General features: G+C 32.6%; 3 protein-coding genes, 6 long non-coding RNA genes and 2 other non-coding genes across 13 annotated transcripts; 5 read left to right on the plus strand and 6 right to left on the minus strand.

Moving 5' to 3' along the window:
• The first annotated feature begins 2,489 nt into the window (after positions 1–2,489).
• Positions 2,490–11,645, plus strand: LOC114168305 (uncharacterized). 2 transcript variants are annotated; one of them, XR_014986355.1, is made up of 4 exons: positions 2,490–2,559; positions 3,152–4,948; positions 5,039–5,153; positions 6,567–11,645. It is a non-coding gene; the product is annotated as an uncharacterized LOC114168305 (long non-coding RNA). The 2 variants fall into 2 exon arrangements; XR_003600659.2 differs by having other exon boundaries at positions 2,506–4,948.
• Positions 11,646–16,156: 4,511 nt separating this feature from the next.
• LOC114168122 (uncharacterized) lies at positions 16,157–17,583 on the plus strand. The gene is made up of 3 exons (XR_003600620.2): positions 16,157–16,245; positions 16,738–16,861; positions 17,318–17,583. It is a non-coding gene; the product is annotated as an uncharacterized LOC114168122 (long non-coding RNA).
• Positions 17,584–18,795: 1,212 nt separating this feature from the next.
• On the plus strand, positions 18,796–20,812 carry LOC146880828 (uncharacterized). Its single transcript, XM_085668437.1, has 2 exons — positions 18,796–20,330; positions 20,606–20,812. Exons 1-2 carry the CDS (start codon positions 19,136–19,138, stop codon positions 20,644–20,646), a joined length of 1,236 nt encoding a protein of 411 aa, XP_085524563.1. The 5' UTR covers positions 18,796–19,135; the 3' UTR covers positions 20,647–20,812.
• Positions 20,813–37,263: 16,451 nt separating this feature from the next.
• Positions 37,264–37,344, minus strand: TRNAL-AAG (transfer RNA leucine (anticodon AAG)). Its single transcript has one exon. It is a non-coding gene; the product is annotated as a tRNA-Leu (tRNA).
• Positions 37,345–38,595: 1,251 nt separating this feature from the next.
• LOC114169172 (uncharacterized) lies at positions 38,596–40,147 on the minus strand. The gene is made up of 3 exons (XR_014986105.1): positions 40,021–40,147; positions 38,901–39,016; positions 38,596–38,811 (listed from the first exon to the last, which is right to left on the minus strand). It is a non-coding gene; the product is annotated as an uncharacterized LOC114169172 (long non-coding RNA).
• Positions 40,148–43,119: 2,972 nt separating this feature from the next.
• On the minus strand, positions 43,120–43,988 carry LOC146880830 (uncharacterized). Its single transcript, XR_014986169.1, has 2 exons — positions 43,696–43,988; positions 43,120–43,577 (listed from the first exon to the last, which is right to left on the minus strand). It is a non-coding gene; the product is annotated as an uncharacterized LOC146880830 (long non-coding RNA).
• A 156-nt stretch (positions 43,989–44,144) lies between these two features.
• Positions 44,145–45,358, minus strand: LOC146880831 (uncharacterized). Its single transcript, XR_014986309.1, has 4 exons — positions 45,253–45,358; positions 44,645–44,766; positions 44,514–44,567; positions 44,145–44,418 (listed from the first exon to the last, which is right to left on the minus strand). It is a non-coding gene; the product is annotated as an uncharacterized LOC146880831 (long non-coding RNA).
• A 3,962-nt stretch (positions 45,359–49,320) lies between these two features.
• LOC146880832 (uncharacterized) lies at positions 49,321–52,041 on the plus strand. 2 transcript variants are annotated; one of them, XR_014986123.1, is made up of 3 exons: positions 49,321–50,081; positions 50,237–50,288; positions 51,856–52,041. It is a non-coding gene; the product is annotated as an uncharacterized LOC146880832 (long non-coding RNA). The 2 variants fall into 2 exon arrangements; XR_014986124.1 differs by having other exon boundaries at positions 49,322–49,627.
• Positions 52,042–52,932: 891 nt separating this feature from the next.
• LOC146880833 (vacuolar iron transporter homolog 2.1-like) lies at positions 52,933–57,907 on the minus strand. Its single transcript, XM_085668889.1, has 5 exons — positions 57,852–57,907; positions 57,448–57,577; positions 54,612–54,709; positions 53,520–53,579; positions 52,933–53,065 (listed from the first exon to the last, which is right to left on the minus strand). Exons 1-5 carry the CDS (start codon positions 57,905–57,907, stop codon positions 52,933–52,935), a joined length of 477 nt encoding a protein of 158 aa, XP_085525015.1.
• Positions 57,908–69,007: 11,100 nt separating this feature from the next.
• Positions 69,008–69,088, minus strand: TRNAL-AAG (transfer RNA leucine (anticodon AAG)). The gene has a single exon. It is a non-coding gene; the product is annotated as a tRNA-Leu (tRNA).
• A 206-nt stretch (positions 69,089–69,294) lies between these two features.
• LOC114168174 (uncharacterized) lies at positions 69,295–70,190 on the plus strand. Its single transcript, XM_085668557.1, has 2 exons — positions 69,295–69,686; positions 69,764–70,190. The coding sequence occupies exons 1-2, from the start codon at positions 69,501–69,503 to the stop codon at positions 70,049–70,051; spliced, it is 474 nt and encodes a 157-aa protein (XP_085524683.1). The 5' UTR covers positions 69,295–69,500; the 3' UTR covers positions 70,052–70,190.
• Positions 70,191–72,089: the final 1,899 nt, after the last annotated feature.

Genomic DNA, 72,089 nt, shown 5'->3' on the forward strand with positions numbered 1-72,089 from the left:
CAGCGCCTGGCGATACGTGTCCCCCGCCAGGCGGTCTGGAAGCAGATAGGCGCCTAACGGTACGTGTCCCCCACTAGGCGATTTGGCTGTTGTAAGTCCTAAGTTATGGGACTTTGTAGGGTGATTTACAAGGCTTTTGGTGATGCCTCAAAGGTAAGATTGTTGGGTTCCTTGAGTTGAGCTCGGAACGTATCCCTTGAGTTGAGCTCGGGATAGAGGTTAAGCACGTACATTCCTCGAGTTGAGCTCGGAATGACATCCCTCGAGTTGAGCTCAGGATGGCGGATGAACACGAGGAACCCTTGAGTTGAGCTCGGGTTGGCGAGTGTTGCCGGTGTTAGTGTGCTGGTTGTAGCCAGTACGGATGGGTCCAGATAGATTGCCCTCCTCAGTTGTTGGCTGACGAGTTTGGTAGTCTTGGGGACATTATGGACTATGTTCGTAATTGGGAACTCCACCTGGCGTTACGGTGTATGATCCGTGGCATTGGTTCCCGCACGTGCTCTGTCGGTTGTAGCCGATAGGTTTGGCAGCAAATTATCTTGGGGTAATCACTAGAAGAGGTAGAACACGAATGGTCTAGTTGTGGCTAGACGTTAGAGAATTGAGAAAGAGATGGTATATTGGTTCTTTGTAAAAATTATAGTTATATGATTGGTTATTTAATTATTGTTATGATGTATGTTGATTTCATAAGCTCACCCTATCTGCTTGTGTTTGGCGATGATCGTGTACGTAGTACACGTGAGCAGATGATGTTGATGCAGGTGGAGCTGGTGACATTTAGCTATGGAGGGGGGATATCCAGGGTGTTTTATATTATTTGTATGGCTCGTAGTAGAGAGTAGTCCACTTAGTCACACACACACACACAACTTGCACATGTTTTTTTTTTTTAGTTTAATTCAAACGGGCTATGGGCTAGCCTGCCCGTTTTGAATCGCGGGCTGGCTCGGCAGGCCAACGAGCTTGGTAGACTGGATTGTCTCGGGTTGGAGGGTTGCATTTTGACCGAGTCATCTCTAATCCAAATTTAGTCATATTTGACTGTTTAGGCTCCGACCGAAACTTTGTCGTAATTAATCAAATTCGGATGAGACGGTCACGATCGAAATTTAGTGGTATTGAACCATTAAAGCATATTCTTATTTTCAACAAATCACTTTTATCTTAATATAACTATTCTCTCAACGTGTTACTACTGACTTTACCTAAATATTCTTTCAACACTATATCCTAACTTAACCCAATCATTTCTTAAACTACAAATCCCTATTGGTTTAAGACTAAAATAATTTCTTTGTAATCATTAGTTATAATAATGGTCATTGATAATTATAAAGTTCATACTTAAATCATTAATAATTACATAATATTTTTTATTCATTTTCTATTTTTTTTCTCTTCGATTACTTATATTATTATCTCTACTATTCTGAAACAAACAAATAAATTTGGAAAAATTGTTAATAACTTTTCTCATAACTAATTTGTTAAATTGAAACTTTTCATAGTCATTATACTACACTATGTACTTTAAATTATATATATATATATATATATATATATATATATATATAAATTAATGATAGCTTATCTATTTCAATTCACATTAATTTTATAACACATGTATATTTCTAAAACTTTATAAATCGTTCAAAAATTTAGAATGGTATGCCTACTAATTAAAAAATCTAAAACAACAGTAATTACTATACAAAAAGTTAAATAATAAAATTCAAAATTTAATATTCAAAAATTCAATTGTTATAATTCACATAAAAAATGGAATTAATGTCGGTGTATAAAACCTACGAGAAGATGAAAAAAGAAAATATACCTTAGAAGATATATTTTTATAATTCTGGAATATGATTTATTTGGTTATGAGACGAACAAGATTGAACATCAGTAATTAAAATAAGAAGTCCTTGAAAATTAATTATCAAATTATGTGATTTGATTTTTTATTGTCTTAATTCTTTTATTTAGTTTGAATGATTATTAAATATAACATGCTTATCCCTATTTAATATAAATAAATATAAAATATTAGTATTTATTACTTTAAGTAACAATAATTATAATAAACTCTTCTATGCTCGGTCTTTAAAACCAATATTATTTTACAAAAAAACTAAGCACTAAAAATTATTTATATAGTAGTTTAGTTAAATACTTAAATTATTAATATTAATATATAATGCTTCAAGTAGTAACTTTAGTATAAAAAGTTTATTTTATTAAATTGATATTTTTTACCGACTAATTTTTAAATATTTTATATTCATTTTATAAAACAGTTCCTATATTTATCTATATTGTAAAAAAATATTATTTCATACCTATTTTCACATTTTAAGAAATTCAGTGAGTAGTATTATTTAATAAAAGTAATTAAATAATAATGCAATCTTTACGACCACACGATTGAAGGAGTGGATCCTCGTTTTCGGGTATAAAAGTTAACCTAAAACTCTCTTATACTTCACATCTCGGCGCCTCCTTTCCTTCTGTCTTCCCTTTCTTTGTTACCGCTCCAAGTCACTTTCTAATTCTGTAAGTTTGCATGGAATATGTTATTATATTTCATTCTCATATTCTTTTGTGTAAAAAACTTTAAACGATTGTATTGTAATTTTTTTTTCCTAATGTTATCAGTTTGTTTCAATTTTAATATTTTTTTCTTAATAACTCTGTTCTTATTTATGCTAAGATAATTAAAGGAATGGTATATGCCATTTTGTTCAGTTTATAAACACATGAACATTAATTTATATTTATATATTTATGTCACAGTAGCTATTTCAAAAACTTGCTTTAAAGTATACGGATCTTGTTTTGTATATTATGGAAAATTGTTTTATATATTATAGCAGCTTGAAGTTTTTTTCTTTTCCATCACCAAGCATTATCTTGATTTTTAACATCCTTGTTTTCAAAATGTATATTTAATTATTTTAACAGAACATTATTTTTATTCATCAAAGATATCTAAAATAGCTAATTTATCTAAGAAATTCAACACTGAATTCTAGATGAGAATATCTTATTTTATACAACAAGAAATTTTTGTTAGTCGGATAAAAATATGTTATCTGCAAATGTTATTTCCAATTATTTCATCTTCTAGAACATGTTATTTTTGCAGACAGGTAAGAAGAGAAGCACCATCGTGGAAGAGATTATCAGCACACAGTATTCATCAAATTTATTATTTTCTAACATAAACTCTTATACGAGAAACTCATCTTGTTTTTTATTAGATTTGATAACCATTTTAATCAGTTTAACAATTTCTTTTGATATTGATTTATCCATTGTGTTGTTAACCAGATTATAATTTGTGATTACATGTATCGTTAAATGTGGTTAAATGTCATTGTTGATTTCAGTCTAATAATGTAAAATTTGATAATTAATTCCATCCAAGAATTGTAGTTCTAGTTTTGAAACCATACTGTGAAAGGATGAAATATTGATATACATCTTGATATAAAAAAGTTAAAAATTAATCCTTTCATAATATGATTTACAAAATTGGAATTATAATTTATAAGTCGCATGTTTGGATGCGATTGATTATATGAATATTACATGATAAGAATGAATAAATAATGATATTTATTTAAAACATGTGATTACATATACTTATGAATTAAAGTAGGTCGAACATCGTAATACATTAATGAAAATCGAGAAAATCTTATAAATAGATTAAAATGAATATTGAATATCACCCATGCATATAATCATAAATTAGAATAGGTCCTAAGAACAATAAGATCCTTGAAATAACCCAATAAAGTTATTTCTTATATGGGGAAACTCATTTTGTTTGATATTGCGAATTGATTAAGTTATTTTGTGTAGTTGATTAATTTGAGAGTTGTGTAGTTTGTTCTTATTTTATGTTTTTGCATAATTAAATTTGTTCTGACATAGTTAAATTTAATCAATAAAATTGTTTTGACAATGAATGAGTGGATAACATGAACACAAATGAAGCATGTAGGATTTTCCGTTGGAAGCTATGAATGAATTTACAATGGTTGGTTTAAGAAATGATAATATGATGTATTTATTGGCTTCAACAAAACAAACCTTAAAATTTCATAATGTATTTTGATGACATATGTTTGTGTTTGATTATTCGACCGTTGTAGTGCACTGTTGTTATTACAGATGAAAAATTCATTATATGAGTAAAGAATAATATATGTCATTCTACAATAAGTTTTTCTCAATATAAATGAAAATTCATTATCATCAGATTGTGAGTTTTTCATCTATACTGATATTAGTGCAGTACAACGGTTATATTATCAAAGACGAACACATGTCAACAATATAAGTGAGTGAAATTTGTAACTAAGTTGAAGTTAATAAGTACATGATATTATAATTTCATGATCTAACCATTTTAATTCATTGATAGCTTCCGATGAGAAATCATAGACACTTCAATTGTGTTACCGTTACTCACCATGAATGAGTTCAATATCTGTTATCGTTTGAAGATAAAATTTGGTCTTAGAAATAAGAGAGGAGAAATAAGTAACATTGATTTTGTGATTATTATTGACAGAGAGAAATCTGAATGCGTGTACAAATGGCAGGCATGCAAAAGGGTAAGATTAATCGTTTCAAGGCTTCTGCAATGCAATCACAGATTCGAGTTTTAAATGTTTAGGAGCGTTACAAACAAAGTTTGTTGTAATTTGATGAGAAAAAAATGAGTATTTTATATAATCATACATTCTGACATGTTTGAGTTAGTATTGGCAATAACTTTGTAATAACATTTTACAGCTGTAAATAATTTCAATTTAAAGGAATATTATTTCTTGGACAAGTTGGTTCCTGGTGCACTATAAATATATGCAGTGCAATATGAGGAACCAACGATGGTTTGTATATATCAAGTGTAGATTCATGAATGGCTTTGGTGAGATCACTTTCTCTTCTTTTTTCCTCCCAAAAACCCTTTCTTTCTTTTCTTTGCAAATTCAGTCGTTCATATATATTTTGCAAACAGGTAAGAACAGAAGCATTACACTATCTTATTTCGAATGCATCAAAAATCAACGGACGATGTTGTTAATCAAAAACACTATGTCATCTTTCACAGCAGAGACATTACAATTCATAAGGTTAGTACATAAATATGCTGCTGAGATTTATCTGTGTTTTAAGATCTATCAAAAGTATTAAAAAAATTATGAATGTTATTAGAAATGCTATTATTTTAATTAATAGAAATTTTACACCACAAAATTGACACCTGGTGCCTTTCAGGTTAAAATTGTTGAGTGTAAAATTATTAAAGGATTGTAATTGCAAATTTTTTTGTCTAATGTTATCAATTTGTCGTTTTTTTTTTCTTCATAATTTCATTCAAGAAAACGAGAGAAAGAGAAAGACTATGAATCTGTAACTTTTTATGATAGCTGGCTGAATGAAATTTCAGAAATCAGAGAAATTTTCTGAAGTAAGAAAATTACTACTGGACACACTTTTCGTTTAAAGTTTCGTTCCGCCTTTTAATTTATTTTTAATGAACACCAAGGCATGTCTTTGGTCTTAATAATTTATATATGCTGCTGCTCTGACGTAGTATGATAAATGGCAATTAACCTTTTTGCTCTGCATTATGCAGAAGGGTAAAAGTAGCATGACATTGAAATAAATGCACAAAAAGAAAAGAAAAACTTTCTTTGATTCATAAAACTTTAAAATGTGTGCCATGAATTTACTGGTACAACGTATATTCGAACATGCATTTACTTTACTCTCGAAAACTTCACTCTCGAAAACTTCCATAAGTTACAAAACACGAGACTATGGTAAATTGCGATATTACTGTATTAAGTATTAAGTAAAATTCCAGCTAAAAAATATGTAATAGATAAAAGATAAATATCATATCGGATGAAAGGATGGGTCAGACTTGAACATTGTTTTTGTTTACAAAGAATGCACAAACACATTCTATCAAGTTGTTTTTCTCTATAAAAAAGTGATTAGTGTTCAAGATTATTATTTTTATACACTTATTTTTCAAGATAGATATTTTTTAAATAATTATTTCTCAAACCAATTATTTGTTTAATTATTTTCTTAAAATTCTTCCTTCTTCCTTTATTTTTAAATAAAAAAACAAAACAAAAATATTAAAGCCATCTCAAAATTCAATTCCTCACAACTTGAAATTCGATTGGTTTTTCAATTGATCTGCGTCGATCGGTGTTCAGAATTTGATTCTCTCTGAAACTGAAATTTTAGACGTGGAAATAATTGATACAATATAATCTCACTTTTTAAAGAAAAAAACAACTTGATAGAATGATAATGTGTTTGTGCATTCTCTGTAAACAAAAACAACGTTCAAGACCCATCCTTTCATCTGGAAATGATATTTATCTTTATCTTTCACATCTTTCTTAGCTGGAATTTTACGTAATACAGTAATTGATGCATGAATATAGAGAAATAAAATATTTATGATATTTAAGAGATTTTGATTGGTAGAACGTTGAATCCTTGTACATATGGCAAACATGCAGATTGCAGAGGTAAGAAGTTTTTATGAATGCTCCTCTTCGGCTTCTGCTGCATAATGCAGAGCAGAAGTCATGGGTGGATTCATAAGGATACACCAAAAACGTTAATTGGCAGCATCATCGGTGGATTCCTTAATTACACTGTCTCAGATCAAACACATGCATTGGTAGTGACAGTCACCGAATTTCAATGCAGACTGCATTATTTGAAACGACAAAAAACTTGACGAAAAGTTCGGCCAATGTAGTTCACTTACTTCTAGATGCTTTAATTGTTAGCTTTATATTTTCCGAAAATTTCTCTGGTTTTTTCTCAACAAACTTCGTTCGTTGAACCACCTATGTTATAACAGTGATATCGCAATTTACCATAGTCTCGTGTTTTGTAACTTATGAAAGTTTTCGTGAGTAAAGTAAATGCATGTTTGAATATACGTTGTATCAGTAAATTCATGGCACACATTTCAAAGTTTTATGAGTCAAAGAAAGTTTTTCTTTTCTTTTCTCACCATGCATTATTTTCAAGGTCATGCTCCTTTTACCCTTGTGCATAATGCAGAGCAAAAACGTTAATTGGCATTTCTCATACTATGTCAGAGCAGCACCATATATACCTGAAAATTTTTACAGACCAAAGACATGCATTGCTGTTCATTAAAAACAAATTAAAAGGAGGAACGAAACTTTAAACGAAAACTGTGTCCAGTAGTAATTTTCTTCCTTCAGAAAATTTCTCTGATTTCTGAACAAATTTCATTCAGCCAGCTATCTTAAAAAGTTACAGATTCATAGTCTTTCTCTCTTTTAATTGAGATAAATTATGAAAAAAAAACGACAAATTCATAATGAGACTATCTTAAGCCAGTGTAATTCACTTCCTTCTGACAGATGCTTTAATTCTTGGCTTTTTATTTTCAGAAATTTTCTCCTAAAGCAGTAATAACGCAATTTACCGAAGTCTTGGGTTTTGTAACTTACTTCACCATCTGAATGCTACATTAATGTGTTCACGTTAATCTATTTAACATTTTAAACCACTTGCATGTTGAAATGAAACTTTGATTACCAAAGTAAATGGATATTTGTGTACATTAATGCGTTCATGGTAATCTGTTTCACATTTTAAACTACTTGCATGTTGAAATGGAACTTTTCGTGAGTAAAGTAAATGCATATTTGAATACAGGTTGTATCAGTAAATTCATTGGATCGTAATATACAAAAAATACTCAGAATGTGATTGTGTGATTATACAAAAAATACTCATTTTTTCACATCTAATTACAACAAACTTTGTTTCTAACGCTCCTAAACATTTAAAACTCAAATCTGTGATTGATCCTGGTCGCTCTGATACATCTGGAATTTGTGATTGATCCTGGTCCCTCTGATACACCTGTGTTGCATTGCAGAAGCCTTGGAACGATGAATCTAACCCTTTTGCATGCAATCAGATTTCTGTGATGTTAAATCATATTCTCTCTTCTTTTTTTCTGTGGTAAAAGTTTCTTTGTTTTTTCTTGAGGATTTTCTTTGGTACACTGGAATCATTTGCAAAACAATAATTCTTTGAAACCAGAAAAGGACAAATTTACTTTTTAATTATTTCCAGAGAAAGGCAGAGAATGCATCTCAGACAGCCATGCATTGGTACTTTGCATGCCAATTTTGTTTTATCAGACCAGAAGAACGCAGAAAACAGTGTTCAGAGTAATATTTAATTATTTAATTTACAATTTTCTTGCTATTGTTATAAATACAGAAAATGAATTTGTTATTCAAGTGGGAGTGCACGGTACACTTCACCTCATCGTTATTCAAGTTCTAAAACCACAAAAATGAATTTGTTACATGCTTTTCTTTTGTTTTCTATATCCGAATGCAGATCATGAAAAAAAAAAACAAAAAAACACGTAGGATATTGCTTTCGAAATATCATATAACATGACTTTGGATGAGAATGAACAACAAGAAATAATATTCTCTTAAATTCAAATTATTTAAAGCCAAAATATTATTACAAGTTATCTGCTAACAGTAAAAATAAAAAATACATCCTCAAAAATGTCAAAATTTTATGATATGATTACAATTTTTTTAATTTAAATCACGAATATAATTTAAACCACATCAAATTTCTCAACACACTTGCAAGAACAAAATTTGTCTGTAATATTGTACTATAATATTTAATTATTATTAGTAGAGTTTATTGATAATTAAATATATAACAAACAGTAATTTTTTTAAAAAATTTCATTTAACTAATTAAATTAATTATTTCTGTGACTGTACATTGTGTTGTATGATCTAAAACACATGTAGATCTCAGCAGTATTTATGTGTTGCAGTAGATTTGTATATGCTAACCTCGTCATGTTGTAATGTTTTTTCCTGTGAAAGATGAAATCATTTATTTGATTAGCAACACATGAGTGAGAGAAAACATATGTTTGCAGAACTAAAAAGAATAAATTATAGACAAGAAGTGTTACATAAACAAAAATCAAGAGTGAAATGGTTGGAGGCAGGTGATTTAAATACCAAATTTTTTCATAGGATGATTAAATGGAGAAGGATGAAAAATATGATAAAGGGCGTTAAAATCAAAAATCAGTGGTGTGAGGAACCAAGGAAAGTCAAAGAAAACATTAAAAATTTCTTTGAAAAAAGATTTACGGAGAAATCGGATATTAAAGTTAGGTTAGATAATGTACAATTCACAAGTATTAATAGGGAGGATAACGTCTCATTAACAAGTAGATTTTCAGAAAATGAGATCAAGGAGGCAATATGGGATTGTGATAGTAGCAAAAGCCCCGGACCTGATGGTTTCAATTTCAATTTTATCAAACAATTCTGGGACACTATAAAATTGGACATAATAAGGGCTGTGAATAGTTTTCATAGTTGTGGGAAGTTGGCTAAAGGGAGTAATGCTTCATTTATTACTTTAATACCAAAGACAGAGGACCCACAAGGTTTGGAGGAATATAGGCCTATATCTCTGGTAGGAAGCGTCTACAAGATAATATCCAAAATTATATAAAAAAGAATGCAAAAAGTCTTACATAAGATAAATGACCAAAAACAATCTGCATTCATAGAGGGCAGAGGCCTATTGGATAGTGTGGTGCTAGTTAATGAAGTCATAGATGAAGTTAGGAGAATAAAGGGTAAGTGCACCATTATAAAGGTTGATTTTGAGAAAGCATACGATTCAGTCAATTGGGAATTCCTTTTATACATGATGGCTAGATTGGGTTTTTGTGATAAATGGATAAAATGGATAAGGGGTTGTTTAGAATCATCAACCATTTCAGTTTTAGTCAATGGTAGCCCAACAGAGCAATTTTCCCCTACAAAAGGCCTTAGGCAGGGGGATCCACTAGCTCCTTTTTTATTCCTCATAGTTGTTGAAGGGTTAGCAGGAGTAGTTAGACAAGCTGAGTATAAAGGTTTATTAGAAGGAATAAAGGTAGGTAAGAAGCAAATACCAATTAACATGCTACAATTTGCGGATGATACAATATTTGTTTGCTCACCTAAAACCCAAAACATAGTGGTCATAAAAAGTATTCCTAGATGTTTTGAAATAGCTTCTAGACTAAAAGTTAATTTTCATAAGACCAAGCTAGGAAGTATTGGTATGCAAAATAGAATGATTGAAAGATTCTCTATAATGCTTAATTGTATGACTATGAATATACCTTTTCTATACCTAGGTATAAAGGTAGGGGCAAATCATAGAAAAAAAGTTTTTTGGAATGATATGATAATAAATATAAGAAAGAGGTTGTCTAAATGGAAAGGAAGACATCTATCTTTTGCAGGAAGGGTAATGTTAATAAAATCTGTAATTTCTACCATTCCTTTGTATTACTTATCTATTTTCAAAATGCCTGTTAGTGTGGGGAAAATTATTAGAAAATTACAAAGGGAGTTCCTCTGGGGATGGGGCCATGAAGGTAGGAAGATTGCATGGGTTAGGTGGGAACATATATGTAGAACTAAGGAAGATGGTGGGTTGGGAGTAAAGGACTTGGACAAGTTCAACATAGCCTTGCTAGGAAAATGGAAATGGAGACTAGGTAAGGAAGAACCTGGACTTTGGAAAGATATTGTGCTATCCAAATATGAGTCTTGGAGAAAATTAGACGATAAAAAAGTTTGTAGTCATGACTCATGGTGGTGGAGAGATATTAGGAAAATATGTGGGGGAGGGTGTAAGGAAAATTGGTTTGATAAAAATATAAGATGGAATAGAGGGATAGGTAATAAAATCAATTTTTGGGATGATTTATGGCTAGGTGAAATCCCCCTAAAGGATAAGTATCTGAGGTTATATACAAATTCAATCTTAAAGAAAGCAAAGTTAGGGGATGCCGGATATTGGAATGGAGAAAATTGGGTGTGGAACTTACAATGGAGAAGAAAGTGGTTCGAATGGGAGAAGGATATAGTGGCAAACCTCATGAGGGAGGTGGAGGGCACTACATTACTTAGAGATAGAGAGGATGAGAGAATATGGAATGATAACGAAACAAAGTTGTATACAGGGAAAGCTGCATATAAGAAATTAAATAAGAGCAATGGAACACAACAAGAGAATTTGTTCGAACTCTTTTGGAAAATGAAAGCATTACCATCAGCCCAATACCTTGCATGGAGGGTATAATTAATAGAGTGGCCACATATGATAACCTACAAAATAGGGGTGTTGAGGTAGGCAGCAAAGTTTGTGTCATGTGTCACTGTTGCGATGAAACTGTCACACATTTATTCTTTAGTTGTAGGATAGCTGCACGTTTATGGAAAATGTGTGATTCATGGTTAGGACTCTACTCAGTACATCATAATTCTGTTGAGATTCATTTTCTCCAATTCAAACACCTAGGATTAAGTAAAAGTTGCAATATTGTTTGGAGATGTATGTGGGTGGCAACAATTTGGAGTATTTGGAACAAAAGGAATAATATCATTTTTAGGAATGTAAAAGTAGATGTTGAGGAAATGTTTTCTTTGGCACAAGTTAAAACATGGGCCTGGATCACAAATAAGTACCCAAGAGCATCTTTTTCGTATTCGGACTGGTGCTTATGCCCAACCACGTGTCTAAATCATTGCGACTCTAATCATAACATCTAAAACTCCATTGATCTCTTATGCATGTTTTGAAAAGTGTAATGAGTAAGTTGTCACCATTATGTGTCTTTATGTGTTTTGTTTTTGCATGATGTTGTGATTTTTTGTTGTGGGATTCTTGGCTGTGGTTTTTTTCATGGTTGTAGGATTATGTGGACGATCCATTGAAGACCACAAAATCTACAATGAAAAGAATTGAGACTATGTTTGATTCAAGTATGCACGGAGGACTCTTTGAATAGATGTTTTTGGCATTATTATAGAAAAGGAACTATAATGTAAAACTTAGTCTTCAATGAGATTGTTGTCATGATAATGTTTTTTTTTTGCAGCATCATTTAGAGAAGGAATGGTATATTGTTGCCATTTGTCTTTCTTTTTGTATATATTACGTTATGTATGGGTTGGGACAACCAAATTGTCTCTATTCAATATAATTTTTTGTGCTGATTAAAAAAAAAAAGAAAAGCAACAGCTCTTGATTTTTGATGCATTGAAATAACATCTTTGCATGCATTTGTTGGATCTCTTCTTACCTGTTTGCAAAAAATAACATGGATTAGAAGATCGAATAATATGAAATATTATTTGTGAATAAGATCTTTCTGCCACAGTTTTCTTGCTGTATAAACTAACATAATGTCTAATAGTTTTTAAGTATTAAATTTCTGAGATAGATAAGCTATTTTACTTTCTTTAATGAGATGAATAAATATATAGTAATATATATACAGGTTGCTAAAAATAAACATAATGCTTACTATTAAATGAAAAAAAAAAATCTTAAGTGACTGTATATATATGTAAAAATATATTCAGAATATACAAGTACATAAACTTAGATCCACAGTTTGAAGCAAGGTTTTCAGACATATACCAGTAACCCACTATGACATAATATATTAATATAGATTAACGTGTTTCATGTGGTTATAATTTAACAAATTGTCTTGAAAGAAATAAGAACAGGTAATTATTCTGAGGAAAAAAAGAAGAAGGAAAGAGTATAGATAACATTAAAGAAAAAAAATGAAAATATAATATTTTAACTTCTTTACACACAATAATTTGAGATAAAATATGGAACCTATTATGTGAAACGTACGATTTCAGACACGAGCTTTCGGCGGCTGTTAGTGAAAAACCAACACGGCAAGTGCACCAGTCACACATAACAAGTAATAAGTTTTTTATCGTTCTCTCACAAGGGATTTGTGCAACACATGACAACTCTTGCAATTCACGACTCAATTAGACACAAAGTTCACAAACATACTAAGAAACTCTTTTTGTATTTTATGAAACAGTTGGTGTGCAACAAGAAATTAACATAGTGTATTTACAATTTGTCAAGATTAGACTTCAACCATTTCATTCTCATGCATTCTAAATTATCCCAATTTCATATTGATGTTAAAATCAATTCACAAGAATACTCAAATCCTATTCCTAGAGCCTTTGAGCCTATGATCACTCATCAAGTTTCAATTCCTTGAATCCTCAACAAGTGTAATCATGCATTAGTTTCAAGAATCTAAGATTACTAATGAACCAAGTTCTATTCCTAGATATAAGCATCCATTAGGTATTTAATTTCAAACATAGATTCTAAAGATGTTTCCAAAACCTCAAGAACCACAAACAAGTCATGGGTGATTAAACCACAACAAGCATTAAGCATGAAAATCAAATACTAACATGAATTGGAAAAGCATATAAATTAACAACACAATTTTACACAAGAATTCAATATTTTACATTTTTTTTATCGGCAAAAATAAATAAATTAAATTAATGAGATAATTGGGTTACCTCAACCCGTATACACATTACAAAAAGAAAATAAAAAGTTTTAAGGTTTTCTCTCCCATACTAGATCTACTGTGCATAAACCTGACTTTCTCAAATAACACAAAGGTTAAGAACATTGCATGTCCATACATACAAAGCAAATACTAGGCCCTACTACAAAAACATGAAAAAAAGATTGAACATAAAATTCTCATGCGCTTTTGATCCCATACTACTAGTGATTTCTTTCATGTATCAACCAATAGATGCTTCATTCATGCTTGTTTCCTTAAAATTGCTACCTAACAGCTATGTTCCAGTACCCCTGTAAGCTACAACATGCTTATTACACAACCTGTAACCAAACTGCAAACAAATCCACAATACCTCCGTTTGAATTGAACCTACATGCACAAGTATGTGAGCCCAAACTTACTTGATTAAAGTATATCATAACTTGAATAACAGGTGAGCAAGTTTTAGCCTAGACAAGGAGATCTAGAAGACATATTGTTAGAATAGTTTACAAAATAGAAATTGATCTCCATGGTGGAGAACCTAGGGTTTTACAAAATTGAAGAATAGGGAAGAAATTGGAACCATAAAGTAGAAACAATCCCTCTCCCAAGGTTCTTGAATACTGCTTCATGCTCTAATTGCTCCTCCCATTCGCATCTCCGCCTCCAATTTTTTAGCCCATCATCCTCTCCAACCTAAAAGGGGTAAAACCTCCATGGATGAAGAAGGAGACTCAAGAAGGAGAAGGGAGAGTTTTCCAACACCCTTAATAGCCTCCAAGAGTGTCTGTCAAGCACCCAAGGTGTTTCTATTCGTGAAAAATGAGGAATCCCCTAATACTCTCGTAGAAACATGATTAAATAACCATATCCGCGTATTGGGGTCGATATTCTCGCCCAACGGCTTCATTCTTGCCCAGCGAGGCCTAAAATTGATGTTTTCAGACATGTAATTCGCTAGGCGAGCGATATTTTCGCCCAGTAACTCAAATACTACAGTTCTGTTCTGTCATTTTCGCCCAGCGAGCCACCAGCTCGCTCAGTGAGTGACCCTGGCGCCCAATGGTCGCTTTTTGGCCTTCCAAGGGTGGTCCAAGGCAGTATATACATATATGTGAGTCCTTTCTCCATGTTTGTAGTGCTGGACTTGATCTCGGTGCCCCTCGACATGATTATTTGTGTAAAAGTCAATCTTTCCTGTCTAATCATGCTTGCTTGAGTTTCAGCTTGTTTTCCTCCACCAAAATTGCTTTATATTGTTTTATTTCACACACTCATAATAGATATTAGAAGTAAAAAAGTATAAAACAACTAAAATACGGAACAATGCAAAAACAACATAAACTAGAGAATTAAACCAGATAAAAATTATGTAGGAATTGATTTTATTCACAAAACTTAACATCAATAAAAGGTAGAAAACATCGTTATCAGCCGCGCAGAGCATGTGAATGAAAAAGGAAGTGCGAGGATAAGTGTGAGTTTTTAGGGTTTTATGTTAAGATTTATATAGCCGAACCTAAGGCCAACTTGCTCAATTATTATGTGGTTGTAAACTTTCTATCATTATTTAACTATCATACTTCTGTAGAGCATGCATCATAAAATTAGTATAAAATAAACAATAAAATTTCTCAATAAAAAAATTATCAATTTAGCCAAATAAATGTTTCTTTTCCACTATCCAGAAAATCATGTTCTACACTGCGTTCAATTACAATGTGCGTTTACGATGCTTTCTTGGTTTCTTTCCCACTATCCAGAAAAAGATTAATTAGGTTTTGTGCTTTCTTGGCATTTGGGATTCCCATCCACCAAGAAATAATTGCATTAAAACAGTTAAAAAGTAAAATAAAAGTTTTTGATAAAAATAAAAACAAAGAAATAACAGTGGTATATATTTTAAGTTAATTTCCTTTAAATTCAAATTATTTACAGCTGTTTGTATTTTTTAACTTATATTTTTTACACAGCATAAACATTGCATGGCTGCCATTTGTATCCAAAAACCATGAATCAGTTTCTGTCATTCACGTTAGGAAAGGACAATTCATTTTTGTTAATTATTTCAAAAAGACAGTGTCCGGGACAGCAATGCACCGATGCTTTTGTTCCATGCCAATTTTGTCTTGTTTGAAAGAAGGTATCAGAAAAGCACATCAAAAATTCTATATATTAAGTACAGTTAATATCTATATCTATATATATATATATATATTAACCCTGGTCCTTAGATTCTTTATCAGATTGTTTTAATTAAATTAAAATATCTCATCATCAAATAATTCATGTCTTATCATCGTACTGCATATACTTTAATATCAATAATTTTAAATTTATTATGATTAATGTGATAATATTTTTTTAGTAAGTAAACTTTTTTCACGTTCTTCATTCACCATGTTGAACGATTGTGCACAAATGTTTTCTTATCAATACAGATCAATTACATTTCAAAATTATGGATATGAATTCACTCTTTAAAATATTACATATAAGAAGTTTTATGACGGTTTTTAAGAGAAGTCATGCTTTAAAAAATTGAATTACTGATCTTATTTAATAAAAGATAATTAAATAATTTTACAACCACAAAGTAACTGAGACGGTGGACCCTCGTGTTCGGCTATATAAATGTAACCTAAATCGCTGAAACCTTCAACTTTATCGGTGCTCCCTTTCTTCTCCATTCTCATATTTTTGCTGTCATCTGAAGTTCTCTTTCTGAGGTTCTAAGTTTTTTATTGCAATAGATTTTCATATTTTATGTCAGATTATTGTGTGTAAAAAGGTTAAACATCTATATTTTAATTTTTGTTAATGTTTATCTATATATTATTTTGTTCTGAATAACTAAAACTGTTCTTATTTCTTTAAAGATAATCAAAAGAATGACATTCTGTTAAGTTTATAAACACATTAAAAAGTAGACCGGTATCTGTTTGAAACTCGCTTTAAACTATATGGATCTAGTTCTTCTTTGTGTACTTGTATTATTCTGGATATTTTTTACATATTATAGCCACTTAAAGGTTTTTTATTATTATTATTTAACAGTAAGCATTATTATGTTTATCTTTTACAACTTCTTTCAAGATATATACATATATTAACCAAACACTTTATTTATTTATCTAAAAAAATCAAGTAAATTAACATCATTATTCACAAATAATAGTTCCTATTATTCCATCTTCTAAACCATGTATTTTTGCAACCAGGTAATAAGAAAGAGATCCAACAAATGCAACAAGTATGTTATCTGAAGGCAAAGAAAATGAATGGATGATGTTGTTAATCAAATGCACTATTTCATCTTTCACAGGACAGACATTACAATATGAGGTTAGCATCTCAAAATTACTGCAACACAATGCTGCTCATGATTTATCTGTGTTTTACAGCATGCAACATTATATTAGTTCAAAAAACAATTGGAAAAATTTTCTGTTTGTTAATGATGTTTGCTTATCAGTAAATCCTACTAATAATAACTAAACAAAATAGGACAATATTACAGACCAATTTTGTTCTTTATGTCTCGAGAGATTTCATGTGAAAAAATGAGAAAGTTTCATTATTTTCTCGGTGATTTAAATTGAAAATTTATTATCATACAGTCACATTTTTACTGTTAGCAATAACTTGTAATAATACTCTACAGCTGTAAATAATTTGAATTTAAGAGAATATTATATTATTTCTTGTTTTGCTTTTCCATCCAACACCTTTTTATTTTTTGTTAATTTTTAACTGGTTTAATGCAATTATTTTTGGGTGGATGGGAAATCCAAATACCAGGAAGGAAGAAGACCAAAACGCAGATGTTTGAATTCAAAGCCATTAGATCTTCTGGCAAGTGGTTTGATCTAAGGCGCTCTCCGAAGACAAGTCGATTCCTTGGTTCACTATGAATACATAGAACATTTCTCGTTCCATGAAGATTGAAGATGCCAATAATGTACAATTTTGAGGCTTTTGAGGTGTCAAGACATTTATCTATGAATATTTCACGACAACAAGTGATGTGTGATTTAGATAGATGAATTTGGATTCTTTGTTGAGTTTTTTGTGCTGTTCTTCTACTGTGTCTTTATAATACACTGATTACTATTAATTTTGACGTTTTAAAATATATTAAAAAAATATTTAAAATACTAACACAATGTATTTTTAATGTTCAGCAGAGAACAGCACAAAAATATTAGTAAAAAATCTAGACTCAATTTAGACACAGGAAATTGTTTTTCGTTTCATTTCAAAGATGTAATGAGATAACAAGTTATATCAGTCGAGAGAATATGAAAAAGCAACTAAATCATGTTAAATATGGAGTGATTCTATGACTTTTATGTATTCTTTTATTAAATTTCTGGTGTGCTTTTTAATAATCTCCACATATATGTTTAAGTTAATGATACTTTTTTTATTTTATTTTACTAATGTGTTACTTATTGTGGGAGAGTTAAACAAACAACTTTCGTTATGATTAATATTATATGTCTATATGAAAATAATTAACACAATATACTGTTGAAAAAAAATAAAATTATATATGTTATTTAAGTGAAATAAAAAATCTAGGAATCCAACACTTTAAAAAGTTACTGACGTGTAACCTTTCTTCTGTATTTATTACACGTGATACAGTTCCATCTTTTTAATTATTCAATGGAAACAATAAATGATCTGAGCAGAAAAAATATTAATTAGGGTTCATAGCCCTATATCAGAGCAGCACCATGCATTGGTTAAAACTTTAAACAAAGCATCCAACGCAGTGACGGTGTATTATAGGAAATGACTAAAAACGTGCCCAGTCTAATTCTTGGCTTTTCTTCAGAAAACTTCTCTGATTTCTGAAGAAACTTGGTTGAGCCAGCCATCGTAGCTGCTTTTAACCATCAATTCTTATACTCTTCGTTAGGTTTTTTAATAGGAGTTTTATTGGAGAGACACAACACTGATGAAATCTGAATTTAACCAGATAAAAAATTAATATCATTTTCAATCTAAAACTTTAAGATAATAAATTTATAGGTATTGATCCATCTAACTTTTTTACACTTAAATTCCTAATAGTTGTTTACGATGAAAAAGAGAAACTATCGGTTAACTTCTTTAGATCTCTCTACCACACCTATTCATACTTGCATTTAGTTTATTGATTTGATACCCTCCAATCATATTGTAAAATTTAATATGACTTTTTCATGGGTACTTTTGTTAGCTTTGTAGGTGGTTAGGGTTTGTTAGTTTTGTAACCGCTTAGGGTTACCTTTGTAAAGCCATCACAGAACCTATTTAAGATAGGTTTGTGATCTCCCGTAACAGAGAGTTTTGGTTCCAAAACAGAACACAAATTAATCAAGTTCAGTTCATGATTCTTCATACCTGTTTTTCTGTTTCTTCCTTGTGCACTTTTCTCTCTTCTCACAGAGCCCCTCTGCACACCATCTTCGAGTTGCTGCCATGGGAGAGATCAGAAGATTAGGGTTTCGCACACCCCTCTGCCAAAACCATTATGGCATCAGAGCAGGTTCGTAACCTGCCTGCTTCCGCTGCTTCCTCCCATTTCTTTCTCAATTCTTGGTACATTCTTGCAAGCAATCTTGCAAAATGCAAGACAACAACAAAAAGGAAGAATCTGCACAGAAAACAATAGCAGATCAGATCCTCAATCCCTGCAGTCCTTATTACCTTCACCCAGGAGAGAATCCTGGCCTTGTTCTTGTCAGCCAAAGTCTCAATGAGACCAATTATGCCTCCTGGAGCAGAAATCTGAAACGTGGTCTTGTTTCCAAAAACAAGATTAAATTCATAGATGGCAGTATCAAAGCACCAAAAAGGGATGATCCCCTGTATGACGCATGGGAAAGATCAAACATGATGGTTCTATCTTGGATTACAAAAACCTTGTCCACTCAAATAGCAGAAAGTGTTGTCTATGTGGAGAATGCTAGAGATCTTTGGGAAGAACTAAAAGAGAGATTTTCCAAGGGAGATTATTTCAAGATTTCAGACCTACTTCAAGAAATCCATTCCATTCGCCAAGGTGATAGAAACATATCCCAATTTTTCACAGATTTAAAGATTCTTTGGGAAGAACTGGAGTCTTTAAGACCCATACCACATTGTATCTGTGATGTTCAGTGCAGCTGTGATCTATCCAGAAATTCTGTAAAATACAGAGAGATTGAGTATGTCATTTGCTTCCTAAAGGGATTAAATGATACCTATAACAATGTTCGCACTCAAATTCTGCTGATGGACCCTCTCCCTAGCATCAATCGTGCTTTTTCCCTCATAATTCAGCAAGAAAGACAAAATAATGGCAATCTTGGACACAACAGTGAGAGTACAGCAGTTGTGAATGCTGCTGAGAAGCAAAGTGGCTCCAGAAATGTTGATCAAGGTACTTGGAAGCCTCAAGGACGTGGTAGTGGTTGGCGAGGACAAGGAAGGGGAAGAGGAAGAAACCCCAATGCGGGAAAACAGTGTTCCTATTGTCATAAGATGAACCATACCATTGATGAGTGCTATTCTAAGCACGGGTATCCACCTTGGTTCAAGCAAAGACAGGATTTTGGTAATCAAGACAAAGATAACAATAGTCAGGCCACATGCAATCTGAATGTCAAAGAGGAGTTGACAGGGAATAACACTAAAACTGTCAAGCAGGATTCTACTGGATTTACTCCTGAACAGATACAGAAACTTCTGCAGTTTATTGAACATGCAGAGAAACCAGGGCATAGTGTGAACCAGGTTCAAAGAAAAGATTCAAACACATCCAATTATAACACTCAACAAGGTAGTATTTCCTGGATTTTAGACACTGGTGCCACTGACCATGTCACATACACTAAAGAACACTTTGTTGCCTTTCACAAAATTAAACCTATATGCATAAAATTGCCTAATTCTTCCACTGTTACTGCACACTTTGCTGGAACAGTACAGTTTTCAGAAAATTTTATCATTTTTAATGTCCTCTACATACCAGAATTTACTTTCAATCTAATATCTGTCCAAACCTTGATCAAAGATTTAAATTGTGTACTAACTTTCTCTTCTAAGATGTGCCAGATTCAAAGCAGCCCTACATTGAAGATGATTGGACATGCTGAACTCATCAATGGCCTATATTACTTACACTCTTTTTCTGTATCAAATAAAACCTCTGTTTGTTCTAGCATAACTTTGAATTGTAACAACAATAATGCTGATTTGTGGCATTTTAGACTAGGACATCCTGGAAACAAGGTTATTAAACAAATCTGTACTGATTTTCCTTATGTGCAATCAGTGAATAATTCCATCTGTGATATATGTCATTTGGCCAAACTTCACAAGCTTCCCTTTCCCAAAAGCACTACTACTTCTGCTGCTATTTTTGATCTTATACATGTGGATATATGGGGTCCTATGTCTATTATGTCAGTTCATGGTCATAAATATTTCTTAAGCATTGTTGATGATTTCAGTAAACACATGTGGGCTTTTATGATGCATTCCAAAGGTGAAACTAGGTCCCTGTTAAGAAATTTCATCATTTTTGCTAAAAATCAGTATGGTAAGAATGTTAAAATCATCAGATCTGATAATGGCCCTGAGTTTTGTTACACAGATCTATATAACCAATATGGTATTGATCATCAACGTAGTTGTGTTGAAACCCCTCAACAAAATGCCATTGTTGAAAGAAAACATCAACATGTTTTGAATGTTGCTCGTAGCCTAATGTTTCAATCTAACCTACCTAAAGCCTATTGGACATATGCTGTTTCTCATGCTATCCATTTGATAAATAGGTTGCCTACTCCTACTCTCAAAAATAAGAGTCCTTATGCTATTTTTCATGGTGACCCCCCTACTCTCCTTCATTTAAAGGTTTTTGGTTGTCTTTGCTATGCCTCCACTTTAGAAAACAATAGAACTAAGTTTGACCCTAGAGCCAGAAAAGGTGTTTTTATTGGATATAAAACAGGTGTAAAGGGATACATAGTTTTAGATATCCAGACCAAAGAAATTTTCATAAGTAGGAATGTTATTTTTTATGAACATGTCTTTCCTTATGTTAACAGTGAAAATAAAACAGAAAATCCCATTAAAGAAGGTGAAAGAAATTTTGATAATATTTTCTGTAATTATGTTCATAATGATTACAGTACCTCTATTACTCAAACTGTTTCAGATCTAAGATTTCCAGACACTCCTATTCATAATTCTGAGCAAGAAAACCTTGTAGATTCTGCAGCAGGGACAAAACCTGATTCTCCTCATGTTAGAAGATCTGACAGAGTTAGGCGCATTCCAGATTATCTTAAGGATTATCACCATCAGGTCAATTTTTCTAATTCTGCTCACAATAATGTAGACTTCAAAAATACTCTTAAAACTCCTTATCCCATCTCTACTGTTCTCTCATATCACTCTTTATCTGAAAAACAGTTAAATTTTACTCTTGCTATTTCTTCTACTAATGAACCAAAGTCCTATAATGAAGCTTGCACTCAACCAGAATGGATCAAGGCTATGGAAAAGGAAATTCAGGCCCTACAGCTCAATAAAACTTGGGATTTAGCCCCATTGCCCAAAGGGAAAACTGCTATAGGTTGCAGATGGGTATACAAGGTTAAGCATAAGGCAGATGGCACCATTGAAAGACACAAGGCTCGACTTGTGGCAAAAGGATACACTCAACTCGAGGGGATAGATTTCTTAGACACTTTTTCCCCTGTTGCAAAGCTGACCACAGTTAGACTCCTCCTTGCTATTGCTGCCACCAAAAACTGGCATCTACATCAACTGGATGTAGACAATGCTTTTCTTCATGGGGACTTAAAGGAAGAAGTGTACATGACCCCTCCACCAGGCCTTGACACTCAAGGACAAGTGTGCAAGCTGCGGAAATCCCTTTATGGCCTCAAACAGGCCAGTAGGCAATGGTTTGACAAACTCTCTTCCTTTTTAATCTCTATTGGTTTTGTTCAATCTCAATCTGACCACTCTCTCTTTATTAGAAATAATTCTGGCTGTTATTTGGCCCTCCTAGTGTATGTAGATGATGTTATTTTAACAGGAAATTCCCTAAAGGATATCGAGGATGTCAAAGCTCTCTTAAACAGTGCTTTCAAGATCAAAGATCTAGGAAATCTCAAATACTTTCTTGGTTTTGAAGTGGCTAGGTCCAAAAAAGGCATCCACATATGCCAGCGCAAGTATGCCTTAGATATACTAAGCCAAACTGGCATGATTGGCTGCAAGCCTTGCTCAACACCTTACCTTAAAGACAACAGAGATCTATATGATGCTGCTGAAACTCTACCAGATCCTACTGTCTATAGACAGCTTATTGGGAAGATTCTCTACCTCACTAACACTAGACCAGATCTTTGTTTTTCTATACACTTACTTAGCCAATTTATGCAGGCACCCACTGTCAAGCATTATGCTGCTGCTCAACATATTCTCCGATACATAAAAGCCAACCCCTCACAAGGACTGTTCTTCCCTGCTGACAATCAGATCCAACTGAAAGCCTTCAGCGATTCTGACTGGGGTACTTGTCCGGACACCAGAAAATCCACCACTGGATTTTGCATCTTCCTAGGTTCCTCTCTTGTTTCCTGGAAATCCAAGAAACAAGGAACTGTTTCTAGGTCTTCTACTGAGGCAGAGTATCGAGCCCTTGCTACTACCACGTGTGAGGTTCAGTGGCTTAGCTACCTCCTGCGTGATCTCCAAATTAAACCCACGCAAACTGCTGTTATGTACTGTGATAATAAATCTGCACGCCACATCGCCCACAACCAAAGCTTCCATGAACGCACTAAGCATCTCGATATCGATCACGTTGTTCGTGAGAAGGTGCAATCCAATCTCTTCCATCTTCTTCCTATCAGCTCTGAAGAACAGCTTGCTGATGGCTTCACCAAGATCCTCCATCGTCGTCAGTTTCGCACTATCACCTCCAAGCTTGGCCTGCTGAACATCCACAGTCCAGCTTGAGGGGGGGATGTTAGCTTTGTAGGTGGTTAGGGTTTGTTAGTTTTGTAACCGCTTAGGGTTACCTTTGTAAAGCCATCACAAAACCTATTTAAGATAGGTTTGTGATCTCCCGTAACAGAGAGTTTTGGTTCCAAAACAGAACACAAATTAATCAAGTTCAGTTCATGATTCTTCATATCTGTTTTTCTGTTTCTTCCTTGTGCACTTTTCTCTCTTCTCATAGAGCCCCTCTGCACACCATCTTCGAGTTGCTGCCATGGGAGAGATCAGAAGATTAGGGTTTCGCACACCCCTCTGCCAAAACCATTAACTTTCAATTGAATGGTCGATAATTATATTGTTTTAATAAATTCTAATATGTTTTTATATCTAAGTAAATGTAAGGAATCATAATGAATTATATGGGTTGGTGTATTCCAAATATTTCTATAATATTTTATTTTGTTTTGTTTACATAAAAAAAAACGTCTATGTAATATAATATGTGTTTAAATAAACTATACATATAGAACATAGGAAAAACAAATACTAAAACACTCAGAAAAGACCTTGCTTTAAAACTAGGAAAAGTTAATTCATCTAAACAAACTAAACAAACTAACAGGGTAAGAAAAATATTAGTAGTCTTTAATATAGAAAAAAACTGATTGAAAGATATTATTATGGTGTAAGAACACACTGTCTTTTAATATTCATATTTCTCCTCGTAAAATTGTTTGACATATATGTAAGAACACACTGTCTTTAGATAGGTTCTGAAGCGTGTATTAAATCGGTTCCCGAACTGATCTAATATAAGACGATGTAATATGTCTGTAAGCTATTAGATTGGTTGAACAAAACTGATGTCAGGTATCAATATTAGATCGCTTTCTGTCACCCGATCTTATATTATTCATTACGGAATGTATCATGATAAAGTCCTTTCTATTGCTTGTGGTGTTACCTAATCTAACATGTTGGGCACTTGTTAAAAAAAACAGCAAGTATTAAATCGGTTATGGTCTAATACTTGTTCTTTTTTTATAAAGTGCGTTTTGTAATTGCAACTAACCAAAACCTGTTGCATTCAAAACCAAATAAATACATACAGTGCAGTTCCAACAATTTATAGAGTACATAATTAAACAACAATTCAAATCCAACAATGGATTTGACCAAAATATTTCCTAAGTGAAAGAAAACTAATGCAACAAAGGAAACCTTTTACATATAAACATTTTTAAGTTGCAAGAAGTATTTGGCCCATTCAGTCCTTATTTCATCAACCTTCTCAGATCCCAATGGTTCAACAGTTCAACATTGTTAAAAAGCTGTAGTTCAAAGCAGTGAATGCATATTAGTTAAGTATTTCATAAAAACATGTTTCAAAGAGGAGTCTTTTGATTCCTTACCTCATCCCAAGAATCTTTTAGAGTAGCACGAGCTATGGTCCACATCCGGTACATGACATAGTATCCACACTCAAAACTTTTTTTTTGGATATTACACTAAGAAGATCAAATTTATAGTAATTAATATATGAAAAAAGTACAAATCATACAATATAAAAGATGGAAACTTATACCTTAGGAGTAATCACTTTGAAATTTTGTGAAGATGAAGTTGATTTACCACCCAACACATTGTACACATTCAAAGCACTAAAAAGTTAAGTCACTAGTCAATTACAACATATTTCATGACATAAATAACACATTATAAAGGGATTAAAACATACCTTTGTAGTATATTTCTCATGGCTAAGGGGATGGGTTTGTGCAATGAGCATAACCAAACTACAATATTCTCCATTTGACAAATAATCACCAATTGCCAATGAGACCTAAAAAAGAAATATAATTAGTGATTTGAATTAGTTAATTAATAGCTAAAGTGACTAAGATGAACTTACACATGAATATAAGGTGCTATGTAAATACTTTTCTTTAATTTCCCCATCCAATTTTGAATGTACGTTTGGCATTTCATATGTTTATTTCCAGACTTTTGTATATGTTGAGGCTCAAGGAAACCATAGACATCATCATTCCCTGTTTTGGAAACATATTCATTTAAATACCTGCATTCAAACCATTAAGCCATTAAGTTTAGAGACAATTATTGATTTCACAATATAAAATAAAATGTACTCACAGTATCCATAGTTGAATAACTGTAATGTTTAGCATCTGATGCCCTGGATGATTTCGTACACATCGTTCATATAGACATATAGTGGTATATCACTACTGTCAACACTGAAGACTGTTTTATCCCAAGGAATGGCAAGTGGTTTTTGAAAAAGATCTTCAACTATGCCAACCAACTCATGAATTGGACTAAAATTTTGCTTGGGTTGGGGCTAGGAATGGGTCTCATGGCTAAAAGCACATGCAACTGGGGACTTTTGTCTGCTATGAACCTACAAAATATAATAACAAAGTTAAATACGAAGTTTGTGTAAAATTATGAAGTATATAATTGTAAAGAAGAAAAATATACCTGCTTCTTTATTGAAATAACCTTAACACCAGTGCAGTAAGGGCTTTTGGCCTCGGTTATTTTCAATATTCTACCCCGGTTCCAGAACCGAGGCATATTGGGGTGAGGCCAAAAGGGGTAACTTTTGGCCCCGGGTGTTAACCGAAGCAAAAACACCCTCTTTCTGCCTCAGGTATGGTTGAACCGAAGCCATATACTTGGAACTTACAACCATTCCAAAAACGCCTCTCGAATTCAATCTGATGATAGAATGCAAACCCAGAAACAAACCCAAATCCCACATGAATATCTTCCTTTGCGTATACTCAAAAACCGGGTTGGTGTTCGAATGAGGCGTCGGCACAGGGCCAGCAGAGGCCAAACCTAAATCCAGAAACAAACCCAAATCCTTCTGTGAATTTTTCAGCGCCTTGCGAGCATCATCCCTATGCTTGAAAAGGATGAATGTGTAACCCTTCGATTTGCCAGAGACTTTGTCGGCGACGACCTTGCAGTCCTCGATCTCGCCATATTTCCCAAACATAGAAGTTAGGGTTTCGGCAGTGGCGTCCCAACTGAGGTCATGGATGAAGATTTTCCGGTGTGCAGGGTCCACATCGGGGAGCTGGCGTACGCTCTCGACAAATTCAGGGAACGATGGGATGCTGGAGATGGCAGCTTAGGGCTTAGGTGTTGTGTTATGCGCGAGAGAAAGAGACGGAGGAGCAAGCCGTTCAGAGGCAGTGCAGCCGTCGTGATGGAGCAGGTTCCAGGGGGCTGAGGCGAGAAATTGGAGGTCGGTGCAGAGAGAAGAGAATTGGTGGTGGCAGAGCAGTAAACGTTCGTGAAGAGAGAAGAGAATGCAAATGTTCGTGCAAGGGAAGAAAATTGTGGGAGACGATGAATAGGGTTCGCAAATTGGGAATTATAACATGCTTTATGGCCTCGGTTCAATTAATAACTGAGGCCTAAAACTGCCCAATATTGCCTCGGTCGAAAAGCAACCGAGGCCAAAGGGGGCGGCGCTGATGAAAATTTTAAATTAGGGTTTTTGAACAGGGTTATAGGCTTCGGTTCTATTTCAACCGAGGCCTAAAACTGCCCAATATTGCTTCAGTCGAAAAGCAACCGAGGCCAAAGGGGGCGGTGCTGATGAAAATTTTAAATTAGGGTTTTTGAACAGGGTTATAGGCTTCGGTTCTATTTCAACCGAGGCCTAAAACTGCCCAATATTGCCTCGGTCGAAAAGCAACCGAGGCCAAAGGGGGCGGTGCTGATGAAAATTTTAAATTAGGGTTTCTGGGCAGGGTTATAGGCTTCGGTTCTATTTCAACCGAGGCCTAAAACTGCTTACGGCACCGATTGTTTGTAGAACCGAAGCAATATAGGTTGCTGAAATTGCAAAATTGCCACCGCCTCCTTATAGGCTTCGGTTTCGCCATAACCGAGGCCTATAAGACGAGGTAAAATATCAAATTTGCACTAGTGTAACTAAATGTTTAGGCCATGAGATGAATGTTCCTAGTGCCTCTCCAACTATTTTGACCTCCTCTGTAGGCACTGGAACTAGAGTTGTGGCATCTCTAACATCTTCAACTACCACTCTAGCCAAATCATCCGACATTTGCACAGTATGCATGGTTGATCCCCTTGAATATAATCTCCCAATGGCAACTAAACGAGGAGAGGCCTCTCCAACATACAACTTACACCTGTTTGAGATATTTGTCTCTGTGACCTCCTCTTCATCGTCTTCTTGTACCACATTATGTTGCTGCGACATGGACTCCGATCGTTGATCAAATTCATTCCTTAATTCTTCAGCAACTTGTGCCTTTATCGTCTGAGTCAAGTGCTCTATCATCTTAGGTGTGATAGGCCCTGTTTGTGTGGTGTTTTGGCGCTGATAACTTCCAAAGTATTGTCTCACACCCACACCATATCTAGCAGTACGTACACAACCAGGGTGCTCTTCAATATACCTAGAGCAATGGTCAATATGTCTTGACGACCCTGAGGAACAAAATTTCCTTGTGTACTTTGCTCTACAAGAGAATCATGTAAAAACAATTTGTTACTCATAGCACAACACATAATAAATTGTTAAGGCAACAAATGTTACTAACTTACAATTCTTTCAGTAATAATTTTTTATTTCTCAGATGTCATTTGCCCTCCTGGTTTAGTACGAGCCCACTTCCATTTCTCATGTCGGCTGGGAGGGAATGGAGGATTGAGCGGTCCTTCATTTGAACCTGTTGAATCCATTTTTTGTTTTAGCTTTTCTTCCATTATTCTTTGTTCAAGCAAAAGATATCTTCCATGTGTGGTGTTTCATTTTTGCTTTGTATAGCTTGTGCTTTATTTCGCTTTTCCTATTGAAACAATAATGTATATAAATGGTTAATTTCATTACATATATTTAATATTTGAAGTGTGAATAAAGAAATATACCTCCCAAGAGGGATCGGTTGACTTTGAACAAATGATTCCCATGTTTGCTTGTCTATGCCATACATCTCACAAGGAGACTTTTCTTTGTATTTCCCAAATACATAGAAGCTTGACAACATCATCTTGAATGCACTCCATTTTGTTCCTATTGACGATATTATCCTCCTCCATATGAAATCAAAAGTGTCCAAGTTGTAGTTTTCCTACACAATAATATAGGATATTTTTAATTAACATACATTAGAAATAAGTAGTAAATATTCACAGGTTAACTTACATAAATATCCTGCCAAATCATATTTTTATCTACTTCTGACACATGATCCCAATCAGGTTCCAAAATAGACACCTTTGTTCGAGCCAACACCCCTAGATAAGTAACAAAATTCTGACGGTTAGGCCCTACAGGCCTGCCTATCTGAGGGTCTATGTCCACATGTGTTTTAGCATTACTCAATCGCTTCAGAGCTTGCTTTTGTAGACGGGTAGCTGCTCTAGTCTTTTTCTTGGATGACTCTTCCATGTTACATGTACAAAATAACACATGTTAGATAATTATTGATTTAAAACAAAATGAACAATAAAACAAGAACATGAAAAAGGCACCTATCATGGAAGTTTTAGAATGTTCTCCCATATTCCTTCATTATGGACTTTTCCATATGCATCAAACACCTCAACTCCTTCATCCCATAACAATCTCAAATCTTCTATCAACGAAGTTAGATAAACATCAATGTCATTTTCAGGTTTCTTTGGTCCAGATATCATCATAGATAACGTCATGTATTTTCTCTTCATAACCAACCAATAAGGCAAGTTATAAATGATCAACAAAACTGCCATGAACTATGCTTGCTACTTAAATTACCATAAGGATTCATTCCATTAGTTGCAAGACCAAGCCTCAAATTTCTTGGATCACTCCCAAACTGTGTGTAGAGGGTATCAATTTTCTTCCATTGAGGTGAATCAACTGCATGGCGTAACAATCCATCACTTTTTCTTCCATTTGCATGCGAAATAAGGTTTTTAGCATCAACAACATTAGTAAATAAATGCTTAAATCGATGTATGATTGGAAGATACCATAACACTTTTGCAGGAGGACCTTACTTCATGTTATCTTCATTGTCATCATCATCCTTAACTTTGTATTGCAATACTCCACATGTTGGAAACTTAGTTAATGTTTTGAACTCTTTTCTATAAAAAATACAGTCATTAGGACAAGCATGAATTTTCTGGTACTCCATACCTATCAGACATAGTATCTTTTTGGCCTCGTAATGACGGGTTGGCAATGTATTACCTTCCGAGAGAGCATTAGATGCAACAGTTCTAGTAACTCACAAAAACTTTTATCAGTCCGCCCATTTTTGGCTTTAATGTTAAATAATCTTAGTGTCACTGACAAACGAGTGAAACTCGTACAACCAAGATATAAAGTCTTTTCTAAATCATCTTTCAATGAATCATACACGTGTGCTATATGAAAATTTTCTTGTCCAATATCTTCAATCATATCTTCCATGCGATCCTCACAATATGGATTAACCTCTTGACTTTGAGATAAGGTTGGAAGGTGTACAACTTCACCATGCCAGGTCCACGTTGTATAACTCTTCAGGATGTCATCTCATAAAAGATGTTCTCGTATCAACTTAACTTCTTATCGTCTCCCGTTCAAACAATTAACACAGGGACAAAAATATTTTCCATTCAAGGTAGTCTCGTGTCGTTTAGCAAATTTTAGAAACTCTTGAACGCCATTCTCATAGACATCACTGATTCGAATTGCATTCATCCAACTTCGATCCATTACTACACGACATGAGAAGTTTGTTTAAATAAATATTATTGACATGATAAAGAGTTAAATGCTTCTGCAAACATGTGCTCTCATTAGTGACTCTAATTACGATATACTTTTATTATATTTAGTGACTCGATCGGTACTCTTAACTGCTTCTGCAAATAGATAAATGAATGAACTTGATAAAAAATCAAGTTCATAAAACCAGCCACAAGCAAAAAATCCACTCTTATGCTTTGAATTTCAAAGTAAATTGTTTGGAGGAACTGACCAATTTTATGTGCACTAAAATTCCAAGAACCAATTTAACACATTCACCAAAGTTCAAATCCCAAAAAGGCAGCCAACAATTTCAATGTAATGAATGAAGTTTGGAGGAACTGACCTTTATTAATACAAGTGATGGTAATCTTCCAATGGAGGTAAGAACGACGACAATAGCTCAAGCAACTTCAAAATGGAGGTAGGACGTCAAGCAACGACAACAGTAGCTCAAGCAACTTCAACGAAGGTGCGGCAACGGTGACATCAAGGTGCGACAGCTTCCACACACAGGGATTTTCGTCGTGGTTCTTTCATGGTCTTTCAAAACATCGTTGAGGTGGTTCGTGGTGCGACGACAACAGAGGCTCGTGCTGCGGCGACAATGATGGTTTGTGGCGTGGAGGTTGTGGTTCGTGGTGTGGAGGATAGTAGAGCAAAATGGAGAGGGTTTCACGGTGCGACGACAGCGACAGTTCGTGGTGCGGCGACAACAGAGGCTCGTGGTGCGGCGACAGCGGCGATTTGTGGTGTGGAGGTGGTGGTTAGTGGCGTGGAGGTGGTGGTTCGTGGCGTGGAGGGTTTCGTGGTTCGCAAACGGAGAAGAAAGCAAATGTCTAGTGAAAAAAACGGTTTCGCAGATGCACAGTGGAGAAAAATGGAGAAAAAGATGAACAGTGGAGAGCGGATGCACAGTGAGACACAAGAGAAAGGAAAGGGTTTCGCATGTTTGTACAGAGAACATTACATTGGTTATAATTATAACCGATCTAATATTTAAAAGCATCACTTTTTTTAATTTAAAAAAAGAACGTTAGATCGGTTCTCCCCTAAATTGATCTAATGTATACATGTTAGATCGGTTCCCCTAAACCGATCTAATGTATACATTAATTCTTGCTCCATGGTTGCCCATCAAGGATCATAAAGATAAAATGAACCTGGGAAATTAATACTCAAATGGAGAATCAGGAACAACACACGCTTCCAATGAACAGTATATATATATAGTGTCACTAAGTAAAGCTTTTTACATTCTCAACACTCTTTATTTGCTTTAAAATTTCAACATTCTGTGGAGGGGATAGCAACATTAGTAACATTAGTTAGTTGCATTATCAGCATTATTCACCAAAAGTTATGTTCTAACATTGCTTCGTATACATGAGAAACTTATTTGGTTTAATATATTGTGAATTGATTAAGTTATTTTGTGTAGTTATAGTACTTCGAGTTACATGCATATGTTAATTAATTTTAGAGTGTAAATGTTAACTAATTAATATCCCAATACAGTTAATTCAATTTACACTCAACAGGGTGAGTCTCTAGTATGTATAATGTTAGAATGTAAATTTTGACACCAATTTTATTTAAGATCATGTAAGAGCATATTCTCCTTCAAGCTTGGATCTGAAAATCTGATGCAGCATATGGTGGCGTGAGCTTCCACAGTTCATTCAGAGAACTCAAATGTCTACAATGTATTTTGTATATAGCAAACAATTTTGATGTATTCCATGCTTACTTTTAATAGAGAAAACGTTATCATTATCTCTGCTACAAATTTCTTTACAAGACTTGTTATATTTGACTAATTTATTAATAACAAGAAAACCGAAAATTTAAATATTAAAGTAAATATTTAATCTTAAATAATATTAATTACAGTAATTATTTTTTAAAAACAAAGTTGACATGTAGAAGGGTTAAAAAAAAGTAGTAATCATGTACTGTTCTGATGTCCAGCTTTCTAACAAGGCAAAATTGGCATGCAACAAAGCATTAATGAATTGCCATACAGCATATAAGTATAACTTGAAGCAAATTTTGTTGTTGATATTGCATTTAAACCTAATTTTTTGGTTCATCTCTTGATTTGGATTTGAGGACTATTAATGGAAATGCATGGATCAGTGTGACAGTATGCTACAGAAACTGATTCATGTTTTTTGGATACAAATGGCACCCATGCAAAGCCAGATTGGACAGTGAGATGCAACAGCTGTAACTAACTTGAAATTAACCTTAACCTTGTGGTTGGATGGAGCATTTCAACAATACTTAGAAATTGAAATGTTTTGTATTTGAATTGTTTGTAATTAAATTTCATTCATTTTTTAAATAACTTGTTTGGATAAGGAAATTAAAATACTTTACATTTCAATTTCTTGTTTGAAAAAAAAATTGAATTTATTGTGAGATAAAATTTAATTTTAACAATATTTATTTTACGCTTAATTATGTTTTGAGTTCATCATAAATTTAGAAACATGCTCGACAACCCAGATGGGTCGGGCAGACCCAAGTACGCAACCAGATTGGTTAGACCCGACGACCCACCCGAGCTTGACCTGGGAAGCCCAGACAGGCTAGGTGGCCCGATGATCTAGAGGCCTAACGGCCCATACTGCACGATTGTGCCGTCAAGTTCGTCAATATGGCCCGGTGATCAAGACGTGCCCGACGACCTGGATGGGCCCGAAGACCTCCGACGACTAGGATGGGCCCGAGGACCCAGATGAGCCTGACGACTCGGATGGGCCCGACAAGTTGGACACGTCCGATGACCCGAATAGGTCGGATGACCTAGACGGGCTCGAGACTCGAACGGGCTCGAGACTCGAACGGGCCCGAGACTCGAACGAGCCCGACGACTTGTACGACCCTTTCAAACCGTCAGGTCGGTCCGAATCGTCGGGCAGCCCGGATAGTCCGGCCCGTACGAGTCGTCAGGCCCGTACGAGTCGTCAGGCCCGTCTAGATCGTCGGGCCCGTCTGGGTCATCGTTCCCGTCCGGGTCGTCGGGCTCGTCCGGGTCATCATTCTCGTCCAAGTCGTCGGGCTCGTCCGGGTCATCGTTCCCTTCCAGGTCATTGGACCCGTCCGGGTCGTCGAGCCCGTCTGGGTCATCGGGCTCGTCCGGATCGTCAGGACCGTCCGGGTCGTCGGGCCCGTCCGGTTCGTCGGGCTTGTCTGGGTCGTCGGGCCCTTTTGGGTCATAATATACTCAAAATTTGTATATTTAATATTTTTGTGACTAATTCAATAAAAATGAATACGTAATCTAGTACATATATAATTATCAAAGAAATTACATAATCTAAAGGAATGTCTATCGTTTTTGTCATATTTTTGAACTCATGGAAATTGATTATAATTAGATTTTTCAGTTAACTTTTTTCGATGTAAATAATCATATTATCTGCAAAATATTCATCTTCCGTTTTATTAACATATATTTGATTCAAAAAATATTCACAAACTTTCATTTCATTATTATGCGATAAATAACCATATTATCATGTTTTCATTTTCACCAGTAGTTTCTCTATCAATTTTAAAAAATAAATTTATTCTTTTATTTTTCATTAATATACCTATTTAGAAAATAAGTTTAAGACTAAAAAATAATTTATCATAATCTAATCAAAAGTTGAGAGACATAATTACTAAAAAAAACTATGATAATCAAGTTACAATTAAAAATTGACTATGAAAAATCACACAGTACATTGTTTCTTCTTCTATATTAATAAAAAATTAATATACAAAAAGGTCATGAGATAAAAAAATAATACTAAATGTTAAAAAAATAGTTTACTATCAAGTGAGACAAGAGAAAGTTACCTTATTTATTTATTTAATAATGGAAGAGAAAATATAAAAAGATGAGAATAGAAATACTGAGTTTATGCCTAACTTTTTTTTTTAGTAACAAAAGAAAATAAATAAACATAAAAGAAGAATACAACATATAAAAAACTCAAAAGATAATTAAGAGAGAAAATAAAAAATATCTTAATAATTTTGTTTTCTTATATATTTAATTTTATATTTTATTATTTATTTTGTACTTTATAAAATAAATAAAAAATAATTAATTTAATTTTTATTAATTTTGAATATAATATTATTTAATTTAAAAAATATAAATAATTTAAAATATTTAAAAAAAATTAAATGTAAAATAATGAAAAAAAAATTAAAAAAATTGGAGAAGGGAGTCGTGGCACCCGCCTGCCCCTTGTATGCTCCGCCACTGGTTGTAAACAATATTTGAATGTATTCATCTATTGTTTCAATGGTCAAATATATTATATACATTTATTGGATATACATATATGACTTTTGTTTGTAACATAAAATGTATTAGAAATTCTGAAGAGATTCTGGCTTTCAGAAACAACTAGTTGAAGATGATCTTCCTATGACTAAAACAGAGTCTTGCTTTCTTATGAAAGTTGTAAGTACATGTCATTCCTTGTATTTTGGATCTGCTAATGCTCCTGACCTGATCGGAGAGTGTCATACAGATTCTTGATGAAAGAAAACGAAGAAGAGTGAAGTTTGATGTTCTTTTATCTTCATATCAGAAGATAATTTCTGAATCATCTCATTCATCATCCTCATTATATCTGTGAATGCAGATAGATAGTGAATGAGGGTCATCTTCTCACAAACAAAAATTCACATAATGCGAAAAACAAAAAACATACTTTCGAAATATCATATAACAATGCTCACTTTGGATCACAGAACACAACAACAAATAATATGGTTTGTATATGCTAACCTCATCATACGGTAATGCTTTTGCTGTGAAAGATGAGATCGTTCATTTGATTAGCAGCAACAGCTCTTTATTTTTTATGCATTCAGATAACATACTTCCATGCATCTTTTGGATCTCTTCTTACCTGTTGCAAAATTATACACTTTAGAATATGAAATGAAATAATAGGAGGTATTATTTGTGAATAAATCTTTCTGCCAAAGTTTTCTTCTTTTATCAGATGAATAAATTAAGTGTTTTATTCAAAGTTGTTCAAAATAAACATAATGCTTACTTTTAAATGAAAAAAATTAATACTTAAGTGGCTTTATACGTAAAAATACATTCAGAATCCAAAGTACATAAACCAAATGCATCACTACTAAAAATTTTCGTACTTGAGATTTTTCTTGCAAATTTATTAACAAAAAATTATAAAAAAAAAGAATTTTCTGTCATTTTTGTTAAAATATTCTTTTGTAGATAATTATTTTTTATAAAATTATAAAATTTACAAATATTTTCTATAAAATTTGTTGCGAAAACTGTTTTATACAAAATATTTTGAAAGAATTTCTAACAAATTTTTTTTCACAACCAACTTTGTATATATTTTCTACAAAAAGAATCTTCAAAATAAAATTGACAAGAAATATAAATTTTTTAGTAACAGTAAGTTTTCGAAAACAGATACCCGCCGTTATAAATTAAGGTTTCACATCAACTCATTCTTTTAATTATCTGGACAAAAATAAGAACAGTTATTTAGAACAAAAAAAAAGCATGGATAACATTAAAGAACAGAATTCTAAATGTAATCGTTTAACTTCTTTTAAACACAATGATTTGAGATATGAAAATATTAAAACTTACGGCTTCAGAAATGAGCTTCCAGCGACAGCAGAAATATACGAATGAGAAAGGAAAGTAAGAAAAGAACAAAGAAGTGCCACAACGACCTGAACTTTTAGGGTTTTTAGTTTGATTTATATAGCCGAATTGGAGGGTTGATTATGTGGTTGTAAAAATTCTATCATTATTTAATTATTTTTAATAAATAATACCATTAATTCAATTTCTTAAAATATAAAAATAGATATAAAATCAAAATTTTATAGAATATGCCTCATAATATATAAACAGTGTTATAGAATTAGTATAGAATAAATAACATTTTATTCAATAAAAAATTGACAATATAATCAAATAAAAGTTTCATACTAAATTTAATATTTGTTAATATATATATATATATATATATATATATATATATATATATATAATTATAGAAAGTAGTATAATTAACTTAATTAAAATAATAAGATAACTTGAAGAGATTATTTATTAATATTAATAAATTAATTAATTATCTAAACTTCTATAAAAATATTTTTTAGTGTTTATAATATCTTCTGTAAAATAAATAATTGGTTTTGAAAACTATCACTTTTAATTTATTTATACATTTATTTAATCACATAAGACACTCGTAACTATGAACTAGTGTTTAGAAATTGAACTTTCAAAGATTTTCAAATATATATTTTTACAAATTTATGAGTTACTTTCTTTTAAACCCATTTACTCTTTTGAGAGAAACAATCTCCAGCTTTGCATATCGATTTCCATTATATTTTTATCATCATATCGCAATTCAATATTCCATATAAAAAGATAAGTAAAGAAAAACACATAAATTTTTATCTATTAACCTTCACAACAAGCTGTATTGAGTTTCCAATAACTTTAATTATCATATTCATACAAGAAAAACACACACACAAAAAAAAACCCAAATACTTTAGGCTTAGAAAACTTCTTACAACCACACCAAAATATTCTTTTACTACTGTTTGTGAAATTCTATCATAAGAAATATTTTGATTGCCTAATCAAGAACAAAAGTACGTTGAGAAAACTTAAAAAAGAAACAAGATCACTTTCAGAATTATTAACTCAAAATAATAAGAAAATGAATGGTTATCTTCGATGTTATTTTATTCTTTGCTCAAAAAAAAATACTAAACTCTTAGCATTAAATCAAATTAAATTACGAGTAATATTTTATTACTATATGATTTTCAATAACATTAAAATTTCATATGAATTAAATAACACATTGATATATTAATGTATTAATTTTTTTTTAAAGTAAAAAATTAAAGAGGGGAAAAATGAAATTTTTGTTGAGAGTGGGATTTGAACCCACGCCCTTTTGGACCAGAACCTTAATCTGGCGCCTTAGACCAACTCGACCATCTCAACTTTGTTCAAAATTTTATAATATCCAATATATAATCCAACACGTTAACAAAAAAATGATGGGTTAATTATGTTTTTCGTCCCTCAAGTATAGGTAATTTCTGGTTTTAGTCCCCCACGTAATGTTTGCTCATATTCAGTCCTCCACGTTTTAAATCTAATGGAATTGGTCCTCAATTTTAAACTCCGTTAATTTTAATTGACACGTGTCTAACAGATGGCCACGTAAGGATCCCGTTTTCAGCTGAGAGGAATTGATGAACAACACGTGGTCTTGAAATTTTAGGACAGTTTTAAAAGAGGGATTTGGGGTCTTTCTGAAACCCTAAAATTAGAGCAGATCGTGTTGCTTTGGGGGATATAGTATTGAATTCATTGGCAGCCAAAATTGAACTTTGAACATCGTTGTAGGGTGATGAAAAGTGGGAGCAGAGGGATTCATTGTACGCAGAGGAGTAGTGGTTCGAAAATTTCGCAAACATGTTCGTCGTCGTCGGATATGACATCCAAACTGTGTGGGTGTGGGGAAAGATTACTGCTCCTAAAGGCAACGACTGTGAAGAACAAGGGGAGATTATTTTGGAGATGTAGAAAATGGGTTGTAAGTGACAAATATGTTATTTATTGGGCGAACTTAATTTCGTTTGATGTCTTAATGGTTTTGTTTGATTTATGCAGTCCAATTCTCATTGCAATTTCTTTGAATGGTTTAATGAAGAGGATTCTAAATATGAAGGGAACGCACCGGACTTTCAAGACGGTGGTAGAACACGAACTGAAGAAGATGAAGTGTGTTTGGAGAAGGAGAAAGTTATATTGGAGTTGATAAAGAAAAATGAGAAGTTGAAGGCGAAATTGCAAGAAGAGAAAAAGTTTGGGAGATTCCTGCAAGTTTTTTTCCTTTTGTCGTGGACATTAACAGTTGTCTTTGTTTTTATGTTGCTGTTCAAGTTCAATTGCAACTAGTTTTTTAGTAAGTTCTATTTAGCAGTGATTAGTTATGTATGGAACTTTAATGGTTAAGTATGTTTGAGGTAACTTTTGGTGGGGAAGTGTTTTGTATTTGTAATATGTTAGTAATGAATGAAATGAGAAGTTCAATTGTGTTTTACATGGTGGTATTTTAAATCGAGAAGTTCATACATAGAAACACGTCTGTTGTAATTTATGAGATTATTTTTACTTAACAAGTCTGTTGTAATTTAATTCATTGTTAGCAGTGGTCCTTTGCTGTAAACTGATGTAAACAGGATATCCATTTAATTGATTTCATTATAGTGTGCATCAAGGAACCAACACTCTTCTCAGACAGAGAAAGCCTCTGTTCACAATTTTGTATCTGACTTATGTTGTCAGAAAATTCAATGGCCACTTCGAATTCAAACGTCTGTGTTTTGGAGACTGTCAGATTAGGTTTTCTTCCTTCCTGGTATTTTGATTTCCCATTCACCCAAAAATAATTCCATTAAACTACTTAAAAAGAAAAATAAGAAAAGAAAGAATAGTCAGCTTAACATGGTATATGGGAAGAGAATGAAAGGAAAAAACAAATTACTTACTCAGAAGATATTCACTTTTTGCAGCTTCAAAGCCCAAGAAATGAGTGAAAGTAACGAAAACGAAAGGAGACCATGCATCAGTTGTGGCATTATGCATTTGAATCTTACCTCTGCATCTTTGCCATATGAACAAAAAGAGATTGTGGGTGAAAAACCTCTACTTTGTTTCTTTTTCAAGGATAACTAATTTTCTTTTTAATAAATTGTATTACATGTATTTTAAGTTAACATAAATTGGACAACAGAGATGAACATGTATGGGAGATTTTATTCAACATATATTATTAAATAATAATAATAAATAAGATTGAAACAAATACATAATTGTAAAAGACTTACTCTCGAGAAGATATAATTTTTATGGCTAAATTGTATTCATCACTCTGCTTTCCAGACTTAAAGTAAAAGTCAAATTTTATTGTGGGACAAGAAATGCATGGAAATATCTTATATCAGATCACATTATGCTGCTAATCAAATATGCATTTCATCTTTCACAGAAAAAACATTACACATTATATAAAATCTCATTAACTTGATGAGTATTTCTATAATATGTAATGTCATTACTGTGAAAGATCAATATTCACTTATTAGTAGCATAATATTGATTTTTGATATAAGATTAATCTTTAAAATCTATTTTATTTATTTATGAATGAATACATGCATTAGTGAAACTTGATAGGGATCTTAATCAAAATAAATTTTCTTTATGTTCGATTCAAAATTAAAAAATAATTTTGATAAGTAAAATTCTAATAATATCTAGTATCACCATCTCCTCAACAATGGTGCTTCTGTCTGCAAAATAGCATGGTTTAGAAGATGGAATAACAGTAAATAAATATAATTTTTGAATAAGATGTCTCTAAAACATTTTTCTTGTTTGAGACAATACATAACATGTCTAATAATGTATAAGTAATAAATTTCTGAGATAGATATTATTTATTTTACTTTCTTTTATTAAACAAATAATTAAGTGTTTTGTAAATGTATTAAGTCTATATACCTTGAAGGAAATAGTTAAGAATGAACATAGTGCTTAGAGATAGATGATGAAAAGAACAAAATAATATGAAATTTCCACAATATACAGTGAAAAAGGTTTACTTACTGAAGAATTAATAGGTTTGCAGGGTTGAGCACAGGAGATAGAATAGAAATTGTGAGAGTGTAAAAGAAAGGAAGAAGAAAGAAGGCGCAGAAGAGAGAGTGTGAAGATTTACCAAATTAGGTTAAACATATATATACAAATGATGTGGTTGGAAAAATTTATTGTTAATTCATTTTTTTTATATAAAAATATGTGTAAGTCAAATTTTTAAAAAAAAATATGGAGTTTAAATAGACGTTGTATGAGTAAATTCATGGAATGATGGCACACACTTCAATGTTTTCTGATAAGAGAAACTATCGGTGAATTTTGTATGCATTGAACTAAGATACACGCGCGTGCATTTTACTTTTCTCTGTATGTTAGATAATGATGTTTGAAAGGTGAATAATGTTTACGATGCTCAAAATCTGATTATTATTACACATATACTTTTAAATGATAGTGAATATATTATAGTAATAGTGAAGAGAGGTTTAAAATAACCGTCCCAAATTAGCAAAACAAATATAGAACATAATTATATACTGAGATAAAGAAAAGACACTGAAAATATAACAAAAAAAATACATAAAAGTAATGGAATCATTTTATGACTTGTTATCTCATTACATCTTTAAATGAAACGAAAAACACAGTAGAAATTTAATAAAATAATACATAAAATTACATGCTAACTCTATATTTAATATGACTTCTACTCTTTAATACGAGTGTTGACTTGAACAGAGACGTCGTCGTTTGAGAGACGGGTCTCAGCTACGTTTCCTGAAAAGATTAAAATAGAAAAGTGATTAGCATTGGTATTAAAAACAAAAATAATGAATGCTGTATACTTTCAATAACAAAAACTACTCACCCATCAGGTTCACTCAACTTCCTCCATATATTAACCTTCAGGGTTCATTGCTGCCTTTAAAATAAATAAATAATAATGTAAAAAAACAAGTCTTCTTCATATTCTTTGTTCTGAGACCGTAATTTTAGTTTTGATTGAAAGACATTTTCGACCAAGTCTTCTTCATGCCTTTTCAATCTTTGTTCATGAGCTTCAAGAGAGCCCATTAGTTGTGTTACTGACAATGTGGCTAAATCTTTTGTTAGTTCAATCGCGGTTGCGATTGCATAATATTTTTGGGGAATAGAAATTAAAATTTTCTCAACGATTTTTTTGTCATGAATAATTTCCCCATAGGCTCTCATCTGACTAACTATTTCCTTTATTCTACAATAGTAGTCTTTAATGGTCCCAGATTCTTTATTTCTTATTAATTCAAACTCTTGTCTTAGAGAATGAAGTTTAACATTGCGTACCTCATCATTTCCTTGAAACTCTTTTTGTATTGTGTTCCAAGCTTGCTTTGCACTTGTGGCACCTATTATTCTTGGAAAGATTGTGTCATCAACTGCTTGTTGAAGAGCAAATAAAGCCCTTGAAACCTTTTGTTTGTTTTCCTTCAACTCCTTCTTTTGAGCTACAGTAAGAGTGGAAGTGTCTTCTGGAATAGTAAATCCCTCTTCTATAATGTCCCATAAGTCTTGGGAGCGAAAGAATGTTTTCATTTTGACACTCCTAAAATCATAATTTTCTTCTGTGAAAATAGGTATTGGAATTGATGATGTTTGATTGGTAGTGGCCATGGGTTGAGAAAATATTTTGGAAGTAGAATAGAATGGAGTTCTAGTTTTTTTTAAGTAGTTGAAAAATTTATCTACACCCAGTAGATGTAGATGACTGAACGTAGCTCTGGTCCCACTAATAGTATTTTGAGGTTGTGAAAGGAATAGTTGATGGGATAGAGAAAATTGTGGAGATAGTAGAATGTGGAAGTTGTAGTTGGAATGAGTATGTAGTTGTAATAGTGAGTAGTGTGTCATACATCAAATGATTGAGTACATGAGTATTTATAGACCTATAGAATATTCTAGAAAGTGCTAGCCACGTGGAATGTTCTAGATTTTTGTCTATGTAGAATGTTCTTGATATTTTCTTCCTATCTTAGGCTTTTTTACTTTGTTCTAGAACTTTTATTACATTTCAATACTTTTATCTTAGAATTTTCTAGATTCTTCTAGAATTTGCATTACACTTTAAAAGACACATATTTTGTTCAAGTTCAATCCTGGGTTTGGTTCACTCGTTCCAATTGACAATGAATGAATGAATAAAGGATCTCTTATCGTTCCATGAAGATTGAAGATGGCAATAATGTACAATGGGTGATTGGATATATAAGAAAATACAAACTTTTAGGTACAATTTTGTAGCTTTTTATGTCTAGACATTTATCTATGAATATTACGCGACAACAAGTGATGTATGATTTAGACACATAGGAAAAACAAGTTATATCAGTTGTTTTTCGCTTCATGTAATGAGACAACAAGTTATATCAGTTGAGTATATCATGTTAAATATAGAGTGATTCTATTCTTTTATTCAAACCATGCAGTACAACCCTTTAAAGAAATTATTTGTAAATTCAAAAATAGTGTCTATATCGATCATCACGAAATCACAAAATCCACGCTCAACTGTGTTTATCCATTTCATTTACCATTATACCATATATTAAAAACATAGCCTATGTTAAAAAAAAAGAAACATCAGAGACGATAACAAAACTTTAAACGAAAAATGTGCCAAGTAGTAGTAATTCTCTTCCTTCACAAAATTTCTGAAGAAATTTTGTTGAGCCAGTCATATTAAAAGGTTACAGATTCTTACTCTCTCTTTCTCTTGTTTCGTTGAATTAAATTATGCAAAAAGAAACAAAAATCATACATTTTTTAAGGTGGTCCTCTGCTTATGTGGTAGCAAAATCTCACATATTTTATATATTTTCAAAGAAATAATTGAGGATCATTATTGAATAGAAAAAAACCTTAAGATGTGACCATATCACAACATATCAACATTAATTACACACCTTAAGATGTATGTTATCATATATAACATGGATTTGGGGTTTACCCAACTCTAGTTGGATGAACGGTCATGATAACGACTTATTCTCATCATCGAATAACAACATTGCAATTTTATTAAAATTGTGAAGCCAATTATGTGAAACAGGTATACAACTTAACACCATAGTCTCCACGAATTCCACTTTATATAATTAATAATATTACATAAGGAAACAAACCTAGACAAAGATTCTAAGTATAACACAAAGACATCTTTGAATGAAATTGAAAAACACAGTAGAAATTTAGTAAAAGAATACATAAAAGTCATAGAGTCGTTCTATATTTAACTAATCCTAAAGATTTTTTTGATGTGCTCGGAAATTACATCAGTTGTTGATAAATGGCATGACTTGAAAAACCTCCAAATTGAGGAAGAGGCGGTTGAAGATGGTGTGGCTCAAAGGAAGAATTTCGATCAGGAAAAGTTTCTAAGTAATCCTGTAAAAACATCTTCAACGCTGATGATATTGTAATGTGTTTACTGTGAAAGATTAAATGGTTGATTTGGTCAGCATCATCCCTTGGTTTTTGATGCATTCAGATAACATACTTGCGTGCATTTCTTGGAATAACAGTAAATAAACCTGACCACAGTAGTAAGAGAATTAAAGGATGAAAAGAACTTTAAGCAGCTATGATATACAAAATAATATGAATTTTCCATAATATAGAAATCAAAGAATGTGAAAAAGGTTTACTTACTGAAGAATTAATATGTTTGCAGGGTTGAGCACAGGAGATAGAATAGAAATTGTGAGAGTGTAAAAGAAAGGAAGAAGAAAGAAGGCGCAGAAGAGAGAGTGTGAAGATTTACCAAATTAGGTTAAACATATATATACAAATAATGATGTGGTTGGAAAAATTTATTGTTAATTCATTTTTTTTATATAAAAATATGTGTAAGTCAAATTTTTTAAAAAAAATATGGAGTTTAAATAGACGTTGTATGAGTAAATTCATGGAATGATGGCACACACTTCAATGTTTTCTGATAAGAGAAACTATCGGTGAATTTTGTATGCATTGAACTAAGATACACGCGCGTGCATTTTACTTTTCTCTGTATGTTAGATAATGATGTTTGAAAGGTGAATAATGTTTACGATGCTCAAAATCTGATTATTACACATATACTTTTAAATGATAGTGAATATTATAGTAATAGTGAAGAGAGGTTTAAAATAACCGTCCCAAATTAGCAAAATAAAAATAGAGAGTATGAAAGGAAATATGATTAACATAAAACATAATTATATACTGAGATCAAAGAAAAGACACACTGAAAATATAAGAAAAGAATACATAAAAGTGATGGAATCATTTTATCACTTATTATCTCATTACATCTTTAAATGAAACGAAAAAAACAGTAAAAAATTAATAAAAGAATACATAAATGTTTGTCTCTCAGCATCCATAGGTTTCCTGAGGAGATGAAAGTAGAGAAGTGATTAGCATTAGTATTAGAAACAAAGATGAATGAATGAACGTTGATACTTACAATAACAAAAACTACTCACCCATCAGCTTCACTCAACTTCCTCCATATATTAACCTTCAGGGTTCATTGCTGCCTTTAAAATAAATAAATAATAATGTAAAAAAACAAAAAAATGTAAAAATATTTTTTGTATCGACTTTGTATGCTGACCTGATGGTACCGTAACGTAATGTTTTTGCTGTGAAAGCGTTGATTTGATTAGCAGCAGCATCCCTTCATTTTTTATGCAATCAGATAACTTACTTCCATGCATTTCTTCAATCTCTTTTTACCTGTTTGCAAAATCACATAAAGTCTAATAATTTAAGTATTAAATTTCTTAGATAGATAAACTATTTTACTTTCTTTTATCAGATGAATAAATAAAGTGTTTTGTTAATGTAGTTAAATATATATATATATATATATATATATATCGAAAGAAGTTGGTAAATATAAACATAATGCTTACTGTTAAACGAGAAAAAAATATTAAGTGGCTGTAATATGCCAAATTATATTCAGAATATACAATACAAGTACATAAACCATAAAGTAATATGAAATAAATATGTAAATATAAATTAAGGTTTCATGCGTTTACAAAATTGAACACCATTATGTTGCTTATCTTGAAATGAACATAAACAGATAGTTATTGAAAGAAGAAGATTAAAATTGAAACAATATTGATAACACAGAAGAAAAAAGATTGCAATTACAATCGTTTAATTTTTTACGCTCAACAATTTAACGTCAAATATGATAAAGCAACTTACTGTCTCAGAAAGCAACTTCCGGCGACTGCAGTTTTGAGAATGAGAAGGAAACGGAAACGAAAGACGAAAGAGGCGTTGAGTGCGAACTTTTAACCTTTTAGGTCAAACTTATATAACCGGAATATGAGAACCCACGTGTTTGTAAAAATTCTATCAATATTTAATTATTTTTATTATATAATACCAGTAATTCGATTTTGAGATGTGAAAATAGATATTGAAATAAAAAAATTATCAATTTAGTCAAATAAACAGTTTTAAGAATATACTATTAAACTCTTTGAATACAATATTTTCATGGCGAAGGCTTTTGTAAAAGAATACAACATTGTTCTTTAAGATATCGGAAAGGGACGAAAAAAAAATGTTTAGACAAAATAAAAGAAGTACACTTAAGGATATTTTAACTTCCTAATCTACCCCTAGCTTTTTTGGTTGATCCTCTCATACTCTTCTCTTTTTTTATCCTATCTAATTCTTTTTTGAGCTAGGCGCTGATCAAAATTCAATAAAAAAATATTATAATAAAAATAAGTGATAAAAACAAGGAATAATATTACTTACAATTTTATTTTTCTAAATTATTATTTTTCTTTACATAATTATTTAATTTTTTTTTTCAATTTATCAATATTTAATTTACTATATTCCTCATTTAAAAAATAGTAATTGAAGTTATATCAAACACTTCAGACTATTTTTTTATCTTCTTTTCGTTAACAAATTATATATATAATTATTTACGAATGTAAAATTTATTATTTAGGTGAAAAGAAATATCAACGATCCAACACTTTAAAGAATACTTACGTGTAGTCTTTCTTCTGTCAGCTCCATCTCTCTCCAATTACTTAAATTTTCAATGCAAACAATAAATGTTCTGATACATTGTTAGTAACAAGTGCTGTGTTAATTACTTACTTTTTTTATCTACACTCTTGAAGAAATAATTAAACTAATATTTGTTAAAGAAAATGTTTCGGAAGAGAAGTAATAATTTTGGTGTTTCTCAGCTTATTAGTAAAATCTTCATTTTAAACTACAATAACTAATCACTTTTTTATACAGAAAAACAACTTCATACAATAACTAAACAAAAACAATGTCTCATCATCGGTGGATTCCTTACACTGTCTCAGATCAATACGATAATTGGTAGAATCATCGGTGGATTCCTGATGCATGGCGAGGGTTGGTGGCAGCAAAAACGTTAATTGGGATTCGTAAAACTATGTCAGAGCAGCATCATCGGTTTGAATCTTTCTGTGTCAGATCAAATGCATGCATTGGTAAAACTTTAATCCAAGCATCGAAGGCTGAGTGAATTATTGGAAACGACAAAAAAATTGACGAAAAGTTTGGCCAATGTAATGCAATTCCTTCTGACAGATGCTTTAATTCTTGGCTTTTTATTTTCAGAAATTTTCTCTTAAAGCAGTAATATCGCAATTTACCAAAGTCTTGTGTTTTGTAAACTACTTCAGCATCTCAATGCCACATTAATGCGTTCATGTAGAAATGGAACTTTTCCTCAGTATATGTTTGAATGCACAGTGCATCAGTAAATTCATTGGCTCATACCACACATTTCAAGCTTTTCTCATAAGACAAACTATCGCTGGATTTTGTATGGTTCAATCTCACAATTCAATTTGGCATTTTGCATAAAACCTTCGATGTGCATCCACCAATTATTTAATGTAAGATAAAGATTTGTATTTTAATATATGAACCTCCAAAAAAAAAAAACACTTCATTAGGATGGAATGAATATATTAATGTATGAAATTATTATGGTGCTGTAGAATTTGATTTGATTTGAATGATTCTTTACTGGTGGCTTAGTTCTATTTCCAAAAGCACCCCAGCGAAGTGCTTTCAAAATGTTTTCGTAAAAGGAAGGAATAATTTGAAGTTCATTTTTATAGCATAGAGTATATTTTGTTAATTAGTTTTGGTATTTACTTTAGATTCATCTGCTACATGATTTAATAAAGAGAGGTTAAGTTTTCATGCACTTATCATAACACCTTGGCTAAGAATTTTTGTATAACCTACGGAATTTTTCTTTAGTTAGGACATTTTCGTTCCACCTATGCTTCCAAATTCAGAATTTGTTTCTTTTACTTATTTGGCAACACATACTTTTATCAAACCACCCTTGATAGTTCCCTCATCCGATTAATTTCTTTAGATATCTCTACCACACCTATTCATACTTACATTTAGTCATGGCTACTTGCAATTGAATGGTCCATAATTATATTGTTTTTAAATAAGGCTTAATACCTAATTTGTTCCTCTAATTTTATTCAAATTTTAAGAAAAAATCCTAATGTTTCATTTATTCGATTTAGTTCTCCAATTTTTAAAAAAATATTTAATTTAGTCATTTCCGTTAAATTGACGTTCACGTCGTGTTCATACAGTGTCATGTATCATGTTATTGTCACCAGTTCTTGTTTTCAATTTAGTCCCCTTATTTATAATTTAGATCTAATTTGATCTTCTTCTTTTTTTTTTAAATGATGCAATTTGGTTCCTCTCAAATTTGAGGTCAAATTAGTAATTAAACTTAATTACCACTTATATATACATGTTAAATTTTTTTAAAAAATTTATAAATTAAATCACTCCATCTAAATATATTCAAATTATTTTATTTTTATATTTTTACATACAAATCGAAAATGTAAATATAAAGTGACACTTGTCACATTAAAAATATGTGTTACATTCAACATTTAAAAATTATAAGTGTCACTTTACATTTACATTTTTAATATTTAAAAAAAATTATAAGTTTAAATAGGGATTTTTTATGTAAAATGGAAAAAAAAAATTTGAATATTTAGGTAGAATAATTTGATATATAAATCTTTAAAAAGTATTTAAACATATATATATATATATATATATATATATATATATATATATATATATATATATATATATATATATATATATATATATATATATAAGTTGTAAGTAAGTTTAATTACTAATTTGATCTCAAATGGGAGAATGACGAAATTGCTTCATTTAAAAAAAAAAGATAACCAAATTAGATCAAAATTATAATTAAGATGACTAAATGGAAAATAGGCACTGATATGTGACAATAACATGACATATGACACTATATGGACACGATATTAATGTCAATTTAATATAAATGACTAAATTGAATATTTTTAAGAGATTGGAGGATTAAATTGAACAAATGAAAAATTAAGGATCTTTTAAAAAATTTGAATAAAATTAGAGGATCAAGTATTAAGCCTTAAAATAAATTCTAATATGCTTTTAGGTCTAAGTAAAGGTAAGGAATCATAATTAATTATATGGGTTGGTGTATTCCAAATATTTCTATAATAATATATTTTGTTTTCTTTAGATAAAAAAAATATCTATGTATTATAATACGTTTTTAAATAAACTACACATATAGAACGTAGGAAAAACAAATACTAAAACACTCAGAAAAGACCTTGCTCTAAAACTAGGAAAAGTTAATTCATCTAAACAAACTAACAGGGTAAGAAAAATATTAGATCATGATTTTTATAATTTAGATCACAATTTTATGACATTTTTTAAAGTGATTTTTGTTATATATAGAGTAAGAATTGAGGAATGTTCATATTTAGTGATGATGTTAATCACACTTAGGATAGGTATTGACACTACACCATTTTTCACTTTAGACAACATTCAACTTGTCAACACATATAAAAGTGTTGCCTAAACACGTAAAAGACAACAATTTTATAAGTGTAGTTTAAAAACTACTAAAGACCACACTTTTTATAAGTGTGGTTTAAAAATTACTAAATACCTCATTTTTCTGTATCTGTGATTTTAAAATTATTAAAGACCACATTTTATATAAAGTGTTAGATTATTTATATCACACTTTTCTAAATGTTGCCTAAGATTAAAAATGAGGTATCATATTTACACATAACACTTAATTAAATAAAACAAAATTATTTCTTTTATACATACTATACATGTTTTCTAAAAAAAATCTTCCCTCCTTTTCACTTTTAGTAACTTAAAAAAATTGCAATTAAAATTTTAGAACTTCGCGCGAATCAGTGGAGATTTTAGAACTCCCTTGGATCTTGAAAATTTTCTTTCTTCATCTGTTTGACATCAACACAACATCAGCGCCTTCTTCTTCTTCCCCCCAAAACATTGGCTCCAGCCTCTACCGTTAATCCCACCACCGACGTTGATCGCAATTGTCACCACTGCCACCAAACTAGACCCTCGCCATTGCAATCGTGTAAACCTTAGGAACCATCGTTGCACGTTAGAGCTCGCATCAATAGTTGCTCTACTCAACCACTCCAGCTTGTTGCCATTTCCGGTGAGATGCCTGGTTTTGTGGCAAACTCCAATTTGAGTTGCTTGAACTCGGGGTACTTTGTTGGTTCTGTTTGATTAATTGCTATGTGAGATTGATTGAATTATCAAATTTCTGATATGTTTTGTATTTGAGCTAGTGAATTGTTGTTGTGGTTCGTGTTTATTAGATTAAGTGATTGTAAGTATTTACTCGATTAAGTGATTAAGCACAACTGCAATCCATTCACGACAAACTCAATAAGAAGCCATCTTATGAGCCTAGGGTTTCTGAGAGGGAGAGGGAGAGGGATAAGGATAGGGATAAGACTAGGGAGAGAGGGATAAGGGACATGGATAGGGAAACACTTCTCTTCACAAACAGTGTAGGTAAGAGAAGGCGGTAAATGATATAAGGAAAGTTAGTGAAGCTAGAAAGGGAAACAATGTTGGGACGAATTCTTCCAACCTAATTGATGGTACGTTCCAATCTACTGATTCAATTTTTTTTCTCTGTATTTGTCCTGATGAATATGTTGCTTTCATGTCTAGATACATTTTATAAATTCTCTCTATTATTGGCTAGATTTTGTTTGTCATGATTCATGGACATCTTTGTTGCTATTGTCTACAGTCATCTGCTGAAAGAGTCAAAGCCAAGATGAAGCTTTAGCTCTCTGAAATTGGTAAGCATATAGATCTCCAAGGCATAAATTATCCATACTTAAATACATTTTCACCATATGTTTTGAAATGAACTATTTTTCTTGACGTATCGAACAATGATGTTAGGTGCACTAATCTTGAATGTTCTGAAAATATTTCATGTAGTTGACTAGTTTGAGAATGAAATGATTATGTTCACATTACATGGAAAACTTGGTTTTTGGCACAAATACTGGCCATGCCTCCTCTGGTCTTCTTGTAGTATACGATTATTTGATGTTAGAAACTACTAGTTAAGGTTGCTAGTATCTAGTCATATATATGAAAAGAGCTAGTTATAACAAACCAAAATTTTAATGTTTCACCTTTGAAGTAACATTGATGTAGTAAATTATTAATTACCTGTAATTCCTTTTTCTTTCTCGATGTAAAAACAATTCTGGTTTAAATAGATGAAATTTTTTGTAGGGATGAGTAGTTTAATTTGAAGGGCGTACTGGTAATTTTGCATTGGTACTAAGATGACTTGATAAAGAAATAACTCTTCAGGCTTATGTTCAAAAGTTGGAAAGTAGTCATTTAAAGCTGACCTAACTGGATCAAGAGCTTTAGCGAGTTAGGCAGCAGGTAGGGTGCAATTATTCTTTTGAAGTTGATTATGCTCTTCTTTTTAGTGAAAAATTTGCCAACCTATGCTCATATTCAATTTAAACTCAAATATCTAGTTTCTTATCCTTCAGGTATGTTTGTCCTTGTCATACATAATTGTAAACAAATTGGAGGGAACTTTGGCTTGCTTTTTGTATTGGTTCTGTTTTCCACTGCACCATTTTCAAGATGGAGAAGGATTTTTCTAATGTCATACATATATGTTTTATTGTTGAGACCGTAAAGTTTCTTTATTTTTATTTATTATAGTTAAGATGTGATCAAGACATTTTTCAAAAGAACATGTATTTAATTAAGGGTTGGACCATTAAGACATTGGAACAAGGTTTCCTGCCATTTAGTAACTTAAAGGTAGTAATTTAAAGTATGCCTATTATCTCAATGATTAATATCCGATTTGAGATTGTAACAATTTTGTTAAAAAGGTTACCAAGAGATAAGACAAGAACTTATAAGGAAGCATGGAAAAATATTAAATCATATTTAATTGGTCCTGTCTAATCATTTAATATGCAGGGCTGTATTGATGACTTGTAATTTTAGTAGAATATTTTTCTTCTCAATTATTAAACAATCAACTTCATTGTGTTATTGTTATTAATATATCTTTTTGTAGATAGTTTCATGTCTTCAAAGGGATATAAATGAATAGGTTATAAATTAGTATCTTGAAATGTGATGCTTACAATTAAAATTCAATTTTTTATCTATAAATTTTTTATATTTTTATAATAGATAAATATAATGGGTTTACTTATAAATAAACCAGATGAATGATGAATAAATAGAATGAATTTAATTTTTGATTTATAAAATTGAATTACTATTATTATTATTATTATTATTATTATTATTATTATTATTATTATTATTATTATTGTAGTTTGCTTACACCATGTATCGATTGTGTGTGAGCAGGTTATGTTGATCATCCAGGAGCAACTTTAGCAGCTTAGGTTACAAGTGGGAGAAAGTTACTCATATCCAAGGACTCAACATCATTTCTTTTAATTATTTATTGTAAAAGATCATGTTAGAATTATCAATATTTTAATTTTAATAACTTTATATGTAGTATAAATAATCATATGTTGTATTACATTATTCAAATTGTACTTGAAAATCTATGTTTGAAAATTGTGATGATTAAGCATGTTTTGTTATGTGAATAGCGAATCATTTAATTATGAAAGTAAAAAAAAAAAAAGTGTTGGTTGCATTAGTGTATAATTAATATGTGACGTAAATCAATAAGAGATCAAATAATATAAGAATTTTCTAAATGCAATATTGTAATTTTAAAAGTATTGATCTAAATGAATATTTATATTCTAAACCAATTTAAAAATTTTAATAAAAATGTTATAATATCTAATATTGGTCATATTAGAAAAGTGTTATATGAAAGTTAGGCAACATTTCAAAACTTATTGTTTATACAATAAGCAACATTTAAGATGTGCTGTTTATAAATAATAAGCAACATTTTGAAATGTGTTGTCTATAAATAATAAGCAACATTTAAATAGTGTTGTCTATGTACAATAAACAACATTTAAAATATGTGGCTTATTTCAATCCTATAAGACAACATTTTTATAAATTGTGTGGCCTTTAGTACAAAAAGTGTTGCCTATAACCTAAGCCCACACGCGTATCCTCCACGCCTAGAAACTTGTTGCCAAAGTGTTGCCTAAAGTTTAGGCCACACTTTTTTAACTTCAGACCACACGTTTTAGATGTTGTCTAAAGAGAAAAATGGTGTAGTGTGAATTTATCTTGTCTAGCCTAGTGTTATGAAGCGCTAATTGTGTGAATTTTATGTTTTGACATCATTTTGTAAAATTATAAAGGATAGTCAACTTAGAACTGTTATTTTAGGGATATTACATTTATCCGTCAGAATTTAAAAGAAAACAATTATAAAATAAACAATGTAAAAGAGATAGCCTAATAACATAATGAGATTTTGGATGCACATTTTAGAAATGGCATTCAAAGTTGAGAAGAGGCAATGAACTTGGTGAGGCCAAAGGTGACAACCATAGCCATCCAACCTCCGATGAGAACCCTTACACAATATCTCATCAATATCTCATCAGGGGAGGAAAACCGAATTCTAGAACAACTTCAAAAAATGGAAGAGAGAGATAGTAAAATTAAATGTCTTAGGGAAGAAGGGAATGATGATAGTGATAAATGAACATAGTTAGTCTCAACATAAGGGGAATTGGGGGACCTGCAAAATGGAGATATGTGAGAGAGATAATTAGTAAGAACGGAGTAGGATGGTGTGTATCCAGGAAACAAAAGTGGGAACAATTAATAGAGAAAAATGCTCTGCAATCTGGGGGGATGACGAATACGAATGGATAGATTCTCCAGCCGAAAATAGTGGAGGGGGAATCCTTACTATCTGGGGTAAAAATCAATTCAAATGTGAAAAATCAATCTCTAAAAGAGGATTCATAATAACCATCGGAAAATGGGGTAAGGATAATATCCAGGTTAACATTATTAATGTGTACTCACCATGCGAAATCAATGAAAAAAGACGCATGTGGGAAGATATAATAAAATACCAGGAGGAAGTGGGAGGGAAGGTGTGGTGTATCTTAGGTGACTTTAATGCTGTGAGAAACCTAGAGGAAAGAAAGGGAGTCAACCATATAGGCATTAGTAGTAGAAGTGAAATACAAGGCTTTAATGAATTCATAGAAAGGATGGAACTAATAGATTTACCACTTGTTGGTAGGAAGTATACGTGGTATAGAACTAATGGATCTGCCAAAAGTAGGTTAGATAGGATCCTTGTAACCAGGGATTGGGAGGATGTGTGGCCAGGAAGTAAATAATATGTCTTGGATAGAGTAATATCAAATCATTGTGCTTTGCTCCTAAAATCCACACATGTAGATTGGGGCCCTATACCATTTAGAACCTTGGACGCTTGGCTTATTGTGACAGGCTTTACAGATTTTGTTAAGAAATAGTGGGATAGCTACAATGTGGTTGGGTGCGGCCTTGTAATGGTAAAGGAGAAATTAAAAAGGTTGAAACAAGATTTAAAGATTTGGAATAAAGAATTTTTTGGGGACACCAATAAAGAAAAGCAACGTCTAATAGAGAACATAAGTGAATTGGATAAATTAGATGATCAAAGTGGATTGAATGAGGAGCAAAAGAACCAAAGGAGTACTCTCTTCGCTGAACTAAAAAAGGTTAACAATAGATTTGAATCAATGCTGAGACAAAAATCCAGGATTAAATGGCTGGAAGCAGGCGATTTGAATACAAAATTCTTCCACCAAACAATGAATTGGAGGAAAAGAAAAAACATGATTACAGGTTTGAGAATTCTAGGAGAATGGAGTGAGAATCCTCAAGAGGTTAAAGAGGGGGTAAAGGAATACTTTGAGGGTAAGTTGAGGGAGACAAGTGAGTTCAATGTAAAACTGGGAAATGTAGATTTTAACTCAATATCAAAGGAAGACAACATCATGTTGACAAAATCTTTCTCAGAAGGGGAGATTAAGAGGGCAGTATGGGAGTGTGAAGGTAACAAAAGCTCGGGCCCAAACGGTTTTAACTTTAGTTTTATTAAGAACTCATGGGAAATAATCAAAAGAGATATTATAAAAGTTGTTCATAACTTCCAAATTACAGGTAAGTACCCTAAAGGATGTAATGCATCCTTTATTGCACCTATACCTAAGCGAGATAACCCCCAAGGCCTAGACGAATACCGACCCATTTCCCTAGTAGGAAGCCTCTACAAAATCATATCCAAATGCCTTTCTCTAAGGCTCAAGTTGGCTATACATAAGGTAATTGATCATACCCAATCTGCATTTTTGGAGGGCAGAGGGTTGCTGGATAGTGTTTTGATCGCAAGTGAAACTATAGATGAAGTTAGGCGTAAAAAGAAAAGTTGTGTTATAGTTAAAGTTGATTATGAGAAAGCCTATGATTCTATCAGATGGGATTTTCTATTTTACATGATGAAGAGACTAGGCTTTTGCGCAAAATGGATTCTGTGGATTAGGGAGTGCTTAGAATCATCCACAATTTCAGTGCTTGTTAATGGCAACCCAACTCAAGAATTTTGCCCATCTAAAGGGCTACAACAGGGAAACCCTCTGGCTCCCTTTCTTTTTTTGATCGTAGCAGAGGCACTAGCAGGTTTAATGAGAGTGGCAGCAAAGAAAAAATTGTTGGAAGGGATCAAAGTGGGAGAGAAAAACATTGAGGTGAATATGTTGCAATTTGCAGACGATACATTGTTCTTGAGCGAAGCAAAAACTCAAAACATGGTCATAAAAAGTATTCTTAGATGTTTTGAGTTAGCTGCAGGACTGAAAGTAAACTTCATTAAGAGTAAGATAGGAGGTGTAGGGGTTACTGAATACTACCTTCAGAGATTTTCGAATATGTTAAACTGTGACACCATGCAACTTCCTTTTTCATATCTAGGCATGCCAATTGGGGGTAATCCTAGGAAACATTATATGTGGAAAGGTGTTGTTGAGAAAATAAGGAAAAAATTAGCCAAATGGAAAGGAAAGCACCTCTCTTTCGCTGGTAGAACTTGCTTGCTTAAATCTGTCATCACATATTTACCTCTTTTTTTCTTGTCCTTTTTCAAAATACCAAAATCTGTGGAAAAAGAAATTAAGAGGATTCAGAGAGATTTCTTTTGGGGATATGGATGTGAAGGTAGGAAGATTGCATGGGTTATGTGGTATAATATTTGCAAACCAAAAGAGCTTGGGGGATTAGGAGTTAAAAGTCTAAGACTATTTAATATTGCACTACTTGGAAAATGGAAATGGGGGATGGGAATTGAATGTGAAGGGCTATGGAAATCAATTTTGGACTCAAAATACGATTCATGGAGGAGCTTAGATAATAGAATAGACAATAAACTTGACTCATGTTGGTGGAGGGATCTTAGGAGGGCAACAAGTGGAGAAGAATGGGGGAAGTGGTTTGAAAATAATGTGGAATGGAAGATAGGAAATGGTAAAATTATTAGATTTTGGACTGATAGGTGGTTGGAACATGAGCCACTATGCAAAACGTATCCAAGGTTATACGCTAACTCAATAAATAAACAAGCTACACTTGGAGAGATGGGCAGTTGGCAAAATAACACTTGGGAGTGGAATTTGGAGTGGAGGAGACAGTGGTTTGAGTGGGAGGTAAACCAGCTAACCATCTTGAAGCAACAATTGGGAACTAAAACTCTCAAAAGGGAGAATGATGATTGTTGGGTATGGGTAGACGAGGATTCACAGACCTTTACTGTTAGTTCAACCTATAGAAAATTGTTAGACGCCACTATTTTTGAAGAAATAGTAGAGTTTGATAAATTTTGGAAAGTCAAGGCCCTTCCTTCCGCTCAACATTTTGCTTGGAAAAATCTTTTGAACAAAGTTGCTACAAAAGATAATTTGGGTAGAAGGGGAATAAATATAATTGATAGTTTATGCAATATGTGTAGGTTAGTTGATGAATCCAGCAGTCATTTATTTTTTACTTGTGATGTGGCCATGGGGGTGTGGAACATGTGCAACAAATGGGTGGGTGTTAGCAATGTCAATCATTTCATGCCAAGACAACACTTTAATCATTTTTATCTTTTTGGTCTAGATGATAAACAAAATAATGCATAGAAATGTATGTGAATGCCAATAGTTTAGGTTATCTGAAAACAAAGAAATAACATTATTTTTAGTGGTGGAACGGTCGACAATATAGAAATGTTCACTGTTGCACAATTGAAAACATGGGGATGGATAACTACTAAATTTCCAAAAGTACAATTTTCTTATTCTGATTGGTGTCTTTATCCTTTATCATGCCTAAAATCTATAAGGTAGCATGGGATTATCACGACTGTAGGCATGGAAAGTATTATTAGATTCTTAGGTATAATATATGTATGGTTCTATATTTCCACTCTACTTATCAGTGTCAAAACTTTTGCTCACTAAGAATTTTTTGCTTTAATTATGTGTTTCCTTTCGAGGTAAAACTGATGGCTGAGCAGCGTGATGAGCATATAAGGAAATACAGATTAAAGACATTGGTAATTGGTTGTGGTGTACATTATCTAAAGAGGAATGTTGATAGACCAATGCATACATAAACACCTGCGAGAACTAAAACATATTTGCAGACACCCGTTGACAGAACACGATGCAAAGCATAATTAGGCAGATTATTTTGTGGGGGATCGCTGTCAAGACATGATACATTACATCGACCATACTACAATTGCTATATATAGTGTTTGATTTACATTTGAACAGTCCTGATGGATGAATACAAGCTAGGTTTTTTTTTGACTTATAAATGCACCTATCATTTTGTATTGTAGGTACACTATATTATGAAAACTTTTTATATTTGTATACGGGTTGGAGCACCCTAGTGTTCCAAATATATAAACTTGCTGATAAAAAAAAAAAATCTCATCAATGGAGTTTTTCCAAGAACTGCTCCTACCCCTCGAAACACCATCAAAGCCAAGGTAACTGCAGCAGCAACAACTCCCATTCTAATCTTGTGCCTCCTTACAAACACAGAGACTAACCCGTCATTGCCACCCAACACTGCTGCTCTAAGCCACTCACCCCTCTCTCAGTACTCAATCTTGCTCTCTTCACTTGCTTTTGCTTTTGCCTCCACACGGATCTCAACTTCGTCGGATCATAAAGATAAAATGAACCTGGGAAATTAATACTCAAATGGAGAATGAGGAACAACACACGCTTCCAATGAACAGTATATATATTGTGTCACTAGTAGAGGTGTCAATTTGGTCCAGCCCACAGGGTTTGGCCCTGGTCCATGTGGGCTAGGGTCAAAAAAGCCCACATTGAAAAAAAGCCCCCAACAAAGAAGCCCACAGGGCCAAAAGCCCTACAAAAGCCCTGTGGGCCAAGGCCAACCCATGGGCTTTCATCTTCCACATGAAAAATATATTATTTTTTAAAATATATTACTATCTGTGGGACAGGCCCAACGAACCGGACAAGCACGACGACCCGAATAGGTCTAACGACTCGGACCTGCCCGACGACCTCAACAAGAACGACGACTCGAACGGGCCCGATGATCCAAACAGGCCCAACTACCCGAACGGGCCCGACGACCCAGACGGGTCCGAATACAGGACAAACCCGACAACACGGACGGGCCCAACGACATGGAAGGGCCCGACGACCCGGATGGGCTCGATGACCTGGACGGGCCCAATGACCCGGACAGGCCCGACGAATCTGACAGGCTCTATGACCCAAACAAGCCCGGTGACCCGAACGGGCCCGACGACCCGTATGGACCCGACGACCCGGACAAATCCTACAACCCAAACGGGCCTGACGACGCAGATGGGACCGACGACACAGACATGCCTGACAACCCAGACGGGCCCGACGACCCAAACGGGCCCAACAAGTCGAATGGGCCTAACGACCAAGACGGGCCATACGAACAGGCCTGACGACACGGATGGGCCCGCCGATCCGAACGGGCCCAATGATCCAAACAGACCCAACGACCTGAACGAGCCCGACAACCTGTATGGACCCGACGACCCGAACGGGCCCGAAGACCCAGACGAGGCTGACGGACCCGACAACCAGGACGGGCCCGACGACCCGGATGAGCCCGACGACCCAGACGAGTCCGACTACCCAGACAGCCCCGACACCCAAACGGGCCCAATGACCCTGACGGGCCCAATGATCCGAACAGGCCCGACGACCCGGACGGACCCGACGACCCAGACAGGACCGATGACCCAAACGGGCCGGATGATCTAGACATGCACAACGACCCGAGCAGGCCCGACAACTCGAACAGGTCGTCCGACCCATTCAAGTCATCGGGCTCGTGTGGGTTGCCGAGCCTGTTCGGGTCGTCTGGCACGTCTGGGTCGTCGAGTCCGTCTGGGTCGTCGGGCCCGTTCGGGTCGTCAGGCCTGTTCGGGTCGTTTGGCACGTTTAGGCCGTCTGGCACGTCTAGGTCGTCGGGCCCGTTCTGATCGTCGGGCCCATCTTGGTCGTCTGTCTTGTCCGAGTTTTCTGGCCCGTTTGGGTCGTCGGGCCCGTCCGTGTTGTCTGGCAGGTCCGAGGTCTCAGGCTTGTCCTGGTCGTCGGGCTCATCTTGGTCGTCGGGTTTGTCCTTATCATCGGGCTCGTCCTGGTCATTGGGCTCATCCGGGTCATCGGGCCCGTTCGGGTAGCTCAACTTGATCTTTGACTCTGGCTTAATGTAGTATTATTTGGGGGGCTAACCCACATTAGCCCTAGCCCTAACCTACTAGAGAGGGGGCTTTGGGGGCTGGGGCTTTTTTTTGGCCCCCTTATTTGGGAGCCCCCTAAAAGGGGGCTTTATGAAGAGTGGGTCAGGACTGGCCCATGGGCTAGGGGCCAAATTGACAGCTCTAGTCACTGAGTAAAGCTTTTTACATTCTCAACACTCTTTATTTGCTTTAAAATTTCAACATTCTGTGGAGGAGATAGCAACATTAGTAACATTAGTGTTGCATTATCAGCATTATTCACCAAAAGTTATGTTCTAACATTGCTTCGTACATCAGAAACTTATTTGGTTTAATATATTGTGAATTGATTAAGTTATTTTGTGTAGTTATAGTACTTCGAGTTACATGCATATGTTAATTAATTTTAGAGTGTAAATGTTAACTAATTAATATCCCAATGCAGTTAATTCAATTTACATTTAACAGGGTGAGTCTCTAGTACGTATAATGTTAGAATGTAAACTTTGACACCAATTTTATTTAAGATCATGTAAGAGCATATTCTCCTTCAAGCTTGGATCTGAAAATCTGATGCAACATATGGTGGCTTGAGCTTCCACAATTCATTCAGAGAACTCAAATGTCTACAATGTATTTTGTATATAGCAAACAATTTTGATGTATTCCGTGCTTTTTAATAGAGAATGCATAAAGTAATATCATGGGCTAGGTATAAAGGATTTGAGAATGTTTAACATGAATTTGTTAGGAGAATGGAAGTGGAAGTTAGGGAGAGATGAACCAGGATTATCGAAAGAAGTATTCATGGAGAGCACTGGACAAAAGAATAGATGGAAACTATTGTTATCAAACTATGATTTCAACAAAGATTTGTTTTGATAATATTTATTATAAGTTATTATTGCTTTTATATTAAGTTTCTTTTTTAAAATGCATTAACACAATCTTGATTTTACAAATTTTATTCTATTTCAGAGTTTTAGTTGCACAATTTTGTGATAAGATATGAATTTTTCAAATTTTGAGTTTATTCTTTTAAAAAATTAGCTCACCTTTGCAAATTTTTGTGTGTACATTTTGTTTTTTTTCTTTTGCAATGGTCGTATTTTGAATATGCCAGAGATAGGATCTGATGGCGATAATATTATTGGAGTTGAAAGAATTAGTATAGGAGTATTTTTAAATAAATAGTTGAACATTTTGAAAATTTGTATATAGTTTATATCTTGAAGTACTAAAAGAATGTTTGTTTAGAAAAAAAGAAAATTAAGATGTTACAATTTTTATATCAGAGCAGCAGTTCAAACCTTAGGCAAACTGTAGGAAGTAGGGTTTTGTGTTCCTGTTGCATTGGTGCCATTACAATTGAAGATGACAATGACGTACCAATTGTGATTGATTATCGCTGTTTAAAAAAAACTCATATTTTCTCCCAATTTTATTTTAAAATTTTTTTCGTAGGAAATAATTATAAATTTTGTTATGAATTTTTTTTTCAAGAAATTGCTACTAATTTTCTTGCAAAATATTTTATATAAAATACTTTTTGCAACAAATTTTATAGGAAATACTTGCAAATTTTATAATTTTGTAAGAAATAATTACTCACGAAGGAATTACCTATCAACTAAAATTCTCAGAAAAAATGACAGAAAAAAGTCTTTTCTTGCAAATTTTTTTAATAGATTTGCAAAAAAAATCTCATTCAATATGAGAATTTATATTAGTGTATGAAAAAAAATACGAACTATGAACATACCATTTACATACTTGGGCTTACCAATCGGAGCAAATCATAGAAAGAAAGAGTTTTGGAGGGATATATATGATCATAAGAATTAGGAAGAGACTAGCAATACAAATGAAGATATATATATATATATATATATATATATATATATATATATATATATATAATTCATAGGGAGGGATGCACTACTAAAAATTCTCATATTACATGAGAATTTTCTTGCAACTTTGTTAAAAAATTTGCAAGAAAATACTTTTTCTTTCTAATTTTTCTAAGAATCTAAATTGACAGTAATTCCTTCGTGGGTAATTATTCCTACAAAATTATAAAATTCGTAAGTATTTTCTACAAAATTTGTTGCAAAAAGTTTTTTATATAAAATATTTAGCAAAAAAATTAGTAGCAATTTCCTGCAATTTTTTTTCATAACAAAATTTATAAGTATTTTCTAAAAAAAAAATTCAAAACAAAATTGGTAGAAAATATGAGTTTTTTTTAGTAATGAGGGTTACTTTAATAAAATTGGTGATATATTCTATTTCATTATACTATATGTCTTCATTCAAGATAGATTAAAATTATTACAAGAATACAAAAGGAGTTTTCATGTGCTAGGTTGTTTTTTTTTAATCAGCAAAAAAAAAATATTGAATAGGGACAATTGGGTTGTCCTTACCCATACATAAAGTAATATATACAAAAAGAAAGATAAATGGCAACAATATACCATTCCTTCTCTAAATGATGCTACAAAAAACATTAACAGGACAACAACTCCATTGAAGACTATGCTTTGTTAGGCATAAAGTAATATCATGGGCTAGGTATAAAGGATTTGAGAATGTTTAACATGACTTTGTTAGGAGAATGGAAGTGTAAGTTAGGGAAGGATGAACCAGGATTATCGAAAGAAGTATTCTTATTAAAGTAAGGTTCATGGAGATAGGGGTGGGCATGGATTGGATATTTAATGATCCAATCCACATCCATTTTATATCCAAATAATTGGATTAGATTTTTGACCCAAATCCATTTTTTTAGCAAAAGTAGTTTGGATTTTTTTAGAATCCAGATCCAAATATTTGGATCAAGATTTAAATCCAATCCAAATATTTGGATCAAGTTTAAAATCCAGAATCCATTTTTAATAAAAGAAATTTAAATTGAATTTCTTAAAACTTGTGTCATTAAGGCCCGAATGACTCGGATGAGATCAACGATCCGGACGGACCCGACCACCCGGACGATCAAGACCGGCCCGATGACCCGAACGAGCTCGACAACTCGAATGGGTCGGACAATCCGAACGGGTCCGAAAACACAAACAGGCTCGACGACGCGAACGGGCCGGACGACCCGAATGGGACCAACGACCCAGACGGGCCAGACGACCCGAACGGACAGGTCCAAATAGTCGGGCCCAATCGGGTAGTCGGGCACGTTCAAATCGTGGGGCCGTCTGGGTCGTCAGGTACGTCAAGGTCATTAGGCCCGTCTGAGTCGTCAGGCCCATCCGGGTCGTAGGGCCCGTCCGGGACGTCGAGCCCGTCTAAGTCGTAGGGCCCGTCCGGGTCGTAGGGCTCGTTCGTGTCATCGTGTCATCCGGGTCGTAAGGCCCGTGTAGGTCGTCAGGCTCATCCGGGTCGCCAGGCCCGTCAGGGTCGTCCAAGTTGTCATGTCCGTCCGGATCGTCGGGCCCATTCGGGTCGTAAGGCCCGTGTAGGTTGTTAGACCCATCCTGGTCGTCGGGCCCGTACGGGTCTTCAGGCCCGTCCGGTCATCGGGCCGTCTGGGTCGTCAGGCCCATTCGGGTTGTCCGGCCTGTTCGCATCGTCGAGCCCGTCCGGGTCATCGGGTCATCTGGGTCGTCAGGCCCATCCGGGTCATCGGGCCCGTACGAGTCTTCGGGCCCGTCCGGGTCATCGGGCCGTCTGGGTCGTCAGGCCCATCCGGATCGTCGTGCCCGTCCGGGTCGCCAGGTCGTCCGGCCCATCCGGGTCTTCGGGCCCGTTCAGGTTGTCAGGCATGTTCAGGTTTTTGGGCCTGCCTGACTCGTTCGAGTCTTTGGGCTGCCTGACCTGTTTTCGTCATTGGTTCTGCCTGGTCCGTTCGGGTTTTCGGGTCTGCGTGACTCATCAGGTCATTGGGCCTGATCGACTCGTCCGGTTTGTCGGGCCCGCCTATCTCGTTCATATCTTTAGGCCCGCCCAACCTCTTATGGTTGTCGGGCCTGTTCGATCCGTATAGGTCGTCGAGCAAGGCCTATCCAAGTCTGAATTTAGTATAGTTCCTCTCAACCTTTAGTCTAACCCAACTAAAAATTTAAATTGAAAATTTGGATTGGATTTTTTGGATTATCCATATTTAAAAATCTTGATTTATAAAATGAATATCCAATCCATAAGATATATAAAATGTAAATTAGATTGGAATCCATATCCATTAAATGGATTTTAAATGGATTAGATTTTTAATAAAATGGATTATAAATTGAGTGGATTGGAGCAAAAGTGGATTGGATCAAGAAAATTAAATTTTTTGCCCACCCTTACATAGAGAGCACTAGACAAAGGAATAGATGAAAACTATTGTTATCAAACTATGATTCCAGCAAAGATTTGTTTTGATAATATTTATTATAAGTTATTATTTCTTTTATATTAAGTTTCTTTTTTAAAATGCATTAACATACTCTTGATTTTACAAATTTTATTCTATTCCAGAGTTTTAGTTGCACAATTTTGTGATAAGATATGATTTCTTTCAAATTTTGAGTTTATTTTTCTGAAAAATTAGCTCACATTTGCAATTTTTTTGTGTACATTTTGTTTCTTTTCTTTTGCAATGATCGTATTTTGAATATGCGAGCAGAGATAGGATTTGATGGCGATAATATCATTAGAGCTTAAACGGGAATCAAAAGAATTAGTATATGAGTATTTTTAGATAAATAGTTGAACATTTTGAAAATTTGTATATAGTTTATATCTTGAAGTACTAAAAGAATGTTTGTTTAGAAAAAAAGAAAATTAAGATGTTACATTTTTTATATCAGAACAGCAGTTCAAACCTTAGGCAAACTGTGGGAAGTAGGGTTTTGTGTTCCTGTTGCATTGGTTGTGTGTTCTTCTTAGTTATGAGTTAGAGTTCAAAGTAGTTCAATCTTAAGACTAGCATGAGGGTTGCGGGTTTGTGTGTTCCTTTGTATGAAGAATTTTTAGAATATAGAGACGTGGATAACAATAGTCAAAATTAAAGCATTAAGAACGAAAGAATTTTAATATTAAGAATCTTGATATTACTTTTAAAGATGGATTGATTTTTTTTTCAATTTAATATTTATAAGCAGTGATTAATAGAAATTTTACCTTCATATTAGAAGAATATAAAGTGAATAGAGTATACAAAAAGAGAGGAGATAATAGGAAGGATGATGGTAATGTTGGTTGGTGTTGAAATCACTTTTTATGTGTTAATCGATAGGTTAACTTATTGTATTAGAGAGAAATTAGCAAAGGGTGGAAGAAAAATGTAGGGGTTTTATTTTTGCTACAAAATGAAACACTTGTTAGTTGAAACCTCCAATTCTTAGCCTTCTTTTCGTTGCTGCATCTTGTTTTGTGGTATATGTTTGCTGTGACTTATAACCATAGATTCCTATGTTTATTGTTGTTTTCGTATCAATTGATGAACTATTTGTAAGTTGTCATTCAGGTTTTACCATGTATGACCCAACAACTTTATATATCACCATGTTCTGAGCTATGAGCTCTAAGATGAAATTTTATTAAAAAAATGATATATATAAATTAGAAGTAGAGATCCAAAATTATAAAAATTCTTATATGAAAAGTTTTCCACCTTCTTATATTTTCAGTGAAGAAACCTTACAATACTCATCGGAATAAGCTAAATTCTGAATTTTTATTTGAATTTATTTTTCATAATTCAATAAGTTAAGTTATTTTCCGATCAATGTACAAGATTAAGAGAGTACGAGTCTGTAACTATTCCTCAGAAATCAGAAAAAGAAAATTGAAAATAAAAAGCCAACAATTAAAGCATCTGCCACTGCCAAATGGAAGACAACTAGACTGGGCACACTTTTCGTCGAGTTATTTTTTCCTTTTTTTTTGTGGTTTAAAATAATAGAATCTGCGTTTGTATTGTATTACCGTAACTGGCTGACAGGCTGCGAAAAAAATGTGGGACAGATCATAATAGTAAACTCGCATGCTTATAGCGGTTCGGTCTGCTCGCAGTTCACGCGAGCTGGTTCACAGTCTGCACCAGTCAGTTCGTAAGCCGTATAAAAAAAATATTTGTATTTGTATTATATATATTAGTTATTTTGTGTATTAACTTTTGTATTAATGTTTCAAATTTTTATATAATTAAAAAAGATAAATATTATATATTTTTTAATATGTTAAAATTCAAAGAATACATTATGTATGTTATAATATGAATATAATGAAAATGTTGAATTATCAATTTATCATTCAACTTTTCAAAGTCATTACTTAATTTTATGAACTTTTTAAAATTTCCCAATTTTTAAACATTGAAAATTTTATCAAAAGAATTAAAAAAAAAAAGGGACCAACCCGTGGACCCACAGACCAAATAATGTGCGGAACATGTCAATGATTACAGTCCGCATAAATTATGCGGGATGGATCAACTCGCTATGTGCGGATCTTATATGAGTCGGGCCTAAACAGGGTGGACCGGCCTGGATCGTCATCTCTTCCATCACTGCTTCAATGTTTGGATTAAATGCAAAGCAATGCATGCCGTTGATCTCACACAGTATATAAGGAATCCACCGTTGATACTGCCGATTAACATTTTTTTCTGCCACCAACCTTCGACATGCACATCACCGTAAAATGGCAGGTAAAAATATGTATGAAAAACAGAGAAAGATACAAAAATGTTATTTTTCTAATAAGCTGATGGACACACATCAAATTTGTTATTTTTCTTCCAAACATTTTCTTTAACAATTTTAATTTAATTATTTAGTGGGGAGTGTATTTCTGAAAAAGACAAAGCAGAAGACAGATTTCAAATGAAAGGATGGTATTTACAAATATGTTATTTTATAGAACAAGAAAATTTTGTTAGTCGGATAAAAATATGTTATTTACAAATGGTATTTCCAATTATTTCATCTTCTAAACCATACTATTTTGTAGACCATTGTGGAAGAGAAGCACCATTATGGAAGAGATTATCAGCATAGTATTCATTAAATTTATTTTCTGACATAAACTCTTATACGAAAAGTTCATCTTGTTCTTTATTGTGAACTGAAAAAAAAAGTTTTTTGTAATTATTATACATATGTGTTGGTTAATTTGAATATATATATATATATATATATATATATATATATATATATAAAAGCATAAATATTGAATCTCACTAATGCATATAACCATAAATTAGACTGGTATCTAACATTTAATGCAAAGATGCTCACAGAAATGGTGAGTTTACATGTGATTCTATTGTAGTTTATAGTTTACTTTATCGTAATATTAATTTCTTTTATCAGCTATCGTAATATTAATGTATAACTTTTATGAAAAAGACTTAAATTATCTCAATTTCTTTCTTTATTTAATTTTTGCTGTTCATAAAAGTAAAATGTGATTTAGATGTTCATTAAAGAACTCAAATATCTACCATATTTTTTATTTGAATGTATTCATCTAAGGTTTCAATGGTCAAATATATGATATACATTTATTGGATACATACATGACTTTTGTTTGCAAAATAAAATGTATTAGAAATTCTGAAGAGATTCTGTCTTTCAGAAACAACTAGTTGAAGATGATCTTCCTATGACTAAAACAGAGCCTTGCTTTCTTATGAAAGTTGTAAGTACATGTCATTCCTTGGTTGTATTTTATGCATTCAGATAACATACTTCCATGCATCTTTTGGATCTCTTCTCTTCTTACCTGTTGCAAAATTATACACTTTAGAAGATGAAATAATAGGAGGTATTATTTGTGAATAGGATCTTTCTGCCAAAGTTTTCTTCTTTTATCAGATGAATAAATTAAGTGTTTTATTATTGAAAGTTCTTAAGAATAAACATAATGCTTACTTTTAAATGAAAAAAATTAAATCTTTTAAGTGGCTCTATACGTACAAATATGTTTAGAATCCAAAGTACATCGATTTTCATATTAAATGAGATTTTTCTTACAAATTTATTAACAAAAATTCGTAAAAAAAAAAATTTTTCTGTCATTTTGTTAAAAATATTTTTTTTAGATAATTATTTCTTATAAAATTATAAAGTTTACAAGTATTTTATACAAAATTTGTTGTAAAACCTGTTTTATACAAAATATTTTGAAAAAAGGTTGATAATAATTTCTAACAATTTTTTTTTTCACATCAAACTTTGTATATATTTTTTAAAAAAAGATCTTCAAAACAAAACTGACAAAAAACATAAATTTTTTTAGTAATGCATGTAATGGAATTAAAAGCAAGTTTTCCAAACCAGATACCCGCTGTCATAAATTAAGGTTTCACATAAACTCATTCTTTTAATTATCTGGAAAAAAATAAGAACAGTTATTTAGGGAAAAAAAAAGCATGGATAACATTAAAGAATAGAATTCTAAATGTAATCGTTTAACTTCTTTTAAACACAATGATTTTGAGATATGAAAATATTAAAACTTACGGCTTTAGAGGGAGGAGCTTCCAGCGACAGCAAAAATATACGAATGAGAAAGTAAGGAAAGAGTGAAGCGCCGTAACGATGTGAATTTTTAGGGTTTTCAGTTTGATTTATATAGTCGAATAGGAGGGTTGATTATGTGGTTGTAAAAATTCTATCATTATTTAATTATTTTTAATAAATAATACCATTAATTCAATTTCTTAAAATATAAAAATAGATATAAAATCAAAATTTTATAGAATATGCCTCATAATATATAAACAGCGTTATAGAATTAGTATAGAATAAATAACATTTTATTTAATAAAAAATTGACAATATAATCAAATAAAAGTTTCATACTAAATTGAATATTTGTTAATACATATATATATATATATATATATATATATATATATATATATATAATTATAGAAAGTAGTATAATTAACTTAATTAAAATAATAAGATAACTTGAAGAGATTATTTATTAATATTAATAAATTAATTAATTATCTAAACTTCTATAAAAATATTTTTTAGTGTTTATAATATCTTCTGTAAAATAAATAATTGGTTTTGAAAACTATCACTTTTAATTTATTTATACATTTATTTAATCACATAAGACACTCATAACTATGAACTAGTGTTTAGAAATTGAACTTTCAAAGATTTTCAAATATATATTTTTACAAATTTATGAGTTACTTTCTTTTAAACCCATTTACTCTTTTGAGAGAAACAATCTCCAGCTTTGCATATCGATTTCCATTATATTTTTATCATCATATCGCAATTCAATATTCCATATAAAAAGATAAGTAAAGAAAAACACATAAATTTTTATCTATTAACCTTCACAACAAGCTGTATTGAGTTTCCAATAACTTTAATTATCATATTCATACAAGAAAAACACACACACAAAAAAAAACCCAAATACTTTAGGCTTAGAAAACTTCTTACAACCACACCAAAATATTCTTTTACTACTGTTTGTGAAATTCTATCATAAGAAATATTTTGATTGCCTAATCAAGAACAAAAGTACGTTGAGAAAACTTAAAAAAGAAACAAGATCACTTTCAGAATTATTAACTCAAAATAATAAGAAAATGAATGGTTATCTTCGATGTTATTTTATTCTTTGCTCATAAAAAAATACTAAACTCTTAGCATTAAATCAAATTAAATTACGAGTAATATTTTATTACTATATGATTTTCAATAACATTAAAATTTCATATGAATTAAATAACACATTGATATATTAATGTATTAATTTTTTTTAAAAGTAAAAAATTAAAGAGGAGAAAAATGAAATTTTTGTTGAGAGTGGGATTTGAACCCACGCCCTTTCGGACCAGAACCTTAATCTGGCGCCTTAGACCAACTCGGCCATCTCAACTTTGTTCAAAATTTTATAATATCCAATATATAATCCAACACGTTAACAAACAAATGATGGGTTAATTATGTTTTTCGTCCCTCAAGTATGGGTAATTTCTGGTTTTAGTCCCCCACGTAATGTTTGCTCATATTCAGTCCTCCACGTTTTAAATCTAATGGAATTGGTCCTCAATTTTAAACTCCGTTAATTTTAATTGACACGTGTCTAACAGATGGCCACGTAAGGATCCCGTTTTCAGCTGAGAGGAATTGATGAACAACACGTGGTCTTGAAATTTTAGGACAGTTTTAAAAGAGGGATTTGGGGTCTTTCTGAAACCCTAAAATTGGAGCAGATCGTGTTGCTTTGGGGGATATAGTATTGAATTCATTGGCATCCAAAATTGAACTTTGAACATCGTTGTAGGGTGATGAAAAGTGGGAGGAGAGGGATTCATTGTACGCAGAGGAGTAGTGGTTCGAAAATTTCGCAAACCTGTTCGTCGTCGTCGGATATGACATCCAAACTGTGTGGGTGTGGGGAAAGATTACTGCTCCTAAAGGCAACGACTGTGAAGAACAAGGGAAGATTATTTTGGAGATGTAGAAAATGGGTTGTAAGTGACAAATTTGTTATTTATTGGGCGAACTTGATTTCGTTTGATGTCTTAATGGTTTTGTTTGATTTATGCAGTCCAATTCTCATTGCAATTTCTTTGAATGGTTTAATGAAGAGGATTCTAAATATGAAGGGAACGCACCGGACTTTCAAGACAGTGGTAGAACACGAACTGAAGAAGATGAAGTGTGTTTGGAGAAGGAGAAAGTTATATTGGAGTTGATAAAGAAAAATGAGAAGTTGAAGGCGAAATTGCAAGAAGAGAAAAATTTTGGGAGATTCCTGCAAGTTTTTTTCCTTTTGTCGTGGACATTAACAGTTGTCTTTGTTTTTATGTTGTTGTTCAAGTTCAATTGCAACTAGTTTTTTAGTAAGTTCTATTTAGCAGTGATTAGTTATGTATGGAACTTTAATGATTAAGTATGTTTGAGGTAACTTCTGGTGGGGAAGTGTTTTGTATTTGTAATATGTTAGTAATGAATGAAATGAGAAGTTCAATTGTGTTTTACATGGTGGTGTTTTAAATTGAGAAGTTCATGCATAGAAACAAGTCTGTTGTAATTTATGAGATTATTTTTACTTAACAAGTCTGTTGTAATTTAATTCATTGTTAGCAGTGGTCCTTTGCTGTAAACTGATGTAAACAGGATATCCATTTAATTGATTTCATTAAAGTACTCCATACACAAAGTTTTACTGCATTAACACAAAACACAAGTAATCCATACACAAGTTTTAATGGACTGTCTTATTCGTCGTGCCTAGGGTTCTTCCAAATCTCCTCAACTGAGATTTTTTACAAATGATAACAGCTTAATAACTTTCTAACATAACCCGCACTCAGCAGCTAAGTTGTTTTAGTGAATTTAATGACATTTTAATGCTAACAAAATCCTCAGCTAAGTTGTATTAATCACATTAATGACACGTGCTTTATTAATGACTAACTAAAACGTGCAACAAATTTCCTCTCAGCTAAAAACGGGATCCTTACGTGGCCATCCATTAGACACATGTCAATTAAAATTAACGGCGTTTAAAATTGAGCACCAAATTCCATTAGATTTAAAATGTGGAGGACTGAATATGAGCAAACGTTACGTGGAGGACTAAAACCAGATATTACCCATACTTGAGAGACGAAAAACATAATTAACCCAAAAATATTAATTTTGTTACGTAAGGTTTGAAAACTTTATTTTTATTACATTAAGTTTGAGTTATAATTAAATTGAATGTTTAGAGTGTGTAAAGTGATTATTTTAATTTTGATATCATGACTTCAGTATAGAGGGTTTATTTTTAAAACTACTTAAAATTGATATATTTTTACTTACTCACAAATCTTATTCCATCCATGTCCGCATCACCTTCCGTCACTTGGCTTGGTTTGTGATTTTTTTTTTAGAAAAAAGTGAAAACTAAAAGAGTGTCATATGAGAGACCTAATTATGTTCAAGTTAACATTTATTCACTTAATTTAATATCGCTGGTGATAAACTATGTAATAGTGATTTTTTTAAAGTATGTATAGAACTTTTTTTTTTTTTTTGATAAAGTTTAATATAGAATGAGTTGAATTTTATTCAATAAAAATCATTTTATTAGTAAAGCAAAAATTTCACTTTGGAATCTTTGTGTATGAAATCTTCGTTTTTATTTAGGATGGTTTGGTTAATTATCATAAAAAAATTAAGTAATTATATATATATATATATATATATATATATATATATATATATAAAGAAAAAATAAAAACAAAAAAAAATATTTTATTTGAAATTACACATGTCAGTCATGGCGACTACATGTTCTAATGGTCATTAAACACATCACCTAACAATTAACGTGGTTTATTCTCAAGAACGAATTTCATACATAATTATAAGTATAGGACGAATTTTGTATATAAGTAAATAGAATAAAAATATACTTATCTCTATTTTATACAACACGAAAAGTTAGTAAGACAGAAATATGTTATTTACAAATGATATTATCAATTATTTCATCTTCTAAACCATTCCATTTTGCAGACAGGTAAGAAGAGAAGCACCAATTGTGGAGGATATAGCAACATTAGTGGCATTATCAGCATAGTATTCATAAAATTTATTTTGTAACACAAACTCTTACACGAAAAGCTCATCTTGTTCTCTATTGTGAACTGAAAAAATTGTTTGTTCAGTAATTAGTATATTAACTTACATGCATGTGTTGGTTAATTTGAAAATATATTATATTTTGTTGTTGTTGGAACTCATCCTGAGTTATGCCTATAAATATTGCTGAGATTTGATATCCATTTTTTTTTTCATATTGATTCGTGCATATCGTTGTTAGCCAAACTATGATTTATGGTTATATATATTGTTACATGTGGCTAATGTCATTGTTGGTT

The sequence above is a fragment of the Vigna unguiculata genome, chromosome 11 (genome assembly GCF_037176805.1).
Source record: "Vigna unguiculata cultivar grain cowpea cultivar isolate G323 ecotype 2 chromosome 11, ASM3717680v1, whole genome shotgun sequence".
NCBI lineage: Eukaryota > Viridiplantae > Streptophyta > Magnoliopsida > Fabales > Fabaceae > Vigna > Vigna unguiculata.

Coding starts and splice junctions, on each gene's coding strand:
- LOC114168174 (XM_085668557.1), top strand. CDS start 69,501: ATGAAAAGTGGGAGGAGAGGGATTCATTGTACGCAGAGGAGTAGTGGT. Junction 69,687..69,763: donor GGAGATGTAGAAAATGGGTT/GTAAGTGACAAA, acceptor TGATTTATGCAG/TCCAATTCTCATTGCAATTT.
- LOC146880828 (XM_085668437.1), top strand. CDS start 19,136: ATGCAAGACAACAACAAAAAGGAAGAATCTGCACAGAAAACAATAGCA. Junction 20,331..20,605: donor CAATTATAACACTCAACAAG/GTAGTATTTCCT, acceptor AAGATGTGCCAG/ATTCAAAGCAGCCCTACATT.
- LOC146880833 (XM_085668889.1), bottom strand. CDS start 57,907: ATGAAAGCCCATGGGTTGGCCTTGGCCCACAGGGCTTTTGTAGGGCTT. Junction 54,710..57,447: donor CTTTGATGGTGTTTCGAGGG/GTAGGAGCAGTT, acceptor ATGATTTTGTAG/AGGCTTCCTACTAGGGAAAT. Junction 53,580..54,611: donor GATGCATTACATCCTTTAGG/GTACTTACCTGT, acceptor TCTTTCCTCTAG/GTTTCTCACAGCATTAAAGT.